The following is a 55,506-nucleotide window of genomic DNA, read 5'->3' on the forward strand; positions in this document are numbered from 1 at the left end:
GCATAAGCAAATAAAATAAAAATAATCTTTAGATATTTTATTTTATGTACTTTTTTTCTCTTAATGTATTTCCTGTACAATCGGAACACACAAAAAGTGATCATAGTCCAGTTTTCTTATTTTAGAAGGTCAAACAATACTATCACTTACAGTATTTCAGTGATCTCACTCATATCACTGAAATAAAATTACCAACATATTTACGTACATTTAAATAAAAAACTGAGATGAGAAAAAAATGTTAATTAATGATGCGCATGTCACTGAGCCAACACGGGTGTTCTGGTTCCCATTTGGCCATCAATCACTGTATCCAGCATAGTTACTTTAAAAAAAAAAAAATGTAATTAATAATATCAGGTCAGAAAAGTAGGCAGGTAGAGTGAATAATAGGAAATTACCTTCCAGTTGCTGTGAGTAAATACAGAACATCTAACATATCCCCCGCTGAGTAGTTGGACTGCAACAGAGCTCGGATGAGTTTGGTGCATGCAGACCATCAGTGCTGTGCATTCTTTAGCGGGGGACTAATTTCCAGACCTCCACTTGGGTCTGGGTAAACAGCACCGCCCCGATGGTTGTTTGTTTTAAGTGTGGAACGATCCGTCGCACAGCGCCGGGCTCGATTGACACTGTCTGCTGATCTGCTACTGCGGATTGCTCAGAATAACAAGGCTGCTCGCTAATTCCCGTCTATCGGGGCTTTCGCCGAAACACCGAGAGAGTAGGGTCCAAAAAAAAAAAAAATCCAACAGGGCAGGCAAGAACGCCGCGCCACCGTTGTCCGCACCCCAGAATGGCTTCAGGAGATCTTTACGAGGTAGGATAAAAGCACGTCCACGCAATATGCTCTGTAATATTGACGAATTATGGAATTAGGAAGTAAAGGGAAGGGCGTCACGTATGTAAAAAGCGGTGTCCTAAGCCCTTTAAGAGGCGAAACTAACCCTCTTCACGCTTTACCAACACGGGGTTGGCTTTATTAATGCTTCTACTTAAAGTCGCTCCTGATATACTTTAGCATGATTCCTATCGGCTGTGGTAAATAGGATGTAATAGAGGGGCTGAACTCCTCAGTGTGTCGCCGAGTTGAAAGTCGTGGTAAAGTGACAGCAGCAGCGCTCAGCGGACGGGCATGGTGAGCTGCCACAGACTGAGAGATGGGCTCTCAAGGTGCGCATTTGACATACCAAAATATATATTTTGCCATGGCAGTGTTTATTGGTCGGGCGAGTGTGTGGTGAGATCGAACAAAACACGGCGGCAGTTTATATTTAGCGAGCGCTGAAAAGTGGTTGGAGTGTGCTGGCTGATGTCTGCATTTGTGAAATAGTGACTCGCAAGCGTGGGGTGGAAAAGTTGCCCCCAAATTGGAAGGTCACGCTGACCCTTTGTGCGCAGCAGCATCACTCTGGAAACAGTGCCAGAAAATACCCAAAGTCCTGGCACTTTAGCCTCGTTATCTTGTTATGGTGTCAGATGTTGCAACTCATAGAGATGAAGGTTTGATTACAGATGACGTCGTTTTAAGACAAACAAGCATGCCTTTTCCATCGTTTATTAGCCTGCATGTGATGTGGAGCACATTGTTTAGAGTTGCCTCAAAAAGTCCAGCAGACAGCTGGGGTTCTCCCGATTTTCATGTAGATAATCTCTTAACTCCATAGAAAATACTGCAGGATGAGTTAAGGACAATAAATGAAATCAAAAACTCTAGGTTATAGTTTTCACCCTGCTATTTTTTAAAATGTGCATTTCAATGTGTGTTTCGTGTATGAAACCGTAGAAAAATACCACTTTGATTGTTCTCACTTCTGTACACTTTGTTATCCACTTTTAATGTAGAGAAGATCAATTCAATTGTAATTTATTTTGTGAATAAGTCTTTGCCTCAGTGATATGAGCAGTACTTTTAATAGAACTTTTATAGTTCTATTTACCAAAATTAGACAGCTTCCTGTGCAACAAACACTGGCTTTGATGGTTTTTGATAAGCAATGGGTACTATTTTCATTAGCTATGTGAAGTATGCTTTTTGTTTCTCTGTTTTTAAATGCATGATTTAATCAATGCACTCAAAACTAACCGAGGAAAGGTTGGTGTGAGTTGTTTCTGTTCCAATATGGTAACAAATCAGATGTTGTTAACAATGACAATATTCTGGAAGTGTACAGGTAGAAGACATATGCTTCGCACAATAAACTAAAAGTATCTGGGTCACCAATAACATGTAAATGTCTAAATTTTACTTTTAGAGCTTATTTAAAATGTATAATGTCTATTTACTATTACATCTAAAATAATTTGGAATATGATAAAAATCCATATTTTTCTCATTCATTTCAGAAAGCAAAATTGAATTTACATAAATTAAGGACACAGAGTGAAATACGGTATATCAAACCTTCATTTCTTGTAACATTTATAATTATGGCTTACAGTTGATGAAAACTCAAAATTCAGTGGCTTAGACAATTTAAATATAATTGAAATGAATGCAAATATTGAAATGAGTGACACATATAACTTTCTCACAGTATTACATTTTTTAAGTGTCCCTGTATATTTAACTATGTACAAGTAATCTATATAAGTTTATTCCCTACCTGTCTGTCTGTTTATTAGGACTGTGTAATTTTATTGATTCTACAATATTTATTGATATTGTTTCCCTCAGAAAGTATCAATTTTTCATCCTCAAGTATCGATACATTAAATCGTACTTTGAGTTTTATGTCAGATGCACATGATTTAAATGACAGCTATCACACATGACATTTTTTACCCAGTTGCACATGTACATTAACCTTTTGCAATTAATTAAATAATGAAATGAAATTGAAAAATGACACTATCTAGTATATGTGAATAAGGCAAAAAAGGTTATTTTTCTGTATAGCCAAATACACAAAGCCACACAATTAACATTTAAACAAAGCAAATGTATAACAAAAACAACATTTATTACACCAGTATTACACCATCAGTTCAATTAATTCAATCCAAGTCTGTGGAACAGTCACAAGATGTCACCAAAATTACTCTGTCTGTCTAAAATCTTTCAGAAAATCTTAAAAATATATTGTATCGTACCGCATCGAATCGTATCCTTTGTGGAATATCGTGATGTATATCATACAGTGTGCAGAATATCGCACATTGCATTGTATTGTGAAATTAGTGTATCGCTGCAGCCCTACTATCTATCTAGTTGTATTCTGTCTCAGTTTACTGCTGACAACATAGAGGTATTTGAGGCCAGGTTTAAATGCTGTGCTCACAAACATTAGTTGCTTACTTTTCCTTTAAGCACTTCTAGGAGAAGCAGTTTTGGAAATTCCTTCAGGGTAACTTCCACTTGTGTATTAGGCTAAAGATATTTTGTTGCTTTGCACACAAGAATGTGCCTAAAAGCCTGTGGTGCTTGATATCTGGTAAAAAAACATTTTAGTTTAAGTTTTTTATGGCTAGTAAAAGACAATGTCCATCCAAAATGTTGTGATTTATTTTTTTTATTTGTCTGGGAGTTTGTAATAATAATTATAATAATAATAATAAAATAAATCAAAAACAGCTGCTGATTATTCCAAAGTTGGACGAGTTCTTTGATTCGGGACCATACTTCTGCAAGTTTTACATCTTTCCTTCATTGAAGGCACCTTATTAAAATAAATGTGTCATTGTTAGGCTCGTGTAGATCTGAAGAGATCTACACGTTAAGAGGCTGAAGATATAATTCTTTCTCAGGTTCATTGGAGCACAGACATATAAAATGTGTACTTACATTAACCTTTTTGCAGTACTCACACACACTTTTTTTTAAATGCCAGTTTTAGTACTTAGCCAACTAATCCCACACTTATATCTGGGTCAACAGCTGCACACCACCTCACACTTACTTCCTTTAATGCTGAATGTGTAAACTACTAGATCAACTAGTTTCCCCTTGATGTTCTGAGATCAAATTAAAAAGTAGAGGTGACTGAGCATCCGGTGTGGATGCTCAGTCCACACCCGACTGTCAACTGCCCCAAGATTGTTGACATAGCTCAAACTGCTCAAACCGTAGAATTATTCAAACATTTTCTAGATTATTTGGAAGATTTTTTTTTTTAACCTTTTCTTGAAAGTTGCGTGAGATACTAAATAGTTTTTAGTAATCCTGTTTCTTTTACTGCATGTTGCATTCAGCATGTGTTTTATTGTTTGCTTGGGAACTAGTTTTGTGATATGTGATAATACATTTGACCTCAAACACCCACTTTTTTCAGACTGTAAACACAAAATGTATTATAATGTGTTCCTTTTCCCCAGTATAGTAAAATTGCCTGTTTTATTTATCTGAAAAGCATTGTAATAAAATTGGAATTAGCAGATGAGACTTGGGGGGGGGGGGGGGGGGGGGGGGGATCACAAATTTAGCATTAACCTATAAAAGCTTAATTATTGCATTTTTTCCATTTATATAAATAGAGGAGTAGGGCTGGGGGATATGGTCTAAAATCAATTTGATAAAATTAGCAGTTCATCTTGACAACAATAAATGGACTTTAACTCATTCTATCAACCTCCCCATCTCTTTCACTTCTTGCTACAAACTGGACAGATCACATGACTCCAACCTACAGACTGTACATGTAGTGCAGTGTCTTAAAAGGACATGAGCATAGCCTATGTTAGTTATGGTTCGCTTTGTACAACCCCTGAACCCCTCGCTATTGAGAAACGATTGCTTGCTGGAAGCATTGACGTGGTTGAAGTCCTATATTTTTAAAAATCGCCTACATTTGTCTGTGGCTTATGTCTATGAAGCGTAATGGAAATTGCCTGAGAGAAGTGATTAGCAGCCACAGGTGTCAAACTCCAGTCCTCAAGGGCCGGTGTCCTGCAGTATTTAGATGTGCCACAGGTACAAAACACTGGAATAAAATGGCTTAATTACCTCCTTCTTGTGTAGATCAGTTCTCCAGAGCCTTGCTAATGACCTAATTATTCTATTCAGGTGTGGGGCAGCAGAGGCACATCTAAAAGCTGCAGGACAGCGGCCCTTGAGGACTGGAGTTTGACACCCTTAGCTTAATCAAACGAATAGGCTGTTAATGTTAATTCAATATTGTAAGTGTTGCCAACACTTACAACTCTTTGAAAACTACAGGCAGACTATAATCCTACAACAGCACAGAAAATTAACACTATTCCTCACAACTTCTCTTTCTGTTTGCTGATTGGATACTGGAGGAATCAAATTCAATGGGAGGAAGCCCATATAGAGCACTGAAGAGAGATTAGAATTGAGCGGAGATTGACAATGACCAGGCTAAGCCTACCTAAGCACCTTTACATAGCCAAAATGACTAATAAGACTTTTCTTTTTGTTCGTTACACCAAAAATACCGACATGGGCAAAATGATGGGTCATTGTCAGAATTTTGAGTTTATCGCCAAGGCTTATAGCGGATAGTGTTCTTTGAACTAAGCCTTCTTTGTTGCACATTATGAAACACTTTTCGGTCTTTTTTAATTTGAAAGGTCCTCATGTAAAGCTATGACTCAGCAGCAGAAGCATGAATGACACTGCTGTCTTGTTGTATCTTTTTTCTGCTTTAAGAAACAACTAATGAAAGCGGCTTTAAAGTGTGAACATTAAAGCCGAACAACAGACTTTATAATTTCACTGTTGATACTTTATTATTCAGGTATAAATTTTGTAAATGGTTTTGGTGAATTTATACTGTGACTTCAACGCAATATTTTTCGTATTTTCGCTGTACATAATGAATTCTGTCTTGCTACCTTTAAAGTGAGATTTTATTTCTGGTTTCATTTTTACCATCACAAGGATTCATCACTTGTTTCATTAATATTAGAAAGGAGCTTATCTGGTAATGCTAAAAACAAATGTACATTATAATGCATAATAATAGATTAACATGCATTGATGCAAATACATTTCCAAAAGCACTAAGCCAGTGGTGTCCATTTCCAGTTCTCAAGGGCTAGTTTCTTCCTCCAACAGAGCTCATCAACTTGCCGTTAAGTTCTGCAGAGGCCTGGCAAGGAAACATCCTTTGATTCAGATGTGTTGAACCAGAGAAAATATCTAGATTATATTTGCCCCAAGGACTGAACACCACAGCTGTAAGTCATTCATTTGAGACAGATCAGTGGTTGTTCATTTTTTCCCATAGTTGTGCTTAGAACCTCTTTACTTTTGTACTTGGCTCTTCAATGGAGCCAATTAAAATCAACATTCTTTAGCTTTGTCAATGTGTCCTTTCATCTTGATAATGATAAATGGACTATAACACATTTTAATTTATATAACTTAAATTAAGTCATATAATTGAACATTTTAAAGAAAGCACAATAATTTTTCAAAGTTTTCCACTCTTGCGCACTGTAGAAGGAACTTGCCCCTTACCTGGTATGTCACATTTTCAGTTGTCGCCGTAATTTTCCACCAGAATACATTTTGCTATAAAGTATGCCTGAACAGCAACTTTGGGGGGGAAAGGTGAAACTTAACTTTCCAAAAGTACTCCTGTGTGTGTGTGTTTGTTTTATGTTTGTTCCACATGGTTTATCTGAATGGTTGATGTTTGCTATTTGACTTTAAAAATGCACATATACTCAGATGGCACTTATACATTTCATATTAATTTGACCTTTCAAGTCATCTGGCAGGCAAGGAATAAGGTGGAATATTTTGCACAAGGACATCTTGAATTAATTGAACTTCTCATAGCAGATTTAACTTTGGGTCATTAACTGTCTTTTTTGAGCTCTGTCATTAAAACTGCATCAGTAAGATGTAATCAAATGGATGCAACTTAAAGACTGAAGGAATTGAGATTGGCCAGGTCCTGAGAGAGACATTTTACAGACCCTGCATAAGAATTTGACTTCAACACTTTGTTGTCACTGTATGAAATTTGGAAAGAGTTCAATATTTGACTTGAGATGGTATATCCAAATTCCATACTGAGTCTCTCATGCTGAATTTTGTTTTCTATGTGGAGTACTCTACAAATGTCACTTGTGATTTTTTTAGCGCATTGTGAAGTGGCTAAAGAAAACAAAACTTCTTTCACAAAACATACGGAGAAAATATGAGATTTATTTTGCATTGTCCTTAAATAAAGCTATTGGAATACCAGTATGTCACGCCTTTTTGTAGATCAGAGTGCCATGGCGAGCATGCCGTTCTGCTTGCTGCAAACATGTTAAAATAATTTTTAGATCAGCACCATAAATCAAATTCCAGCAGTCATAGCAGTATTAAAGTATGCAGTACTTCAGCTGTAAATGACTGTTTGGGTGTATGGGTTCTCTGGTAGGATATTTCTATGACCACCACCATTATGCCTTGCATGCACATTTTTATATCCTCATGTCAATATTGACCAACAGATGTTATCCTAATATAAAGCCTTGTTAATTTTTTATCTAGCACTCTGTATGGATACTATATTACATGTGAGGAGTTGTGCACTGCAGTCCTAATAATCTTTCCAAGACCTGGTTGAGGTGGTGTACTTTATGGCTAGTTTCAGTGCAGTCTAAATCTGGCATGAAGGGGATTCTTCTAAATGAGATTTAACTTGAAAAGCTACAAAATTGACTTTTTGTTGCTTTATATCATGATGTAATGCCTCCACCAAAAACATAGAAGGAGTGTTGCTTTCACTCATTCATATATGTTTGAGAAATCCTTGAATCTCCTGTGGCAGCCATTCAGAGGTGCTTATAAACCCCTACTTATACAATGTACTGCCTATTTACCTGAGGCTCCACCTTGGAGCTCAGTCCTCAGATAGGTTTCCACCCCACAGAGCAGCCCTCCCCTGCAAGAACAGAAAAAAAATGTTCTCTCTCCCACAGTTGCATGAATAAATTGACAATCTTCATCGTTTTATGACCAACTCCATCAAGAACTCTTTAGAATGGCTACTTTTAGCATTTTTTTTTTTTTGCTGTTAAGGATTTCAAGTAGCTTTTCAGTCTGTTTGCTTATTGACCAAAATGAGTAACGCAACAGGTGACTCCCAAGATGTTTTCTGCTAATAGTTAGCACTATGTCTTTGCAGCAGGGGATACAGGTGTTTTTCTCAGTATGAAGAAGAAATGATCATTTGTAGATTCTGACCTTTTCTATCTCCAGTATGGCCAAATATTGCACTAATGAGTTACAAGGGACCATTTTTCTAAAGATGCAAAATATGCAGAAAACCTCATATGCAGGAAGCCTCATAGTATAAGTACTAGTATATTATGGAAACATTAGAATTGACTCAGAGTGTGTTTTCTTTCTCTCACTGTTTACACGTAAACAGTGACCAAGCTTAGTAACTGCAATTGCCTTTACGTTTGCTTTTGTTTGTTTTTGTTTTTGCAAAAGGGGTCCATAGATTAATTTTTTTTCTACAAATAAGCATTTCAAAGTGTGGTGTGCATTTGTGGTCAGCTCCGTGCTTAGTGGAAACAGATGCAGCTGCAGGATGTTCAGGTCTGTCTACCAGCTTTGCCAGCATTTGAAGAAATTTTACACACATTCTCAATCTTCCCTTCAGATCTGAGCACTTGCCACTTCCTTGTTGTAAAGAAGCATCCACACAGCATGATGCTGCCTCCATATTTTTCTCTGGTGATTATGTGTCTTGGGTGTTCTATTCCCACCACATAAAGTGTTTTATATATAGGCCTAAAAGATTAGTTTTTATTTCATCTGACCAATGTCCCCACTTCTACATATTTGCTGTGGCAAACCGCCAGCTTGAGTTTTTGTTTTATTGCAAGTTTTCTTGCTCTGTACATGCAAATAGGTTTCATGTCAGCTACTCTCACCTCTCCCACCTTTGCATGGGAAGTGAATCTCTTCACAAAACTAACATTATACTAAGATTAAATTACACACAGATTAAATTGTATTTGCTAGCTGGGTGACATCTGAAAGTAATTAGTAACTCTGGATTATATTTAGAAATATCAAAGTAAAAGAGACTAAGTTCAAATACATCTCACACTTTCCCATTAAAAAAAAATCTTTTCTACTAACCAACAGGTATCTGCTACTAACATGGTGGTAATCATGTATAATTTAAAAAATTAATTTAAAAAGCTTATTGAAACGTGTAAGTCAGGGGATGCATGCAAAAAAATCTCTAAGGCCCTGAACATCTCTCGAGTTCAGTTGAATCAATCATCAAGAAATGGAAGAAATATAGCCCATGTGTAAAATCTGCCTAGATTACACCATCTTCAGAGTTATACAAGAAGAAGAGTACTGAGAGAGGAAACCAGGTCACCTTCAGCTGAAGTAGTTACAGCTGAAGCTTATAGGAGAGTCTGCACACAAAACCGGTTGCCTGGGCTCTTCACCAGGCAAATCTTTATGGCAGAGTGGCAATCAGAAAGGCACTCAAGAAAACTCATATCAATGCTCCACTAGAGTTTGCCAAAAGGCACATGGGCAACTACATGGTCATGTGCAAGAAATATTATTGGTCTTATGGGACCAACATGGAGCTTTTTAACCATCAGATAAGACACTTAAGTTTGGTGGACACCAAACACATCACCACAAACACACCATTCCCACTGTGACGCATAGTTTTGGTACCTTCATGCTGTGAGGATGTTTCTCGACAGCAGGCCCTACAGGCTTATAAGGACTTTTAATTGAACATGTTTTCCAATATTTTTGTGAAAATATTCATACAGAAATATTAACAAACTTTTCCAAATTTTATTAGAAATCAGAACAAATTGGTTATAACTACCTACAGTAAAATAAAAGGCCAGTCGTACACCTAATATTTTTTCTTGGTTGTAAATTAAATAATATTTTGAGATCCGGCTTTGAGTCTTGAAATATTTCACTACTGAATGAAGTTCAAACAACTCACAGTTGGGTAATGGCAAGCATGAATCACCAGTCTCTGTAGTGCTTGGACACCTTGTCGCTGATGAAACATTAAAATGTGTTGGAGTTTGATTGAATTGTTTCTCATCTGTATTAAACAGATTACTGGCAAGTTCAAACTTAATTTTCTCAGATTCCTTGTCAGCAAATCAATTTGTGCATTCAGTACTAAGTAGGCTGAGGTTTTAAATAAACAAAAGCACATCTGCCTCTGTATTTTCAGATTCTCTTTGTTTCTAGCTTTTCACTAGGTAGTTTAAATGTTCATTCAGGTTTCAGCTTGAAACGCTTCAAAGGGCAAACACTGGGATTGCAAGGCTTGACATAATGCTGTCCAAATGGATTTTAGGATTTGTAGTTTAACTGAGAGGCCATTATGGAAAGTATGATACAATAAACTAGTCAAAACTGCAGTTACAAACTGTTACAAACTCTTAACTTGTCGTAAAATAATCATCAATATTTCTCTTTGACAATATACTCATCTGGCTGACTTATATTGCCTTTGGTTATTAGGCTAGGAAGGTTAACCTGTTGCTGGTCATGCTTAACTTTAATTAGCTGTGGTGAAGAAAAAATACATTGTTTGGCTTTCAATTTTGTTTTAGCACAACTCGTGTGTTTTCTTGTTTAATTGTTGATTAGATACACACTTATTCCTGTTTTCAACTTGCTTAGTACGCTTAATATTTTTTCACAGTAATTAATTTTAATTACTGTAGATATTAAAGTACGTCAAGTACTAGGTAATTGGATAGACAGAAAAGTAGAGCTGAATACGTTTTCCTCACGTAAGTCTAATGCAACACTGAAGTTGGCTATCATGGCATTTGCTTTTTGTTTATGTTGTTTACAACAGTTTTGCATGTAGGGAGAAGCTACTTCCTTTTCTCACAAGTTTTAGTGCTTGTTCAGTAGGATAAACTAATGCTTGTGGTCAGAAATGTGTTCAGCTGCACATGTAACCACACCTAAAAATTATGTCAGCTGTGTATGTTATGACTTTTTGTAACCTCTTGATTTGCGGTGAAATTTGTGCAGGTGAGATTTGATAACATCAATAATTCCAGCCATACTTTGCAAATATATTTTATTTGAACTCTTTCAAGACTGTGTAAACTATGGTTATTCCAAAGTGTGGCACATTTTGTTTATGAACATTAGGCCTCTGTGTGACATTGGAACTTTTTCTACTGACGTTTTTTAGTTCTTCCATATTTTGTTAATAAAACTTTTTACTGCTTTTACTGTGCACAAAGCATCTGAAAGCATAAAGTATTACTACATGCAAGTTACATTTGAATAAAAGAATAGACTGAAAACTGTCACCACAGGAATGGAAATTGTACTTTTGGGTTTTTTTCATGCAAGTTGGTGTAGGAAATAATGCAGAGATTTTAGAAAATCAATTCATCTAAACATTACAAATTTGTGGTGCAAATACGAAGCATTTATTCAAGAGAATGAGATCTGTAATCCAAGTGCTTCCCCAAGTGCTAAAGACTAAGCCTCACAAAAGAGAAGCATAAGAGAAGCCAGTGTTTGGCATATCAGTCAGGAATCAAAATGCAGAGTATGCTGAGATGATGTCCAGAGACAGTATGACACATTTTAACAGGTTTAACATGAAGACATGTACAGGGAATTCTATAATCTGGAACAGTGTTCAGGAAAAGATGTGCCCAACATTTATATATAGGCAAGGTTTGGGTACCAATCTCAAGGTATAATATGGTTTAAAAAAGTGTCCAGAGTGTCCACTGGACACTCTGGTACACCATGGCAGTTATTTTATCTCCGCTCCACTACATAAAGGACTCCACATTAAATACACACCAGTCAATGAGAACGTTACACATAACTTCCATGCACGACACCTCCACATCACCATATGTCTAAATTAGAAAAGATCTTATTTTTGCCAGACACCAGAATAGGTCCGGAGTCGATCTTCAAAAATCACACCACTCCGACAGGAGAATGCACAAGTACAGCATCTATATTTTCAAAATAATTCACCAAGACAGACTACATTTGCTCAAAATACTAGCCACATTAATGAAAATATGGGTACATTTATACTATTATTTATGCATGTATTATTATTAGCTATGCATACACACAAAAGTATATAATTTTAAAACCTATTAAGTCAAGTTCTCTTGCTCAATTCACTGTAGGAGTGTCAGAGTACATGAAGTTAGAGAGCAGTGAAGGGAAAATTGTCACTTTGAAAGTTGAGAACTCCAGTATTTTATGACAACACTCAGCCTTTTTATCACTGGCTTTATCGTACAATCTCTCATTTCCCACACATGCTTCTTGGAGCACTTCTGAGGTTCGCAGAAGGGCGGAGTCTCACATAGTGTAAATTACAGCAGATCCCTTCATGATCACCTTACCAGCTAAGTTTGCAGCAGAACAGAGACGCATGCAGTGTAAATCCAGGCTTAGAATATGTTTAAACCTTCAAACTTATACATTCATAGTAAAGGACCAGATTATGATTTTTCAATACCTAATCCTTTTGGTTTTGTTGGTACATTTGCCCAACCATACACTAATCTGCACACATGAACGTTAGCATCCCTTTCTGAATACAATGAAACCTCCAAATATAAATCACATTTGGTTGAACAAACAATTACTATCTTGAGAAATTGTATCTGGGAACAAGTTAACTCATTAAAAATATTAAGCCAAAGCATACCCAGCATCTAGTCCCTACATAATAAGCAATATATGGTGAAATATTAATGAAACACAAAGAATAAACACAATACCTGTGGGACATCCACCTGTTTGACATGAATACAGTTGAGGTGCTGTTTTCTTCTTTTTTTGAAAGGAAGAAGGCTATTTGAATAAAAAATCAGGGAATATATCAAGATTCCATCTTAAATTTTGCACTGGAACCATAAACAAGCATTTAAAAAAGAAACGGCTTTCTAGAAACGTCCAGCTGCCTGCATAGATGCTGGACAAAATGACTTGGCTCACCAGCGCTGTTTTAATTCATTTGAAAGATACTCAATCAAGTTTAAGTCAGGGTTCTGTGCAAGCCACTCAATTTCCCAAATCTGTTCATCCATATCTCTGTGGAACTTGATTTGTGCACTGGTGTACAGTTACGTAAGAGCTAAAATACAATAATATACACACACATGAACTTTAATGAAGATGTTGTACATATTTTGCTCTCTGTGATACTTTTTGTTTTAATCATAATACAGCTTGTATGACACACCACTTCATATATACTCTAAGGTGGCATGCTAATCGGTCAGCAGATGTGCACTTTTGCTGAACTTTACCAAACTAGAACCTTTTGTAGTCTGTTAACATGTTAGCTAACAGATGATAAGCAGTCCTCTATTTGTTAGATCAAAATAATAGTTCATTCATGAATCCATTATCTAAACCTGCTTATTCTGGGTTGTGAATTGAGTGGGGGTCCTTTTCATGAAGGTATCTGGGAGGTTGGAGGGCATGTCAGCTTCTTAGGGTTCAAAGAGTTTTATTCTCCAGATAAGTGACAAAACAAAGGCAGTGACAGATGAAACAAAGACCCATGCAAGCTCAATGGTACATTTAGAACCACTAACTATCCTAGAAAATGTTTTTAACTGTGGGATGAAGCTGGAGTACCTTAAAAAAGCCACACATGTACAAGATGAGCACACAGGAATTTAAATCTGTAATTTTCTTGCTTGTTGGGTGACAGTGCTAACCACAAGAGCTCTAGCCGTTCTTGGTGTGGTTTCTCGTGCTGTTATGATTTGCTTGTGCATCAGATCTAAGCTAAAGGATTTCTTAAAGCTTCGAAGAATATCTCAGAAATAACTCCAATTTACACAGTGAATTTGAAAGGATACCATATAAAGATGTGTGAAATCTCTAGTGATTCCTTGTTCAAAGCAGTATCTTAGAAAGAAAATAAATGGTTTAAAATATATAGCACCTCTTTAAGCAGTAATTGCTTATCACTCTAAATATCACATCTATTAGATTATGGGGATCTTGGCTGTAACTGCAGAGAAAGGATAGGCTTTGATCATGACAGAAATTAGCTCAGAATATTTCTCCCAAGAGAAGGATGAAAAGATTATTTGGCCTGAGAAAGAAAAATTAATTATTGGACAACCACACAGAATTTGTTGAATCAAATCTAAATTAAAGAATATAAAAATCTGATATGGTGACAAAAAAGTGATAATAACCAGCCTGGTAAACACTGAAAATTAATTAGATAATTGCTAAGAATATAGGCATTTTTTAACATCATTAAAAAATCTCTCATTCGCCGATGTTTTAAGGTGTACACGTTGAAGGTTAGCCTACTTCTAATTGCATACTAAAACTGACCTTTGGTAATAATTTTTTATTAAATATATAAGTAACCTTGTAGTTGTGAACTAAGTTTTCAGCATCATTTACCTTACGATTCTCAGAAAAAGCTACTTCTAGGCACTATCAGAGCAGCATGAACCCATTGGAGGGGTTAGAGAGAAAGTCAGTCAAGCTATGATGAGCTGTCACAGCAGCGTATCCATCTATCTCAGATGTCTGGTGAAACATCAAGTGAAAAAATAGGTGACTGTAGTGATTCTCCATTCGTTTTCTTCATGATTCTGCAAAAAAAAAAAAAAAAAATCTGTAAATACTGACCTAGTTACTGCTGTAACTACAGTTCCCTCAGGATCAGTGTGATGGGTTTGGACAGACATCACTTTTTTTTATTTTTTAACTATTACGCCCTCTTCAGATTACATGGGGCTATATGGTATTGATTTCCACCTGGAAAGTTTGGGGCATGAGATAAATTGCTTCAAACAAAGCATTTTAAATATTCCATGAATGTAGAATTAATCATAAAGTGATCATACTCTTACAGTAACACAGCGTAATTGACATGTCATCTCTGAATGTTGCGTCTTTTAGGATTTTGCTAAGCAGATGTTGGTCTTATCAGTTCTAAGCAGGGGAATCAGCAAGCTGCACACTTTACAGCAGAATAGCTGATCTAAATGTCTGCAAATCTAGTAGAAGAGATGGTGTTCAATATGTGTCACCTTCACTCATTCACATACTCTACAAAATCCAGTCAGCTCTGACTCTGTATATTTTCTTCTGCCTTTGTATTTGGTTTTTCTTAAACATTTTCCTGTTTGTTTTGTCAGAAGACTGCTGGTAGCTTTTTTTCTGAGTTGTCTTGCTGCAACATAGTGAAAGGCTGCAAAGATTTGATTAGCTAGGTCTCTTGAATAACGTTTTGCTCTGGTGGCACTAAAGTGCCCAGCACATTTTTAAGGTGCACCAGCACACAGGCTAGGTGCACCCAAATTTTCAACTGTTTTACATTTAACATTGAAGTTTTACAGGTTCCCTCTTCCTTTCCAATCAGGAAAGGGGGGACATATTTTTTTATTTAACAATGGGCATGGTCCTTACCATGCCCAATAGATATCCTTATACACGAGGTAAAAGTAATGCAACAAAAACAAGTGGAACACGTGGAGCCATTTAGGTAATTGTTTTTAGCGGGTCATACCCAGTTGTGGGAGAACCAATGGAAAACGTATAAAACACAAGCAGATGAGAAAATGGGTAAATAGAAATTCCAGCTGAAGAGGATGTAGCAGGAGAGCTTCTTTGGCTGCAACTTAGACTGTCATAAAGTGTACTGCTGCAGTGATCATTGCATCCAGGAGGCCCATAATGAGAGAAAATCAGGGGATCTTCGCTTATCCTTCTCTGGCCCGGTGGGCCGATGCACATTTATGAGTTGGCCCGAAGCTGTCATAATTTAACCAAAAAGTATGTTGAAAATAATTTTTTTTATTGATATTCTTGAAAAACATTCAATAAAATCTCTCGGCCCTCATTTGTATGCTTTTCTCACTCATGCCATGGTTCATTCTGGATTTTTTCTGCTACTTTTCATTTCAAAGTGCTGATGTTTGTGTTTCATAGTTCTATGAGGTCTTTTCTGGTGAAATTCTACTGTAAAACGCTCTTACTTGTGGTCTGACATTAGAGAAATGATAGCGCCTCACAGCTTTTCTGGGCTCCAGTGTGCTCACTTATCTTTCCTTTTCAGAGGGCTAGCTCTTATCTTGAACTTGGCAGATATCACAAAATGTACCTCAACATTTTGTCACTGCCCTGTGAGACTCACAATAGAGTACAACAGAAAGTTTGTCTGTGTCTGAAGGGTTTTAGTAGATTTGTAATTTTAAGATGGTATTACTGATATTTAAGCTGTTTGTAAGCAAATAAAAAGGAGCAAAGATCAGATCCTAGAACATACCTTGTGTAATGTAACGTGATTAAATGGGGGGCTACTTCCTCCCTTCCTGGTGGGTTTGGTGGGGATAAAATGTTAACAACATAGCAACTTTGATAAAAAAAAAATAGTTTTTAAGTCTACTTGTTTCAGATTGTATATATTTGTACCACCTTTTGCAGGGAATGATGTTATAATGGGTCAGTAAAATCAGAGGGTGACTTTACATTCTTACATTCAGAGTTTTTTCTTCTAAGGATGGAAAGGTGCAACAGATGATGCTCAGAGCTGTTTTTATTTTTCTTTGTATTGCTTTCCGCTTCAAAGCCGAGCTGCCAGCTTAGCATAGCTAAACAGATGTCATCACAATCTTCAGTGGTGGATTGGTAAAAGCTCAGCAGGTTTAACTGTTTCTTTGCTGCACCCTGATGTGCCACCTACAGTAAATCACTGCCATTGCTTTGGTTCCCCCAGATTGTCTCTGTGATGAATGTCCCCAGGAACCTGTAAGATGACGCTCTCTCCTCACAGTTTCTGTTCATATGGAGTCAGACAACATCCTGTCTTTGTCTCCTAAAGTCAACCAATATCTATTTGGCTTTGCTAGTGTTGAGCAGCAGGTATGGAGTGCTGCTGTGCCACTTCCTGAACCTCCTTCATGTGTGCTGAGTCATCCCCTCCAGTAATAAGTCGCACCACTCTAGTGAATTTAACTCTCTCGGATGTGTCAAGCATCAAGGTGAGGAAGCAAAGTGGGCTTGTTTTACCAGCTCGTGGGTAGCTGGTGAGGAAGTCTTTAATCCAAGCTTAGATGAGGATAAAGGGTTATTACATGTCAGAAATATGTGTTTAACAGTCAGTTCATAAAAAGTATCCTGATGTAGTTCTTTTTGTGTTTTTAATTAACCATTCAGTTCATCAGTGTGCCTGGTTTCCCTGCATACAGGATGGGGTAGACCAAATTTAGGGAGACCTTATGACAAAGTGAGTGTAGCAGAATCAGTGGTTCAGAATCAGATCTGACTCTCTACATTTATCAGCACCTGTCACCATACTCAATAACTCCTTTCATTAGACCATAAAATGTACATGTTTATACCAGGACATGCCTTATACAGAGGAACAGACTTGCTGTGATCAGCCGCTAGGGTTGTCGTGGTGCAGAATTTTCATGTTATTTATATGTGTTGTCTGTGTATTTATTGTCTATTTGGGTAATTGCTACACATTAGCTAGCATCAAGGATTACCACCACCATTTGGCCTTTCCCGTTTGTCAGCCTAATCAGCAAAGTTCCTCAGAATAACGCTTTTGCTTTTGCCTTTGCCTTTTCGACTAAAGAGGATTGACTAGCTATGCTACCAGAGTTTTTAAACTTCTAGAAGCAGCTCACCGTTGATTCTAATGATAGCTCTGTCCCCGTCTGCAAGGAACTGAAGGGGCAGATTGCTTGTCTCTGCAATGCTCCCCAAGCTATTTTCATCTTGGCGAGATTAAAACAGTTTAGTTTGAATATACTCATTTGTGTCATAATCCATACAAAGAATTCCTTTTTTGCATCAATCATATTGAAATATTAAATACTTTGATAACCCTTTGCTGTTCTCCAAAGAAGTTGCTAGCCTAATATTAGCACCATGTAGTGGGAAATTTAGTTGTTATGCATACACTAGCCATCTTGAATGGTTGATAAAATATTTTAGCCAACCTTTTCTTGCATCCAACCCTAATGTGCTTTATCTGTGTTCCCCTCAGGTGGAGCGGATTGTGGACAAGAGGCGAAACAAGAAGGGCAAGTGGGAGTACCTGATCAGATGGAAAGGTTATGGGCGTAAGGAGGACACCTGGGAACCGGAGCATCACCTGATGCACTGCGAGGAATTCATCGACCAGTTCAACAGCTCAAGATGGCATTCACACAAACGACCTAAGATCCCAAAAAACCACGGGGAGCCCCTCACAGCCAGCCAACATTCAGCTACAGAAAACTCCCGGGCGCGGTCTGAAGCCCGTAAGAAGAAAAGGACTAGTGGTCCAGCTGTGGGGATGAGAGTTGGACCCGTTTTAGGAATTGGAAGTGGAGGGTCGGGACTCGCTCATAAACAGAAGAAAGTAGGTGCTGGTGCTGGGAAACCTCCTTTAGGGGAGAGAATGAGCAAAGCCATGACATACAAGGCTCATCCATCAAGTGGGCCTCACTGTGTTGCCCTATTGAGGGTTCCTCATAATGGACTTCAGAACGGAGAGATGGAGCCTCTTGTGTATAGTACGGCACCAAGGTCACATAGACTGCCGTCAGATAGGGGGGAAACAGAACTAGGACAAAGAGATACCACTGGATCACAGTTCACTACTGAACTAGGTAAGATGTTAACTGAGCAAATCGTATGGTAAGCCCAGATAAGATTATAGTACATTAAAAAAAAAGTTGATTTGTGACAGGTTTCACAATAGAGTCCACAACACAAACACAACACTGCCCTGCTGGTGGTAAGTGCAAAAAAAATTTCTGTTTGCCTGTAAAGCAGAGACGTCATTGTCAGTGGCTAGTGTCCTGTTTGTTATAGATGTTTCTCTTGTTCAAGGCGCCTGGATGAAGTTAATGTTCATTTCCAGGTCTCTATGGAGCTTGACAACATGCTGAGTCATGTAAAATGGATGTGGTGGAGCAGGAAACATTTAAGATATGCAGAAAAGCCCGCTCTTGAAGAATGCAGTTGGAAAGCATTTATATAAAGTTATCGCTCAATTGTAGATCCTTAAATGTTCAAATTAGTTTCAATCGCTTATTGTTTTATATATGGGAATTAATGCTAAAAATGGGTTCAGTAAATGTTAGCTGAGTAAAAAACTGTCCTAAATCACTTTTAGTAAAATTGTATTTTTGAAATATGTAATTCTTTTTTCACACAGTTTTACATAGTCTAACATAAAAAAATCAATTAAAATGATTTGTTTTTTCCTGAACTTAACCTTTTCCAGGAAAATAAAATAGTTAAGCTCTGTACTTAAATATCTAATCCAAATCAGCTCTGTACAACCCCCACAATGACAAATTACACCTAGGAAAGATTGTGGTGAAAATATTGACCATCCATTATTGCTCTTGTTGGTTTTTCACTTTATGTCACAGTTCATCATGTATATATCCCCTTGTCATTAATGATGTACAAAACAGAGGTGGGTGTAATATTTTGACAGATAGCTCACTCCACCAATTACATTCAAAGATATTGCAATGGTTAGATACACTGACTTTTAAAATTGTCTGTGGTGCACAGAAACAGGATATATATTTACCAAGATACATTCAGAAAATTATGAGAAAGGAAATGTGGGCACTGATGCTTGTTGATTATATACTAAGGGTTAAAACCCCCATGGTAATCCTGGTGGAGCTGCAGAAATTTACAGCTTAGGTGGGAGAACCTGTCAACAGGACATCTATGCTGTTCACAAATCTGGCCTTTAAGGAACAGTGGCAAGAAGAAAGCCAGTATTAAAAGAAAACATACAATTTCCAACTTGGAGTTTGTCACAAACTATGTGGTGAACACAACTGGAAGAAGGTGCTCTTGTAAAAGGACACCAAAATTTGGACATTAGAAAAGTAACACTCCATATCAGCCTAAATACACCATCCCAACAGTAAAACAACAGCATCAAACATAAGTTTGATACTGGGGGGAGAGGGAAAGTTGGTAAGAGTTTAAGAATGTGGGCAGAGTTAAATACAAATAAGTCCAGAAAGAAACCCATTGCAGGCTCCAGGAGAGTTGAAACTGTATAACATACCTTTCTACTATAAACCTTGTGATTTGAATGAAGCTTTACTGCTGTTCCGGAGTTTTTTTTATCCCTTTAGCTGTATTGCTGAGTATTTTTTCACAAAAAGTATCAAGCACAGACTGCTTTTTCTGAACTGGTCCAGAAGTATGGTAAAAGATTGCCAACTAATTTAAATTGGGGATATGCAACATTATTTCTTGGGTTTCTTGAATTGATGTCATTTTTATTATTTTGTTTCTAACTGTCGGGTCACAAACAAATATTTTAACCCTTGGAAGAATTTTTCAGGGAAATTTTCATGCCTTCAAGTCTCAAGAAAAGGCTTTTCAGAACTGTTTTTAGTTCTGTTGTTTAAAAGTTGACCAAGTCAATACTTTTCACAAATCCAATATGAAGAAAACTTTTAACATTTATAAGTATCCAAGTTATTAATCTCATCCCATTTGTTTGAATCCAACTACATGGCATGACTGTCCAAATAGGCTCAAATGCTCTCAGAAGCCTGATCAATAAAGAAGCTGAAAATAAAACAAAATAAGAAGTAGGTTATCATTTAAAAATCCTTTAAGCGTCACATATTTTCCTCCAATTATTGCAATTTAAAATTGATATTTCTAAAATGCCTTTTCTTCTCTATGACAGAGTTTTCCTATTCCATGATAATCAATGTACTCTATGATAGAGCTTAGTGCTGAATACTTTAGCAGCCTCACATTTATAATGTAGAGAGCTGTGGTTTTACACACTGGGGCTTGTTAAAGCTCCCAATGAGAGGTGATAACACCTTTTGAATTTCACTCTTGGGTCACAGTCCAGGGTCTGATCCATGGTAGTTAATCATTACTGCTGTTCTGAACAAGTCTTTTTTGATTTAGCAAAAATCTGTATCAACAGGGATTCCTCTCTTTTTTATTATTTGTATTGATGTGTAAAGAAGAGAGGGGACAATTTGTTATCGTTCCATTTCTTGGTGCTGCGTTGGTTTGTAGCTGCTGTAACTTTGAAAACAAAGAAATAAAGTAAAAACCTAGATATTGGATTTTTGGGTAAAAATTACTAAAGTAGTTAATTTCCCAATTACTGAGATTTCCCCTCCAGGCCCATCACTAACCAAAATGTATATAGGAAAAGACAGCAGTTCAGGCATTTACCATCTTGCTTATTTTCCCATTTAATCATGGAATCATAGCATTAATATAACTGTCAGCTAAATAAACTTTCAATTCAAGGAGGACTCCTTTAAGATCAAATCGTTTCCATATGTTACCCACACTTAGCAGGTGCACCAGAATGTGAACTTAAACATGCTTTACAAGGATAAATATTTTATCTGTCAGGTGTTTATCCATGCAACATTCTCTATATGCTAACAATAGGGTCACATTATTGTGTTGTCTTATAGCAATCAGTCACTCTGACAGCCACTATACATCCTAATCTCCTAATCCTCAGAAGAATACTTCACTCATCTCATTCAACAACCTCAGCTCCACTCATTAATCCACTGCAGTATGTAAATATATATGTAAACAGTATATATTTGGTTGCCAGTACTTGACACAAATGTTCCAAATCTTTAAAATCACAACACATATATTATCAGAAATGAGAATAGACATTAACATATCTATTTCTCTATGGATATTTACATGGAAGATGGGCAAGTGAGATGTTAAAAAGAGCATGTTCATGGAGAATGTTCATTATTTTCCTTATTATTTTTATAGGGACTATTCTCACCCAGTCTTTGTCCACAATCTCATAAGTTCTCAGCACAAAACCTTGCAGATTCAAAGTAAATTCTTGTGGGCAATAAAATCTCATCTCTTTGGTTCAAAAATTAAATTCACAAAAGTATATTATTCACTTTTAAGAGACTCTTCTGGAGGCACGCTACTTTTGCCACAAACTATTGAGGGACCAGATCACCACCAACTGAACACAACCATTTCCTTAACAGTGCTGTCAATTTAAAAAATATTCTTTAAGCACTTCAGAGGTGAAATCAAATCATTGTTTCTTAAAAAAACGGTCTGTCAAAAAACATGCTTTTTAAAGTCATCCTTCTGAATATTGGATGAATTGGCAGTACAGTGAAAAGGCCTCACCGCATGGGTTGTTGTGAAGGAAGTGGTGTTTTTTTCTGAGTGACTTGTGCTCTTGTGTACTCCCACATCATGTCAAGATGTTCTTGGATAAGACATGAATTTCTTGCTAAACTTGTTGTTCTTTGTCTTGTTTTGTTTTTTTTCCACCTGACTGTCGTCATAAGCTGAGGTTGTGCTTTGACGGAAATCCTCTGCTCAGTGTGACTGTGCTACAAATCAAGGTTGCAGCTCTTAAATATTAATGAAATCAGGCTGGAATTCACTGAAGTCCACCGTGAAACTTCAGAGAATGAATTGAGAAAAAGCCTTCAGATGATGCAGATGTGCTATTAAGCTCATTCAGAAGTGACTCAGTTTCCTCCAGTTTCTTACATAATATTAGGCTGAAGCTGAGTCCCCCAGATGTTGTATATTTGAGACACAAACTGTTATGAAAAAAAAAAATTAAAGAGTATCATAATGGAGCTGAAGGGATAAGAAATAACATGTGAAATTGAATGATTCTGTTCAACATTTACATTAAAATATAGGACACCATGCAACACCTGTGTGTTTGTCTAACATATTTGGACTTATGAACATTTAATATCTATTTCAACAACAATAAAAAAAATCTAATTTAAATAAGCAAATAAAAATTGAAAATGTTAATGAAATATAAAAAGGAAATTCAATAAATTACAGCTGCTCCACATGTATTCCCACTTAGAGTAATTGAAATTACACACAATTTTATCACATCAGGTGCACACGATTAAATGGTCTGTATTAAATATTTTGTTGATGGTATGCTCCTGACTGTTTAAGTGAGAGTGAAAAGCATGGTGGGACACAATGAGATGTCTCAAAGAAAAGCACTTCTAGAATAATGTTCTTTGGATAGTTTAGTCTGAATTATTTGCACAACAGAACTGAGGGCTTTTTTTGTGTAAACAAAGTACAGCATAGTAGGAAAATAATCTCAAACCAGGTGAGAAGCATAGAGCTTCATATATCATGGTGTGAGCTGTTGGGCTGCTGCAGAACCTGGCCAGCACAATAAACATAGAATCCACCATGAAGTGTATCTGAGGGTGTTTGACGAAAATGTGAGACCATCTGTAAATATACAAATGCAATGAAGATGACCATCCATCCATCCATCCATCTTCTTCCGCTTATCCGAGGTCGGGTCGCGGGGGTAGCAGCTTCAGAAGGGAGGCCCAGACTTCCCTCTCCCCGGCCACTTCTTCCAGCTCTTCCGGGGGAATCCCGAGGCGTTCCCAGGCCAGCCGAGAGACATAGTCTCTCCAGCGTGTCCTGGGTCTTCCCCGGGGCCTCCTCCCGGTGGGACGTGCCCGGAACACCTCACCAGGGAGGCGTCCAGGAGCCATCCTGACCAGATGCCCAAGCCACCTCAACTGGCTCCTCTCGATGTGAAGGAGCAGCGGCTCTACTCTGAGTCCCTCCCGGATGACTGAGCTTCTCACCCTATCTCTAAGGGAGAGCCCAGCCACCCTACGGAGAAAACCCATTTCGGCCGCTTGTATCCGCGATCTCGTTCTTTCGGTCATGACCCAAAGCTCATGACCATAGATGAGGGTGGGAACGTAGATCGACCAGTAAATCGAGAGCTTCGCTTTTTGGCTCAGCTCTTTCTTCACCACAACGGACCGGTACAACGCCCGCTTAACGGCAGACGCTGCACCAATCCACCTGTCGACCTCCCGCTCCCTTCTTCCCCCATTCGTGAACAAGATCCCGAGATACTTAAACTCCTCTACTTGGGGCAGTGTGATGGGTGGCGGCCAAGGGAGGGGACCGTGGCGGTCCGATCCTCGGTTGCAGAAACTGGCTCTTGGGACGTGGAATGAAGATGACAATAGCCCAAAATGTACCAGTATTTTGGTAGCATACATGTATTTTTTTTTCAATTTAGCTAAACTAATTGTAAGCTTATACAGTTTAGAAAAATAAACACACTTTGTTCCAATGAGTTGCTTGTATATATTCCCAGCCACCAAGGGTTGGCTGGGAATATAGAAAGGGAAAGATGTGTGTGGAGTTGAACCCCAGATCTTGATCTAATGGAGATGCCATGGGGAGACTTGAACCAGGCTGTAAACTCAAAAGATCTTTTAAAAATCTCACAGCCTCTGTCAGGTGTGAGACAGAGGCTCACACCTCTCTTTTCTAAGACTGATGGTAGAGACTGGTAGATCCCTATAAGAAGCATCTCATTAAGGTAATTTCAACCAACTGTATTACACACTACGGAGTTTTTCCCGGTTAGAAAACACACTTTGTGGTTGATACTTCTCTTTGTAGCAATCCCTCTTCCTAAAGAAGCATGAAGCAACAGTGGACAGTTTATTGCATTGTGTCATTACTTTGGCGCAATACATCACTGTGAGTGTGCAGGTAGTGACAGTTTCTATGTTAAGACATAAGTTTAAAGCAGGAGTAGCTCCTTTTGTGGCTTCATCTACTGTAGGAGAGACACAGCTAAATATAAAGAGGCTGATCCAGAAGTAAAATACATGTCATGAAAAGACAGTTATTCACAGCAATGCTCCTTCAGTTTCTTTGTCTAAGAGACAAACACAACAAGTAAAGTTCAGTAGAAAAAAAATTGTCATAATTTTTGTCCTTAAGACTGCAGGTTCAGATAATAATCACTGACTTCCAGTTTAAGCGAAAATGAAAGTCAGTGATTCTTTTTTTTTTTCTGAACACAGAGCTAATTTCTGCTCCAGCTTAGACATGAAAGCGATTTTTTTCCTTCTGTTTCAACAAGAATTATTCTGTAAACTGCAGTTATTTTACCATTTTTTCCCCATCAATTTGAATGTGTTTGACAAAAATCACATGAAAAGAGCTGACATCACACAGAGCTGCAAAAAGAGCAAATGGAGTTTAATCATAAGTTGTCAAATACGAACTCCCTTAGAAAGAAATAAAATTTATCTTTTCTGTCATCCCTCATTCAGGCTCCTCTCTCACCAATGGGAAGATGCATTTGCACAGCTCAGTAAAGAGGAAGTTGGCGGAGGAGAAAGGCTACGTGTTTGACAAGCGGCTCAGGTATAACGTGCGACAGAACGAGAGCAACTGTCGATTCAGAGACATTGTGGTCAGGAAGGAGGAGGGCTTTACGCATGTCCTGCTCTCCAGCCAAACCACTGACAACAATGCTCTAACACCAGAGGTGAGAGGAAAACCTGCCAACAATTTCTTCCTTTTCATTTGTCTTGTCCCTCTTGGGGGTATTGTTGGTAAATAAAGTTCAAGGCAACTTTTAAATGCCTCACATTTAGTATTAGGTTGCATTTAGGAATACTCGCTGTTCTGTGATGTAAGCTTATTTCTACAGCACCATCCCTACATAAGGTCATTCAAGGATATTGAAACAGAGAATTGCAGTAAAAATAAGAAATGTGTAGAAAAGCTAATCAGTTCCATATATTACAAGACGGATTTCTACCTGTTGAATTTTTTTCCACATTTCGCCAGATTGCATCCATAAACATCAGTGTATTTCATTGAAAATGTACTGGGTAGGCCTACACAAAGTAGTGCATTTCTGTGAAACAGCAGAAGACTACTGCTTTTCCAGGTAAAAACCTAAAAAGTGTGGTGCAGTTGAATTCATCCGTTTTTGCTCCGATAGCCCTCCCTAAATAAAACCTAGTCCAATCAATCACATTCTTGAACAGACACCATCTGTGTGTAGTTAGTATGAATTCAGTTGTTCTCTCCAGACCTCAGATCTTTGCCAGAGAATATTCATGAACAAAAACATAGAGAATGCCAAAGAACACACCAGACAAGTCAGGAATAAAGTTGGAAAGACATTTAAACTGTGAAAATCCTTAAGACGTGACCACCTACATGAAATGAGGCGGGAGCAATAATCAAGATCACAGTGACTTTCAAGTAGATGCAGAAATCCACAGCTGAGGTGGGAGCATCTGTAAATCTAAAGGATTCAAGTTATTTTTGCAAGGCACCATAACCACTCCAACTGAGCTTTTTATGTGCCAGATCGAGGAACGGCAGTTCTGTTTGACATCTGCCCAGTGTGATGGTGTCAGCTGCATAAAGCTGCCATTAGCGTACTTCTGGAAAAAAAATGTCTTCTGCCTCCTGCCAAAGCCAGCTTTGAAAAGTTTACTATGAGGGCTACAGGCCATTTAATCCAGAGTTCAGCCATCTGTTTTCACAGAGGCAAGATGATACTTGAACAAGTGAAAAGATTATGCTGGTGATTCAAAGAGGAAAGAAGCTTGTAATAGCCTTTTGAGATAAGTGCAGACCCTAAAGAAGATTTCCAGTGTTTCAACTGATCTTCCTGTAGCACCATCAATGCTGCACAACATTCAAGCATTTCCAAGAGGACCACTCTGATTACAAAGATATATATTTTGCAGGAGCATCATTAAAAGCAACAAATATTTTTTGGCAAAGACTGAATGCATTGCACCCACTGGTAGCGGGGTCTCCCTATTTTTAGAAGCATTTCTGATTAGGTCTGGTGTACCAGCTGTGTTCTCTCTACAGGCATAAAAGATGCAAAATCTGCACCAAGCTGCGTTTGCCGGTATTTCCATAGTCTCCTCGGTCACCTGCTGACGCTATGTTAGCTAAACTCCCTTCACAAAATCAACCTGGAGCGACAATTTGAACAGTACAACCTGCCTCCAGAGGTTTCTCACTGACTTGATCTGGTGTCAAATAAAGAAATTACTCTCAGCGGAACTTCCGTGTTCAGAAGTTGTGCTGAGAATAAATTCTCTCGATGAAACGGCATTCATTTCTACAAACTGAATTGTCAGTGGCGGTGAAGGTAAAAAAAAAATGTGAGAGGCAATTCAGGATGTCAGGTAATGGCTTTCTTCTCAGCTGCTTCATGCGTTGTAAACTGGCTGCCTGCAGGATTCCACCAATATGAGCTTGGATGCTTATTTCCACAATCAGTCAGCAACAAACTGCTACATTTTCTGTGGATTGATTAAGTTACTTGTTTTCTAGTTACATGGCAGCAACTCTTAAGTTGTTGTGGGTTTTTGATTTTGGGAAATGTTTACGGCAAAAGTTTACACATACAGTACAGACCAAAAGTTTGGACACACCTTCTAATTGAATGGGTTTTCTTTATTTTCATGACTATTTATAAGGCAAGAAATCCCACTTATTAACCTGACAGGGCACACCTATGAAGTGAAAACCACTTCAGGTGACTACCTCTTGAAGCTCAGAGTGTGTGCAAAGCAGTAATCACAGCAAAAGGTTCCTACATTGAAGAAACTAGAATATAAGGGGTATTTTCAGTTGTTTTACACTTTTTTGTTTAGTGCCTATTTCCACATGTGTTATTCATAGTTTTGATGCCTTCAGTGTGAATCTACAATGTCAATAGTCATGAAAATAAAGGAAACTCATTGAATTAAAAGGTGTGTCCAAACCTTTGGTCTGTACTGTACAAGTTTGTCTATTTTGAGCCTTTATCTCTTTCTTTTCATTTTCAGCATTGCTTTAATATGTGTTTCTAGAGCTCAGGGTTGGGCAGAGATGATGAGCTGGATCGCAGTCATCCACCTCAGCCTGATAACTCCGAGCAAACAGGTTTTTTCTGCTGCTCACATGTTACTCTGAGCCTTCACACAGGACTGTTCTCGCTTTGATGCAGCGTTGTGGGCAAGGCAGCCTGTACCTCACAGGCACTCAAGTGGCCTAAGTGAGGCTGTGTTTATGTGTGTGTGTACTTTCATGTGTAACAGTAAGCCCATAAGATGTGGGCTTATCAAACAGCTCTGATACGTCCTTTTGTGCCTCTCGTTCTTTGAAGCTGCAGAGACAAGGCAATCCCTGGATGTGCTTGCTGAATGGGTTCACTTTAGAAAATCTGGAAATTTATCCCGGTACATTTTTCCAAGGAGGAAAATCTTTCTGAGGCCTTAAGTAGAGTACTTTTTCCTGTTACAGAAGCTAATACGTCATAGCATTCCTATTTTCTGTGCTGCTGTAGAAATCATTGGTTTTAAAATCATTTCCGGTGAGGTTTTAAGGTGGTTTGACTATTACTTGCAGGATAGATATGTTCCTGTGTTTGTTGGCAAGTCTGTCATCCTCAATCAAAATGATCTTTGGAGTACATCAGGGATCCACTCTTAAATTCCTCCTGTTTTCTTTGAACATGTTGTCATGGGGGATGTCATCTGTAAACATAGCATTAATTTTCCCTCTTATGCATCTGCACATCTATTTATTCCCTTCTAAACTCAATTTTACATACAAGCTACAAGATATCAAATGCTGGATGGGACTGAATTTACCAATCGCTCCTATTGACCTGACACATCTGACCTTCTTAGCTGTAAAGTTGGACCTATCCTTTAATTTTTTTTTCAATATTCACTTTATCTTAAGTAAGCATGTCAGTTTAGTTTTTTTTTATTATTATTTTAATGCAGCTTTTCAGTCTCAGGAAGGTCAGTTCAAGTTAATCAAAAATATACTGTATCTTGAGATAGTGATTCATTCAAAATTAGACTGTTGTGACTCATCATATCTTTATCTGAGCCAAGAAAGCTTACAATCACTACAGATAGTTCAAAAGGCAGCAGTCAGACTTCTTTCCAAAACCTAAAAAAGAGACCACATTACTAGAAGACCATCAGTAACTACTCTGGGCCTCCTTTGAAGTGTATCTAAAATCTTCAAACCTGTTTCTCACCTGGCTGAAAGGTCAGCTCCTCTGCCAAAACTCTCCAGGCCACACCACACATTCAGCTGGGATTGAGGTTTTTCGGTCAGGGAATTGATTTTCTTGAGTCTCCGACATGCAAACTCATGTTTATCTTCAAAATGTCTTTTAAAAACATAGTTTATATGCAGGTATCCCATGCCTCATACAAGCTATGTTTTACATGTGTTATAAGAATTTTTGTTTTTCTGAGATTTTATTTTGATTGCAAGTTTAATTTGAGTATTTAATCATGTTTTATTAGCTGGTGGTATTTTTTATCATATTGCTGCTTTTACTTGCTTGTCCTCTTAATTATTTTAAATCTTGTGTAGCACTTTGCGACTTCTGTTTGGAAAGGTGCAAAATGAGTACTTTATTAGTAGTAATTATAGTAGTAGTTAGTTTCAAGTAGTGTTTTTTTGTAAACTAATATTTTGAGACATCATTTTAAGATAATCTCAAAGCGATAGATCTGGTAGTCTTTTCTACACTGTATGCACCACTTTTACAATATATTTTGTAAGCCAGTTCACCTGTGTCTATTCAATAAAACATACCCTGTCCGTGGCCACACACACAGAGAAAAACTCTCTCTCTGCTGCAGCACCATTAGGGGTAAATGCTTGGTTAGAGTCTTTTATGAAAGTCCTTCAGGCAGTGGAAGTATTTTCAATCTTTGATATTTCATCTATTCACTTTGAAAAGCTCTTCAGTTGCTTTGGCAGTGGTTGCTGGCAATTTGGCTGTGGGCTGCATTCCCCATTGCCATCTTAAATGCTCACCAAGGAGGTGGGGGGAGATTCTGAAACCTAATAGATACTTCCTGGTTATTATTATCACTTGGTTTTGTAAGTGTAGTAATCTTTTCTGAGTTTTTTTTGTCGTTGTTGTTTTACCCTTCCTAATGTCAGGTCAGAGTCATAAGCATCCACTTATAGTCAGTTATTTCGAAAGTAAAAGAGAGAAAATAATAGACTTTCCCTTACTGACGGTGATGAAATGCAAAGTCTAAAGCAGCAGAGACTAGATGATTGTTTGGGATATACATGCTGTATCCCTGAGTTTTCACTTCCAGGAAGCTGTTGTTCATAGTTTCTGAATTGGTGCCATATTTGTTTGTTTCCAAACACCCTCAAGATGTCTCCTGGCTGCACTTGAATGTCACTTCGACAGCCCTCTTCCGTCTTTCACACAGAGCTGATCCAGCATCTGTTCGTCTTCGCTCCATGTTTGTGAGCTGGGTTTTAATTTGTCTCGCTAAAATGCCGTCATTTGTTATGGAACAGAGAAAAGCAGCTGTTTTTCTATCACTCCAGCAGGCATTACATCGATTCAGATTAATTTCCTGTAAACTTGTGTTGTTGCTGAACATAAAGCCTCTTCTGTGACCTGAGTTGTTTTACAAACCATCATTCTACATTTATCAGACTCTCGATGTGTCAATCAAGAGGGACAGGTCTTTACAATGTCTGTAAAAAGGCTTACATCCCTGCAACATAGGGAAAATATAAGCTCAGACTAAGGTCACGATCAATTGGACAGGACAGATTATACGCTTGATAAGACATGGAGTATTAAGTTCAATTTGAGGTTGGATATTTAATATAGGTCAAGGGTGATAATCTGATTAAAACGCATTATCAGAATGACGATTGACTGTAGATGGTAAAGTGGGTGGGGCGGCAGTTTCTAGGGAACCAGAAACTGCCGCCCCACCCAGAGCCCACTCTGGTCTTCATTGCATGAGACAAAGACCAAAACATGCAAGTTGATACAAATACCTCTATTCTCATTTTAAATCATTTCTGGTGCTTCATTTTAGCGTTTTTGAACTGCAAATTTGAGGTATAAAAATCAGTAGTTTTTTTTTTTTTTAAACAATGTGAATATGTGTTCATGTTAAGTAGGGAGGTAGTTTGCTTAAGCTACAGTACAAAACGAATGAGTTGTAATGTTGATATGGTAAAGTCGGCAGCTGTTAGCAGCGAGGCTGTCAAACAAATGAGATGCTGAACAACTTGGCATGTAAATATTTTACTCAGACTCCATCCTGGGAGAATATTCAGAGCGAAAAGTAAAGTATTTTTTAGTCTGAGATTTTTTTTTAAGAAAGAAATGCAAAAAAATCACTCAACTGTTGAGATGAAGTGAAATGTGGTTCAACTGTAAATGAAAGGTATACTTGAAGATCCCAGCAGAAACTGCATTCAGATTCTAATATGCTGGCCTGAACTCTTATCACATCCCAGATCACATAAACGTCTACACAGCGTCTTACAAAATTATTCATACCCCTTGAATTTTGTCAACTTACGACCACAAACAAATACCTGTTAACACAGCACCTTTTGAAGTTTTACATTTAAAAAAATAAAGAGTTGTGCTTAGTCTCCACCTTTCTTTCAGTTACAGTTTTCAGCATTTTGGTTTATATCTCTTAAGCTTTGCACATCCAGAGATATTATTTCCAGTTCCTCTTTGCAGAGTAGCTCAAACTTAGTCAGATTGGATGAAGATCATTGATACACATCAATTTTAAAGTCACTACAGATTTGCAATTGGATTTGACTAAGCCATTTACCTAATACATCAATGTTTTGTGGATTTTTATGTAAAGGCGTCAGAGTAACTGGGGCTGAAATCAAATGCACACTTTTCAGTACAAAAATTTAAACCATGTAAAATAATCATTTCACTTCCAAATGATGTACCACATCATTTTGGTTTATCAGATTAAATGCTTATGAATTGCACTCGAGTTTGTTGTTGGGTGACATAATGGAAAAAGTTCTGTTTGTGTCAATGCTTTTGAAAGGTACTTTCAAGTTGCCCACTGATTTAAGTCAAGCAATGCATTACTTTATCTTTATGTTGCTACAGAGAGCTGACTTGTCGTGAAGACTAAGATGAAGTAATGTAAACTGGTGAGAAATATTTTCCTACTTGCAGCAGAGCTGTGGAACATCAGCAGGTCGACTGTCGTGGCTTTTATTGGACCTGAGGCAAATCCTTAGCTTTGGTGTCTGCTCTCTGGCTGCATGTAGATGGACCATTTCCAGGACTAGACAACTTTGTCCTGACAGGCTTTTGGGAATCCTTTGTCAAATTGTCTGTGACACAGTTTTATGTTCCAATTTAAGATTTTCTTTTCTTTCTTTTTTTCCTTTTCTTATATTTTCTAAAAGGAGCAAATCTTGTAAGATCTTCTGGCTCACATCTGATTTGTAGTTATTATTTATGACTGAGGAATAATTAATTCACTTCATGTTCACACCAAACATTTCCTGCCCTTTAAATTGAATTCTAACACATTTGTTGTTCTCATTTAAATAAGCCAAAACACGATGGGATCAGCCTGCCATCAGCTTGTGAAGTCTATTGTCTGCCGATATTGTAAACATTTCTCACTTGAATGTTTGCTTACACCTCTACAAAAGTTGCTGCCGCTTCATGTTGCTCACTACTTGAACAAATCATACTCCTGCCTGACAAAATTTGACATCTTTCCATCTGTTTCTACAGATCATGAAGGAAGTCTGTCGAGCTTTGGGGAATGCTGCTGCTGACGACAGTAAGCTGTTACTCCTCAGCTCTGTGGGGACAGTTTTCTGCAGTGGCCTGGAGCCCTCCTACCTCATAGGGCGTTTGTCCACCGACCGCAGAAAAGAGAGCAGCCGAATCGCCGAAGCTGTACGGTAAGACAGAACCTCAATCTTTCATGATATGCACTAGTTGTGGGCAGAATCTATACTCATCTCTCTGATACCCCTTCAGGGACTTTGTGTTGGCGTTTATCCACTTCAAGAAGCCGATTGTTGTGGCAATAAACGGGCCCGCTTTGGGTTTGGGGGCATCCATCCTGCCTTTGTGTGACGTAGTGTGGGCTAGTGAGAGAGCGTGGTTCCAAACACCATGTGCAGCCCTCCACCTCACCCCCTCTGGATGCTCCTCTTACACCTTTCCTCAGATTCTAGGTGTAGCTTTGGTGGGTCTTTGCTTCTATTCGGTTTATTTTTATCTAAACAAACCACATGAATAGCTCATTTTGATAAATGTAAGGATTGCATGACGCACTGAAAAAAAACATCCTCTAACTGCAGGCCAATGAGATGCTTTTCTGTGGAAGGAAACTCACAGCACAAGAAGCATGTAGTCGAGGTCTGGTATCACAGGTTTTCTGGCCAACCACATTTAACCAAGAGGTGATGCTACGCGTTAAGGAAATGGCATCATGCAATGCTTTGGTAAGGCTATAACTAAAAAAACTTGTAAGACTAACCTATTTGTGATACATAACCCTAATTAACATTCTATTGCTTTTCTTTTTGTTCCCAAAGGTTTTAGAAGAGTCTAAATGCTTGGTGAGAAGCATCCTCATCTCAGTGCTAGAAGAAGTGAATGAGAAAGAGTGCCAGATGCTGAAGCAGCTGTGGTGTTCAACCAAAGGACTGGAGGCGCTCTTCAGCTACGTGCACAATAAGAACAGTGAAAAGTAACCATGCGGAGTCTGAAGGACGAATCCGGTTGACGTGGGTCTGAGGCTGCCTCAGCAGGGATGATCGAGAAGAGGATGCTGGGATTTTCCAACTCTACTGAGGGTCTTTGATTCACTCCGTCAGAGAAGAGTTTCTGGACTTTTGTCTACTTGTCTCTAAAAACAAAATAAATCCCATCATCATCATCATCATCTTTTGTACTAGGGCTTCTTTTTGGACCCTCTGTGTAATAACGTCCACGTTCTTTATGTAGCAGTCGGGGCCTGGTGTACATCACTTAGAAGCAGAGGGACTGTCGCAGAGTAATCTCACTGCAGATGATAAATAAATCATATATGTTATTAATATATTCATATATTTATTTCAGATGTATAACTTAGCTGCTTTCTGTATTTGAGCTGCATTTTTTGTTTTTTTTTTATTTTGCTCACTTATGTCTTGAGTTGAAGGGTAAACCAAAGTCTGGTTAAGCAGTCTGTTTGGTTTTTGACATGCACTTGCACATTCACTCTCATGTATGAAATCTAAAAAAAACCCTATCGCTGCTAGTAAATCAGTCCGAGGGATTGTTCAAGAGTAGAGGTCAAGAAGTACCACAATTTAATAAAAATCATTAAAAGAAGACTAGATGAACTAAATGTGGATGTGTATAAGTACCAGCAAATAGACCACAATGATTGATACCTCTCAGAAATGTCGAGTTAAAGTTATTTTCATTCAATCAGGCAAATGGAAGCATGCATTTATTTATTTTTCTAACAAAAAACGGCACAGTCCAGTTTTACTTAGACCATTTTCAAACAGCAAAATATTATTTGGTATAGCAGCAATTAAATTCTTTTTTTTTTTAACTGCTGACCAGCTTTTTTTTTATGTTTTCACTGGTATTTTAACAAATTTTTATTGCAATGAGCTGCAAGTCTGAAGTTGGAAAGCCTCCATCCCATCTGTGCCCTTCTCCTTAGTGCCCTCCACAGTCTTTCTCAAAGATTACTTCCAATCAGAAGAAACTTGGTAAAATTAAAACATTACTTGAAATTTAATTCTGCCTCAGGTATAAATGAGTTTAGTTGTGCAAAGTAATCTTTAGTCAACATGTCTTCTTTCTTCTTTTCGGATTGTATAATCAGATTGTTTGATTTGTATATAATCAAACAATTATATACAAATTATAGTTGTTTGAAACGATATCTACCAAATTTTACCAAATTTTTATGAATTTGAGAAAGTAACGATAAATAACACTAATTTGTCCAATTCCCTGATAGCTGCACTTACTGCATCACACTCCAATAAATTATTTGTGGTGTTGGAATTATCAGTTAATCTAAATAGTGTGGGTTATTGGGGAGATGTGAAAGGTTTTTAATTGCTTGACACTCAATAACTAAAGTATTTTTTTAGGATGGATAAAAATAATAATAAAATAATAATAATGATAATTTTTTTAAAAAAAAGCTTTGTCTTAGGATGTCAGTAAAAATGTCAAAATTCAACATTTGTCACTTGAGCCAGCCTGGTCCTGATCTGCATGTAACAATGGAGGATTTAATTGAATCTGATATTTTGCTAAATGTATTATATTAAGGGATCTATTTTGCTTCACCAAAGTGTATATGTATGTAGGTCTGTGTAAGTCGTTTAGTAAGAGATGTCAATAATTTTACAGTGAAGAGGTATTTGCATGTAATATATTGTATTGTACGTACTTCAGGGTATGTTTTTGTAGCATTGTAATTATTTTTGTATTTATTTTAGATAATAATTAAGGTGGTGAAGTGTCATGTGGCTTCCCTTTGCTTTCAGTAGCACTGCGGCACTTTTCATCCGTCTTAGCCTAACTTATATGCCCCAGAGGTTACCCTTGGATAAATTCAGAGTAAAAACTGATTTTAAAAAGTTTTTGTGTTGATTACTTTTATTGTAATTGATCAGATGAAAGTCAATTTCTCATCTTTTGTGTTTTGCTGAGACCTATGGATGAGAATGAGGTTTGCTGGATTTTAAACATAAAACTGTGTTATTTAATGGCATAAAACTGGTTTGGTTTTTTGGTCATTTATTGAAGGGAATTATGCAAGATTTCATAAAGATTTTTGTTTTTTTACCAAATGACAAAAGCTAAATTTAAATTTTTAATCAAAGCGAGGAACATCACAGAACAAGGAAATTTTCCCAGAATTTGTTTTAACAAGTAATTCCTGGGAGTTTGTAATCACTATGTATGCCTGTAAATATAAGATGACAGAATATGATAAGTTGATTGCTCTGAGATTAAGTAAGCAGGACCCTCATGCTGTGACTACTGTGTCAGTGAATGCAAATCACTACATTCTGGTGACTCTAAAATGAGGTTTTATATATTTATTTCTTTATTTATTTTGTTTTATAAATGTATCCAAACTTGTCCATTTAGACACATTTTTAACATGACTTCAGATCTAAATGTTCTTGTTTAAACTGCTTGATAATTGAAGACAATCGTTTGTTACTTTTGCCCCATTGCTGATCATAAATGACCATATTCCCATCAAGTGTCTGAGTTGTTTTTGTTTCCTTTTTTTAATTATGTGTGCTTGGGTGTGTTTCATTCATAGTTCATTTCTTTGTCTAAAAGCACACTTTGCAGGCTATTTCATAAATGTTGGTGCTAAAATGCAGAATCAGTATATTTACAGCTCCATGCAGCAGTTTTTGTTGCATGATGTTTTGCATTTTTATTGGTACATTACTGCCATCTTCTGCTGTGGATAGTGAGTTAAACAAAATTCAACCCATTCTTCTTTCTATTTTTTTTTTGTTCACAGGTTTCTTTTAGCTTTTCTACTATTTATAGTAGTTTGTTGGAATGCTTCACATGAACCTGTGTGTCATTTTGTGACAGCTTTTAGTATTTTAGTTCCACGGGTCAACCTGGAGGTACAATCTTTCCAGGAGAGCAGTGCCAGCCCTGAGGTCTTTTCTCCCTGAGGGACCAATCAGAAGCACCACTTTGGCTGATGTCGTGAAGGTTTCCAAACCAGATGCCTAAAATACCTACCCCGCCTTTTATGAAGTCTTGTCCTTGCAGTCAATCTCCATATTTCATGAGTAGATGAAATATGGAGATATGATTGTTTTTGGCCATATCTCTCTTGTACCTGTACAAGCCTGTACAGCACGGTGTCCAAAATGTGGTCTGTGGGTCATTTAGTGAAACAAATGCGTCCCTTGCAGCACAATTTGTTCATGTACGTTTAAAACAAAAATCTTTAATGCTTAGATTTTCACTAATAAAATCTCAAAATTGGAAGTTTTGGGTAATTTACAAAATGTTTCTCTCTTATTGACAGGGTCATTTTTAATCTTCTAACAAATATGACCACAAATGTATTTTTACTCAAAAAGCAGATTTGGATCAATAATGAAACTAGGCTAAGTACTTTAAGCATTATCAAATAAATGTTTAGTTGTTTCTTTTTTCAAATAAATCTGACACGTGCTTTAGATGGAAAAGTCAAGAGAAAAAAAAGAATGGACACAACATATCTATTGCACATGTTCCTCCAATGTATCATTCTCTCTATTTTACAATCATTTATTCACAAAACTGCAAAACATTTTAACTCCCCTCCGTAAGCCAACCTGCTCTTTACTCACTGCAGACCCGACTTGAATAATCCAGAGATCTGAAGCTATGAGCTCAAAGGCTTTTCCAAGAGGCTTTGTTCAAGGTAAGAGGACCGAACAAGGATAATTGGACTATACTTATGATGGATCCTATAAAGGGAGCCAGTTACTTAACCTTGCAGGTAGGTCTTGAGTAAAATTCTGTAGGTCCTTCCTAGGCATAGTCCAAGCAAGCCGTGTGGGAATCCCTTCCTTAGTGGGGAGTGGATGTTTTTAGCTTGATGTCATTTGGTCTTTTGACTCATTCCTAACTGCCAAATTGAAAGTGGTGTAACCTTTAATCTGTTTGGATTTAGAAAATTCTATTGTTCTCGTCTCAGTCACACATTTTTAACATAATATGGGGTTTGATTTTCTGTGAAATGACAAATAAATACACTACATAATATTATTCATACTTATTTTATCAAGTTTAGTCAATATCAGACCTGACATTTATCAGTGCTACCCTTAACACAAAGTGTTTTTAAAATCCCAGCCTGCCTTAACATGTGTCCTCTGATCTCTGTAAAATGAAACTTGATTTCCTTCAGGCCTCTTATTCCTTCGTTTTAGTGTTTTTGTCTTCATCACAGGATGTTTCCCAGTTGTGGGAGGAAAAGGTGAAAATGTTAAAACCATTACCTGTAAAAATGTTTTTTATTTCTTAAATCTTGCTGCCTCAAATGTAATCAGCTAAATATATTTCACAGACTCAACAAAATGTAAACAGTAGTGTAAAAAGATTGGGAATATATTTTATAAAAGGGTTTCCATGTGTTTTAAAATGCCTACAAAATGTTTGTTAATTACATGGATGCAAAAACCTAATGTGTCAATGATCTAAAGATCTGCAAGAATCAAGTAAGTTTTGCTAAAAGCATCTCAATTGAAATTTTAAGACATTTTTAAACCAGGCTGTAAAGGGTTAATCTTACTCATATGGGAGAACATAGCACAACACTGTTTCTCCACTAAAATATATTACACAGCTGGAACCATGTGATATAAATATATATATATATCAATGGCTGGGACAAATGTGGTATTTACTGAATTATTTAATGCAAATTTGAGTTTTGAGATGGAGAATTTGACTTTTTATTTAAAACCAAAAAATCTGGAAACAATATAAATTCCCATTCAACAAACTTTCACAACAATAAACATCTTTGTCAGCGGGTGCAGAGAGATTCCTGAGCAGTGTAGTCAACAAGTACAACGACTGAAACCATCACATTAAAATAAAGTAAAAAGAAAAAATAGAAATTCTAAGATCAATTAAACATTAAAGAAGAGAGAGAAAGACAGTGTTTATCTGAAATGCTAGACTTTTATTCTCCAACTGACCTGCATGTTTTAGCATCTGCTCTTAGAGCAGATTCCAATATTTACTCTGTAATTACGGAGGTAGAGGCTTTGCACCAACCAAACCAATGGCATAATGACATTGTTTTGCAGCAGATGATGATGCGATCAGCTGTAAATGATATTATAAATCACACTTCAAATTTAGAAAGAAACATAACCACCAGTGTTCTTCTGCGTTGACAGAAAACCAGTCATGGGAGCCTTGCATACTGTCTCCTGTTCACTTTTATGTCCCAATATTTGTGGATGTATTAAAACTGCTTGGGTCCTTCCTTTATCCTCTTCCTCATTTCTTCTGCGTGCTTCTTGCTGCGCTCTCGTTTTTCCAATCGCTATGAGATGAAAGGAAACATAGACACATGAGAAAATTATTAGCAAAATAAATTATATACTGATTCATAATTAACTAAAAACAAACTGACACACCTCTTTCTTCAGACAGTGACGCATAGCACGGTCCATGTCATTACATGTGCCAAAGAACTTCATGACATTGTGCTGACGGAGACATGAAGAGATTACATGGTTTAGTTCAGAAACGGGTGGTGAGAAAACAAGGCGGAGAGCAGCTTACCTCTTTGTGGCACTGTCTCAGGAGGTTTATGAGTTCATTGCACTCGTCTGTGTGCAGGTGAGGTGAAAGGTCAGGGTGCATTCTGAGTTAAGGAACCACTGCAGCAACGCTGAAAACAACAAACGAAGGTGGCGCTAAGAATAAGACCACACATCTGAAAAGCACCACAAAACCTTCCTAGTTAATACTCTGGAGAAGCATGGATGGTTCTCCTCACTGTTTCCAGAATTACATTAACCACAGTACTGCTAGACGTCCTCTAAAAGGATACTAATGCCTCCCCATCCCTCTCCTTCTTGATTTGTCATTGTGACGACCGACTTCCCTGTGGACACTTACCTGAAGAAACACAAGACATGAGCATACAACACTGCATACAGCAAGTCATCAAACAAAAGTGAAATGGGAGACATCACCTCATCCTAGTCAAAATAAACACACACATTAGGCGCGACTTTCCTCCGCTTCACATTTAGCATGCTCGGATGTGACCCTGCTGATAGCCAGACCTTCTAGTAACCCTTAACGTTATTTATTGCAACTCTCTTGTCAGTTCAGCTGCTATCCACATCATATTCCATCACCAACAAGTAACAGTGCCGTGATCAGGCAACTCGTACAAAGAAATCAGTATTTGCTGAGCTCCCAGTGGAATAAGGCTCAGCAGCGAAGTGCACCCACACCTCCAAATTGAGCATGGTTGCTGCAAAAATGAATAAAGTTGAAGAGAGGGCAGGGGGGGACTTTGTAATGAGTAATAAGAAGGCAGCAGCAAATTTCTTATCATCATATTAAAATTACTTTTTTTTCTAAAATTGCAATTAGCCAGACAGAATAAGATGATCATGGAAGTGCTGAGTGGGTTTATTTTGGTGTGAAAGAGGACTGAATATGAAGGTGAATGTCCATCACACATGCATGAGAAAAATGACAGTCACTATGAAGAGGCAGTTTAGGTGTGTTGATGGGTGTCAAGATTAATCAAAATAGAAATATCTGACAAACATATTTTACAATAAAGTGACATTAAATGGTGGATATCGTAGATCTAATTACAAATATTACTAAAAATGTTTGACTTTAATTGTTGCTTATACAAAATACATTAGTAGTATATTTATCCAGAGGAATAGATGGTTTTGATCTTTTAACTTCTATTCTAACTAGCAACGCAGTTATTAGGCCATTTGAGTTTATAATATATCCTAGAACATACCGATGAAACATTTTGTCCCTCTACATTCATCGTAGAGATTTATAGTATTAAGGAACCGGAAGAAAAGCCAAGGGTCTCTAGAATGCTGTAAATCTTCTAAGCTATTTGAAGACACTGAGCACTGTCGGCTGAATAAAACTTACCAGACGTAAAGCTGTATCATCTGAGAACTTTCCCAGCCCACCTCGATCTATTGTCAGGTTAACTAACAGGCCTTAGCTAAAGCAACACACATATTTACATTCACTAAACAACAGATTAACACTCCAAAAACAACAAATCTGTAACTAGATGCAATACCTGGTCACGTTTAAGTGTCTATTCTCAACGTTAGAGCAAAAACAAGTACAATCTCCTTGAAAAACGTGGAGCTGTAGGACATTGAAGATTCTCACAACGACTTCATAACTTATGGCACAAACACTGTGGGACAGAGCGAACAACGAATCATCGTCCGAGTTTATTTAATTTTGACCAATCGTGTGCGTTTAATCAAGAAAAGGCGGGACTTGTTGTTTCAAAGGTTTGGAGGAAATGCAAGAGAACTATCTACTACTTGTATCCGAGTTTGCATTTCTTACGTTACATGTTTAGATAAAAAGCAATATTTAATTTTGCTGTGGCATTTGAGATTGTTTATTTTTATTTTTCAAACTTTATTAGAAAGTCAAACATTACAAAATGAAGTAAACAAAGGAGAAATGAACGTAGTCAACAATGAACACTAGGCAAAGGCCAAGCCTTTTAATCATATCATATTAAACAAGAAGCGTAAATTTATTGTTTATAGAACTTTTTACATTATGGAAATGTTGCGTGGTCTCATTTCATTCATAAATCAACAAAAAATATTTGTATTGAATTACAAAATATTAATTTATCAATATGATTTTAGACAATTAAATATGTATATTAATCAAAATAGATCTGCCTATTTGCAATAAAAAAATATATTGTTTTTGGGTTTTTTTTTTCAAAAACAAACTTTTCATTCATACTGACTTTAGTATCATCGGAAACGGGTCTGTTAAAAGCAATACTCCTCCAACTCACCAGAGGGCGCTAAAGCACACATAGAACGCGTGTTGTTTGCTTTTGATTGGTTGATTCATCCTGTCTGTGGCAGAGGCGGTTTGTTCGGAATGTCTCAGTAGCTCACAGTTGCTAACACGTCTGTTAAACAGTACAAATACAGTTTTATAGTACGCAGATTGGGTTTTATTTGTTGCCTAAGGAAATATGGATAATTCGGCGAAACACTTACTGCAGCGACTGGTGCGACGGATCCCTGTTTCGATGCTAAAATCCACACTGGACAAGTGGGAGCGTCTGACCGCAGAAAAGCGAAAATCTTTAGATTTCACTCAGTCAAAATGGATCATAACCCAAGAACTAGTCGCCCTTTGTGAGGTATATTGAAGCTAATTTCTCTTGAGTAAGATGTATGTATATTCCTTTCTGTTTTAAACACACTGTGGTGCGATTAAGTAACAGCAATTATTGTATGTAAATGTGATATTGGTTCAAATGAACAATAGATGTTATTTGTTGTTAATTGTTTATTTTTCTTAACAGAAAAGTGAACTAACTGTAAAACACATCACAGAACTTGAGATGATATGTAAGTACAGTTCTTAAACTGTGGTTTTAACTTTGCGATACTTTTTCATGTATTATCTTGCAGAAACCTTTGTAAAAAAAAAAATGCATGCAGATTTTATCAATAAAAGAAAAATAAGACATATTTTTTTCTTTTCAGACACATCTGCTTCTTCTCCCTTTATGAAAATAATACTTAGATGATGCATTGTGTTCAAAGGGAATTATTATTTATTCTTAAAGCCATTCATACAAGCCTATAGTAAAATTGTACCGATGTTTGAAGGAAGATGGAGAGACTATGTGTCTTTTTAAAGGTGGTTTTCCTGGATACAAACTTACTTGGTTCACCTGAATGGGAAAAAAAAACTCACTTTAGTTATAATGGGAGACTTTTTGCCCATTAAAGCTAATTTTAGATTAGACAAATGATGAGGGAAGAGGTTTTTATTTGACAAAAGAAAGTGAAGCAAAACGAAGCCCAAAAATACTGTCATCATAGTCAGCACTTCAATACCGTTGTGTAGCAACATTATTTACATAAAGTCAAAGAAACATAACTTTTGGCAGTCTGAACACAATCTTATAACTGCAGCCATTGCTGTTAGTTATTTAATTAATGGATTACAGTAAAACCTGTTATTTAACTTTGGTTTCATTGTTTTAGATATCACTGAGAATCCAAACCAGGGAATGTGGCACACCTTCCAGCTTGTGGAACCTGAGGGTAGGTCAGAACAAGACTATCCACCTTATAACTTTAAAATATTAAAACCTGATAGTTTGTTTTAATTTATATAAAAAGTAGAACTGACATTTCAATTATTAATCTGCTAAAATCTAGGTCGTAATGTGCACCAGTATAAATATAATTTCAATTTCACATATTTCATATTTTTGCTTTTAAAAAAAGTTTTATGTTTATTCATATAGTAAAGAAATATCATTTTGGGTATATTTTGTAAAATATAGCTCATCTCTTTAATTTAATGATGAGTAGACATTATAGTGTGACCATAATCTCGGAATTTTACTGCTGAAATAATTGTTCATATTTTTACATCCTTTAAATGAGATTTAACCGCTTTCTGTTTGTTTTTTGTTCCCAGATGATGCTCACTCTGTGGAGCTAATGCAGTTTAAAGAACTATTCAAATCCCATCTCAGAGAGCTCCAAAGAAATGTGAGCCTATAAGTGCTTTTACAGTTGCATTTGTCTTTAACGTACTGTTTGAAATACCAATGATGTCTTTTGATTTTGATCAAAGGTGTCGGTCAAAATTAAGAAGCACACAGACCAAGCTGTTTGGATCCGAGTTGCCTGGGGAGACGGCTTATCTTCGCCCAACCACCTGAAAGCAACATATGTTGTTCTTTATCTCCAGACCCCTTATGTTTTTGTTAATGCTTTGTCTTCAAAGCATAAGCCTCTGCTCTTGCAGGTGAGGTGAAAAACTAAAATTTTTTTGTGTGTATTTTAAGTACTTTCCATCTTCTAAAAGTTATTTTTGCTGCAGGCTTTGACTTTGTCTACCAGACATCAACAAATTAAGGCTGCTAACCTGAGTGGACAGAAACTGACCGCTCTCAGGGACCTGCTGATGAGGCAGTACCAACAAGTAAGCCAGCCTCCTCTGATGAGGTAGCAAAACACTACAGTGGTTTAAGTTTAATATTATTTTGTGCCAGTTTCTTATTTTTAAGGGTTAAAAGAGTTGTTTTACCACAAATTTACCACAAATTGTTAGAGAATTATCTGATTTAACTTTTTCTCTTTCTTTAGGTGTTTCCACCAAAGTACCCCAGCCCTCTCGCAGAGAGTGATCAAAGCATTTCAAGTATGTTGAGTGGAATTATCTGATCTTCTCCAGGCAATTTATTTATGTTGGATATCTTGCTTTCTTTAACATTGCAATTTTGTTATTACGTGCTTGGTTGTGTACATTTAGAGCTGCGCGTTGAAAAGGTGCAAGCTGAGGCATCAGCAAACAGACATCGAATGGCGAGAGAAACCTTCGGCGATGGGATGTTACCTGCACTGCAGTCTGCAGTCTTTAAGGTAAAATGCACAATAATTGAATATAGGTCACGGTTCAACACAGAAATGTAACATTACTCATTCTTGTTTTTATTTGATTTTTTGTTTTTTTTTAGCTGGAAACAAAATTCAAAGGCCCCACTAATGAAGCCATGACACAACGGGATGAGCCATTCATATGTAGTGTTAAATTTTCAAGTTCCAACCTCCTTGAATCACTCAGACATTGTGCATCCTCAGGTATGAGAAGTGTATTAGTCACAATCATAAAAACAATTATACATTTAATATATTTTTTGAAAACGTTTCTCTTTTCTCAGCACATGCAGTTCTCTAAATGTCCACAAGAGGGCGCACACTTATTGTAGAAACCATCATGCGTGTTTGAGTCTAACTGAATGAGCCACATCTTGTATTGATGAACTTAACATATTTTTAGAAACAGGAAAACCTTATTTTTATTTTAAAAGAAAATAAGTTGAGTTTTGCAGTTTTCTAGTGTCAGCCTAACTCTCCCTCATGTTTTCTTCCACTTTGCAGGAATTGCCTCAACCCCTGTCACACCCATGCTGTCATCTATTCCTCTAAAAGGAAGGAATTATTTTGTCATTACGGACAATGTTCTGACTGCTTAATCATAACTGTGCCAGACACAGCCCTGATTTTCAATTGGCCCCTACTGGAATGAGTCAGAACCTTTCCCACACTTTCAGGTAAATTATTGTCCATAGACATTTTAGTTTAAACCAGACCATTTTAATAAGCCTCTCTTAAAAAAAAAAAAAAAAAAAAAAAATATATATATATATATATATATATATATATATATATATATATGTTTTTCTCTTTTTTATGCACCTTATGCCATGTAAATCTGGATTTTTAAAGCAAGTAGCTTTTTTTACTTTATGCTGTCATAGGTAAGGATTGTACAATTAGTAATTGTTGAGTTACTCTTAGTTAAGTTCTTGAAGATTGTCTTTTTAGTACCTCCTGCATAATACATACATGTTGTATAATAAAAGTTTTCCTTTTTTAATCAAAACATTAGTTGTGCAGTTTTGGAACAACATTAGTTGTGCAATTATGTATATATATATATATTAAAGTTGTCTATTAAAGTGTTTCTTTTTTGCATAATTTATTATGTCTGAAATGAAACAAGCTCTCTCTAACCTTAAAACCATAAAAATTGGAAAAACTCATATTTTTATTTATGCATATTCTAATATCCAGAAGAAATAACGTAACATTCCAGTTTTTTCTGTTATGTAATGAAATTTAGATGGGATTTTGGATTTGCGTTTTTTTAAAGTGTAATAAAAACATGGTTTTAAAACAAAACATTGTTTCCTATGTCCTATATTACTACAATATTAACATATAGAGCAGATTTGGTTCCAGTAATAAACTATGTATTGACGTTCCTTTGTAGTGTTACACCATGCATCAAAAATCAATAATTTTTTTGTGACTCCATCACCAATTGCTTCCTCAGACAAGATGAAACAGGCCAACAGTGACAGTTGTACATGAGAAAACTGGGTTGCTCATATAAACTTATGAAATAAATAAGCATCTGCTTTATTTAAAGCATTTTTCAAAAATTTTGATTATGCAAAAAAAAGGTACAAAGTATTAATGAAAAATTGAAGCATCTACATAGGAACTCATGTTTTTCAAAATAAATTATTAAAAGATCCGAAAATTTCTTAAGAATTGCCCACTCTTTTAACTCTTAAATATTTATTTAGGTAACATTTATGCTTTTAATTGGGGTCTAACTGAAAAAAGTCAGTCCTACTTTACAAAACGGAAGTTGTCTTGGACGTGACGAAGCTCCGCTTTGTTAACGTCACCGTAGTAAGTGGTGATTGGCTGAGACGCCTTTCAGTCAAAGCTGAGGGGACGTTTGCCCCACGCTAAAGTCCCTTTCAGTCAAAGCGGAGGGACGTCATGCCCCTGTTCATTCAATGCTCCTGCTGGGGGGGCTCAATGCGAAACGGAATGGACTGTCAACAGAGAAACATGGCCGTTTCTGCAACGGCCAAGGCAAATGGCAGGCATGACTCGACGGCAGGCGGTGTGAAATGCTGCGAGGAGCCTATGCCGCAGTGTCGGGAAATAATAAAACCTACCATCATCGAGCTGACCAAAGAAGTTAGGACGAACATCCTGTGCACCGTGGAAGGATGTGGCAAGATTCTCCCCAACACACCTGCATTGAACATGCATCTCGTAAAGTCGCACCGGATAAAGGTGAGTAAAGCAGTGCAGGTAAACCTCCCAATATAGCTTAAATGTGGAAATAACTGCAATGCTAATTTGGCTAACTCGTGATGGAGAACGCCCAAAAGCTGGAAAAACGCAAGTCATCCAACTTCGATTTAGCTAATTTACAGATCAGTAGTGACGAGATAACAAGAACTATTCGAGATTTTTCCAGTTTTATACGAGTACTGCTTATGTAGTGACAGTTTACCACTGGCTGGTTAGCTACATTTAAACTAGCTGTATGTGCCATCATGTGTTATGGTTTATGTAGTTTTTTTTTTCTTTCCTTATTGCAGCCACTTTATTTAAGAGAAAAATAAAAATCACACACAAAAACTACCTGCCATTTTTTGTTTAATATACCTTATCTTACCCTAGTAAAATGCACGTGTATGGTTTGCTGGTTGCACAAAGCAACAGAAACGCCAGCATTTTGTCATTATTATACTGTTATTTGTTTGCTTTATACGCTGGAATAGGTAACTTTTATAAAATATTTCACTATTTTATGACGGTATGGTACAAGACAAATAATTTGAGAAAACAATTGAGCTCCTCCACCTCCTTCCAGTGGTCCTACTGCCATCTGCAGGAATGCCTTCTTTGGGTCAGAAATTACCAATCACAGCCAGGAGGAAGGTCTTACCCTGTTAGTAGCCTTCAGCGCCTACACAAGTGTAATTGCATTAGCACAGTATAACAGTATACATATATAATAATATAAAACTTCCCTATTTCAGGTATGGTAACAGATTACAAAAATTCAAACAACTAGTTATTTACTTGATCATACTTGCTCAGCTAGTTCCTGTTTGCATAATCTATTTGTAGTTAGTAGTCTGTTGTACTTAGTGTTGATGCATTTCAATTTTAAGAGGGGAAAACTTTCTTTCAGAACTGACCATTTACAGATCATCCGTTGTCATGGGACAACTGGTTAATACCAGTCTATGGTTAATCATTCATTGCATCTCTAAATGTATTGAAATATGTATTGATTATGATAAAATAATATGTAGCGTAATCACTAGGATCAGTCACCAGACCAGCAAAGCGAAACGTCCCTTAAACAACTAGCAGTTAAGCATCATGGTCATCACAGATGAGTTTTAGATTTAAAATATTTTCTTTTAACCAGGAACTTTGTATCTAACTGGTATGAAAACCATTATAATAATAATATATATAAAAATCAATGTTCATAATCATTTTAACAACAATTAATTCCTTTCTCCATAATCAATCAATAAAACATTTATTGCCATTGTCAATGAAGAAATTCTGGTTAAGAAACTTTTTATGTTTCCATTGGTATTTTCAACCAATCTCAGATGTTATGAACTCCAAGGTTTTAGGTTGAAAGAGCTCTTTGCCTTCGCCCTAACATTTTGCTCGCTCTGCTGATTCTCTTCAGGACAAGGGTCACTTTAAAGTGTTAGTGTTACGTCCAGTCTGAACAAATGTTTAACAAGATGTAAATAATACTTTAAATCTCAAAATGTCTGCTGTATGAATACTTTGGAGCTCTATGTCACCAGAGAGCACAACGATCCTAGTTAAACAACAGAACAGGAATGTGCATGATCTGCCTTTTATATTAAAATCAGTGAGGACTAAGACGGCCTGTTTAATGTGAATATTTGGCACTCTGTAAGGTTTACGTTGGTTTGATACAGTGTATGTAGAGACAGTTTAAGCTCTTGGCTTAAAGTCAGACAAACGTCCGCACTGGATCGGACCTTTCTGTGGGTGGCTGTAATTCACTGTCTGCCCTCCATGAATGAAGTTCCTTTCTGGCAAAGGCTCCCCTTTGTCCAGCGACAGACTAAGCTCTTTGTTTAAAATAGGTGAATGTGAGAATTTGAATTAGCACTTAGTAGTGAATGTAGGCAGGCTGGAGAAGTTTTTAAAGAACCAGTAAACCCACTGGATTTACCATGAAAACGCTGTGTTAGCCATATAAATATGATGGATGGCAAACATTGTGGGTGTAGGCAAGTTTGGAAAAACATTAGATCAACTTTACTGACCTATTGTTTTGTTCCCGATAATCACAATCTACTGTATGTAGTTAGTTTTAATTTTGTTAGTGTATCTACATTGGATTTTCAGATGAAAGAAAGGAGTCAACTCTGACATTTAATTTGAGTGAAAACTTGGAGACAGATCAATACGCTCCTTTGTGAAGCTGCTATTAGTGGTGATAATGATAGTCTAGTGGTGATAAAGTTCTTGGATACTGCTGCTTCTCACTTTGCACTTCTTTTTCTGAATTATTCATGACTTGAGGCTGCCAAACTGAGGCCTGGTGTTGGTATTTTCATAGAGGTACTGTAGATGGAATGTTTTGCTTTGAACAGACTATTATTGCCACTCATAATCGTATTTTACAGTTTCTCAGAGGAGAGAAATGATCCCTGCAATCACTACATAACAGTTGTAGCTCAACTAGCTCTTTTAGCTGCATGCTCATAACAAATATTTTGACATTAAGTAGGCTTCATCACTTAACCATAAGATGACGATTCCAAGGCAACCAGCAGGAAGACCAACAGTTTTTCATGTGGGATTTTTGCCCTCTCACTTCCCGCTGATAAAGCAGAGGCCCTTTAATAACCACCCTCAGCTTGTCTTCTCCCTCTAGCGTTTCACCAGATGGAGACGACCTTGGCTGCTGAAAGATGACCGTATTTGTTGTGGCAGTGGTGCTGCCTGTTTATGGTGTGTCAAATTCATTTAGTGAAGCTCCCTGGGGATATTAATCTGTTTTACTCAATAACAACTGAAGTTCTTGAAATGCATTAAAAAGAAGTCACGATGGCAACAAATCTTGAAAAAATACTAAATGTTTTATGTGTGGCACTTCAAATATCTTTGCTTTCATATCTGTTACAGCTAATGATATAGTTTTTCAAGTCATATCATGAGTTGTCTACTAAAAAAATGTAAGTTCAAGCCAAAGTAAACATCAACTACACACAATTTTACCTACATTTTGAACTAAGTGTATTTAGTTTAATTTTAACTTCTTGTTAACTTTGCAGTTTTGAAGTGCCTTAAATCACTTCTGCATTTGTCGAATCAGAATCAAATGTCCCCGTTGAAGACATTGTACATCTTTAATGTGTAAAAAAAAATGCAACTTATTTAAATGTCTTTGCTTTTGTTGTCTTTTGGCTTTTTGCGGTGAATAACCTCTTCAGGATGGAATTGTCAACCCCACAATCAGAAAGGAGATGAAGGGCTCACAAAAACTTTACTGCTGTCCCATCGAGGGCTGTCCCAGGGGCCCCAACAGACCTTTCTCACAGTTCTCCCTGGTTAAGCAAGTAAGAACTCTCACCCTAAAAATCCAATGATTTAATAGTGTCTTTGTACCTTTCTAAAAGACTACATTAACGCATTGGTGGTGTGAGACTCACTATAAAAAGTTTCCTCCACTTTACACTAGACCCTAAGAAAACAAACAAAAATAGCATGGTGCTTTTGTTCTTTCAGATGGTCGGATTGTTTAGATCAGCTAAGTTTCAAACAATTAAATATTTGAGTTGTTTGATTTTTATCACAAACAATTTATTTAAGATGTCTTCTCAGGTTTGCTGAAAACTTGATGATACTTCTTCAAGTAATTTGAAGAGGTTTTGCAGTGACTATTTTAGTAACAAGACTTCCTTATATAAATTTAATGTTCTATATTTACTTAGGCCTCTAATAATCTATGTGGTTATCAATTGTAGTTTGCCACTATCATGTCATACCACAGTGCCATCAGACCATCTGTCTAATATTTAGTAGGTCTCCATTAATTTGCCAACACATTATTCTTGTTTGAGGCACATCTTGTGAGTTTCAGGGTGGGCTCTCTGTGGATCAGGCATGTGGAGTTGCACCCTGCAGGCGGTCGTTCGCTTTGGGATTTGGGGATTTAGGTAGTCAGGCCAATTGCTTGGACTCTTTGGCATTTGCACTGAGTCCATATTATACGGATAGTTATATTCTAAAAGGAAAAAAAAGACATGCCTGGTATAGCATGTTGCTTTGTTGTGGTTAGCTGTTGCCATGAGGGATTGTGCTTTTCAGCAGCATGTAGGTGGGTGGTATCCTCATGAATGACAGAAGCAACGATTCCCCCAACAGAGCATTGTTTAGTCATGTAATAATCATTGTTCTTCCTTTTTCCTGTTGGTTTTTGTCCTTCTGTTAATAAACCTGTTTTTTTTTTACTTTAATATGTGTCATTGTAGCATTACATGAAGATGCATGCTGAGAAAAAACACAAGTGCTCCAAATGCAACAACGGCTACAGCACAGAATGGGACCTGAAGAGGCACATCGAAGACTGTGGGAAGACCTATGAGTGTACATGCGGCTGCCCCTATGCTAGCAGAGCTGCTTTGTTGTCTCATATCTACCGTACTGGTCATGAAATTCCTACAGAACACAGGCATGTAAAAAAAGAGAGCAAATGGGATATTATTATACTTGTGGTTTATTGATTGATTGCTCTTTACCTAACTTGTTTTTCTTTGTTTACAGAGTTCCTCCTGTGAAAAAGCGGAAGATGGAGAAACTTCTGAGTGTTTCTGAAAAAGTGAAGGTTCATGATTCAACTGTTCAAATGATGCCCGCTGCTAAAGAAGCGATGGAGACGGCTCTCCCCTCTGATTCAGCTGTGTACATTCTAGAGCCAACGAACCAGAGCTCTAACCCCCACAAGGGTCTTCAGAAGTTGCTCCTCCCAAAACCCAAGATGGCTTTAGTCAGCGTTCCAGTTATGCAGCTGGCCCATCTACCTGTCCTTCTTCCGTCCACAGAAGGTGGCCCTCTGAGGTCTGTAGTGCTTGCAGTAGACAACCAAGGCTCTGTGAGCACTCTTCAGCTCCTGCCACAAACTCCAGGAGCGGTCCTGCCCCAACTCGACGTAAAAAGTTTAGCTTTCAAGGATTACATGCCCTCTTCACGTTCTAGCCAAGGTCCTATCAGCACAGGGGTTCAGGTCAATCTGGATCCTGCGAGTACAGACGATTCGGCCGGCTGTGTGGCAGGACAGCGCGGAAGAAGCACCTCTACCAACATACAGACAGACAGGTCCTACTTGTCAAAAATGCCTCCAGTGGCCGGAGAAGGAATTGGACTGTGTTCTGTGAGCGAGTCCTCAGTTTCATCCTGCTCCCAAACAGACATTAGTGTGAGTGCCCAAGTCCTCCTGCCAGTAAGTGTTGAAACTCAAACATTTGTTTCCAGAGCCAAATCCACATCATCTGTTGGAGCTCAGACTGACAGTCAGTGCCTGAGTCAAATTACTTCGGCCTGCTCATCTGTGCTGCCTTATAAAACTAAGCAGACACAGACATATTTTGCAATGCCACAACTGGAAGAGAAGGCTCAGGATCAGGCCGCAATGTGCTCCGATCTGTTTGAGAACGACTCTCTCAGCGTTTCTACCCAAACATGTGCAGACATAAATGAGGCCCTCAACGCTGCTGGAAGCAATCTATACGAGGACTCAAAGTCAGTGGGTGGTTTGTGTTTTGGAGTGCAGACACATGATCTTGGTGGAAGCAACATGGCGGATAATCAGACCCAAACAATAACCCTTTTAAATGACCTGGAGAACATTTTGTCTGATCACCAGGTCACCACAGAGGCCTCTGCTGGCTGTGGGTCTGGCCCAGGCTCTGTTCAGGAGCAGCACAATGGAATAGACTTTGACTTTGAGGAGTTTCTTAATGCTGTGCACATTCAGACCCAGACGGAGGAGAGCGAACTGGGTGTCCTGGGTGGCGACACACCTCTTTCATCTCTAGACATTCAGACTCAGACTGATTTCCTCCTCATGGATGAACTGGACCAAAGTGAAGGACAGAGCCGGTCTCAAGCCAGTGACCTGGAGCTATTTGACACTCAAACTCAGACTGACCTCAATTTCCTACTAAATACTGGAAGTGGCATGCCCCTGAGCAACATCCTGCGACATTCAAGCTTTTCTATAAGCACAGAGTCCTCAGATACTGAAACACAAACCGATCTCCCCTCATTTGCCGGAGGTCCTTCCTCACAGACCCACACAGGTCAGGGTGAGCATGGAAGGATGCTGAACAGCACAGAAACCCAGACCATGACCAGTCAGGCAGAGGGCCTGGGGCACCTTTTCCTGACCAGTAATGAAACACAGACTGTAATGGATGACTTCCTGTCAGCAGACCTGGCATGGAACATGGAGTCACATTTCAGCTCCGTGGAAACCCAAACATGCGAAGAGCTTTGTGCTCTCTTTCAGCACTCTGACAAACCAAACAGCTGAAAAGCCTCACAGGGAAGTTTTTCCCAAGCCGCTTGCAGAACAGGGTTATGATATACCGCTTTCTTCTAGGGGAATGAGTCTGTGTTGCTCTAGTAGCCGTTTGACCATTCCAGAGGGGGCGTCACTTCCGGAGCATTTCCAGGTCTACATCCTGACACGGGGCTCCTGCACAGTCTGGAAAAATTACAGGATTTTATTTGACCATTTTGCTGGTCTGGAGAAGTATGAAAAGAAGAATGCAGAGGTTGGGAAATGTTTGATTTTTTTTCATTTTTTCCCTGCCTTTATTTTCTCATTTTTAATTTTCAAAAGGACATAAATCCAATTATGTTTCATGAACGGTGTGGCTTTTGCATTTGTTTGTTTTTAAATGACTTTCTTTATCTCTGATTTACCACACCAGAGCTTTATGTACAATTCTAGCCATCCAGCATTCAGAAATCAAAAAAGGAGTCATTTTTCAGACATAAGAAAACTTCCAATTAATGTTTTAATACAACAAAAAGAAATGCCACACAGAATCCAGTTTCAACACTGTTTCAGGATGTGTGGAACCTATACATAAGGTTTCTCTTCAAGATCTTCCAGGTTGATGATTTTGTGTTCAAATGTCCAGAATGCTATAAAAAGTAGAATAAACTCTGGAAATTTGAGTCTGGAAAAGTATGAAATTTCAAAATGAAAAATATGTAGAAACCCTGCTGATAGCTTTGGTGCACTTTATTAGATCAGTGGGCATGATTTATTAGCTCCTGTGACAGTTTACATATTTATTTGCACACAGAGTAACATGTTGTATGTGTTTTGTCTGAAATGCCATTTAACCCGTATATTTTCACCGCAAGTGATTTGTGACGTCAAGTCTTTTACAGTTTCGTTTTTAAATTGCCAGGTGTTAAAGCTTCTTGAACTCCTTGCATCTCAGCAGTATAGGATGCAACAATATACATTGTTTACATTTAAAAAGCGTATGAAACCTTTACATGGTTGGCCGCACAACACGGCTGTCGTGTCTGCACTTGTGCATTTGACGGCTGCCCTCCTTGAAGTTACTGTCGGCCTAAGGAAGGCCGTACGCTCTGCTTTACATGCTCTTAACATTTGAAGTGTATGAACGACATGACCAATGTCTTAAGTTAATTTTCCTCTTAAACACTAAGCTCGCCTTGACATAACCGATCTTTGCTCCAAGCAGCTAAAATAAATTTCAAATATACAAGTATGCATTCATCTGTGGCACAAGTTTAAAAAAGTAATTGTTGAACAGTAGTGAGTTTTTGCACACTTTTTTTTTTATTTAAATGTGATTGTGATGTTTAATGTTGTGGGAAAACTAAAACTTTATTTTTTTGTTGCTTGTAGGTAATTGCTCCAAGTCATTTAATGGGCTTGGCTGTCATTGTCTTTGACTTATTCATTAGCTGGGTGTAAGTTTATACAGTAGCAGCACTGTGTGCTGAAGCTATCCTGTATTGTTACTGTGCAGTAAACGGTGAGTTAGACCTAGGATTAGCACTGTTACTGTATGTTTACCACCCGATAGACTGAAAGTAATATCCTTGAGATAACTTTTTAATTCTGTCTTGTTCAAAAGTGGCAAAATTGAATTTCATTTTCTTTTTAAATACTATTGAACTTTTTACCTCACAGCAGAATAGATTATGTTTTAAAAGAGAACATGCTTTTTGTTTTGTCTGTGCCTTAATTCAGGTATTAACTTTGGTTTTGTTTCATAATAATTTGCTGCTTTTAGAGAAAACACGGATTACAAGCATATTTACAGCATCCATTTGTCCCTACATTGCATGTGTAATCAATTCAGGAGGAATGCTATCAACATGGTTGCATGATGTACCAAAATATTTCTGGTTGGATTTGGTCATTTTGTTGTGTGAAATGATTGCTTTTCAGCACATTATTTCAATAATAAGATAAGTTTCCATCTTATTATTCAATAGGTAAGTAGTTTTGTTGTTACACTTTAAAAACAATTGGAAACAGAAGAATGTATAGAAAATAGCACAGTGTCTAAGTGTACCATACTCATTTACATTTTTTTGCACAACATCCTAAATGACGACGGATATTTCCCTGTCTCAAGTTGTTTTTTTTGTCACATTGTAAATTTGACTATTTATTGTTTTGAGATCTTGACTTCTAGTTTGTGGTTTTTGAATTCAGAAAAACACAGCATTGCTGTTTCAAGCTTTAGTGGAACAGACAAATGCCTTGCTTTAGAAAGAAAATGTTTAATCTTTGTTGGTCTTAATTGTCAGCAACAGTATTTTCTCCCTGTAAAAGGAGTGCATGCACAATTTATGTTTAGAGGAATTCAGCTTCAGTTGCCTCAATGCGTAGTTATTGGTTGCCTTGATTATTTGTTGAAGCTACTCTCCAGTTGTCAATAAATATTGGAAAAATATTGTGCTATCTTTTTTTTCCAAAAGTTTTTAAAAAAGCCATAAAAAGCTTTGCGAGAGCTGCATGTTAAAGTAGTTGACTGATGCACAATGGAAACCATACAAACAAATGATTTAACAGGGTTGTCAAGTGCAAAAATTTTAATTGCTGAAATTTCAATCTGGTTTAGAATTTAATATGCACTCAATATTGTGCATATTCAATTCTAGACTGTTGAGTATTGCAGCTCTAGGTGAAACTCAACCTTTAAAAATCTGATTTATTATGTCAGTAACTCAATTCAAAAAGTCAAACTTGAGTTGTATTTCACACACTGATATTTTTTTTCAGTGTTACTGGTCATTTTCATTATTTGGCTTGTATCTAACAAATCCCAGAAAATTTGAATATTACATGATTCATTAATCATATGTAGAAATGCTTTGCACACATTGATGGCTTGAAGACTGCTGACTTGACAGTTGACCAGTTGTTTATTTATTGCTCTGTATTAACTCCTCTTTTAAGATAAATGTTATTTATTTGCATTTTATTTGGAAATCAAACCCTGAGAGTCATGCTTTCCAATATGTGGGCACTTGTGCTTAAAACATCCTTCTTTATTCATTTTGTGTAATACTCAATTTCTTTCTAGAAAACTACGTTTTGGGTAGTGGATATGTTAGAATTTTACTATTTGAATTGAATTGTTGAAATAAAACTACAAATGGCAATAGCCTGAGTTATTGAAATA

At 37.3% G+C, this 55,506-nt stretch overlaps 4 protein-coding genes and 1 long non-coding RNA gene across 11 annotated transcripts; 4 read left to right on the forward strand and 1 right to left on the reverse strand.

Annotated features, from left to right (window-relative positions):
- Positions 1 to 523: 523 nt before the first annotated feature.
- LOC114143393 (chromodomain Y-like protein 2) lies at positions 524 to 35,858 on the forward strand. Of its 2 annotated transcripts, none has more exons than XM_028015364.1 (7): positions 524 to 820; positions 17,964 to 18,570; positions 25,075 to 25,292; positions 32,355 to 32,527; positions 32,607 to 32,817; positions 32,933 to 33,076; positions 33,170 to 35,858. In XM_028015364.1, exons 1-7 carry the CDS (start codon positions 797 to 799, stop codon positions 33,326 to 33,328), a joined length of 1,536 nt encoding a protein of 511 aa, XP_027871165.1. In that variant the 5' UTR covers positions 524 to 796; the 3' UTR covers positions 33,329 to 35,858. The 2 variants fall into 2 exon arrangements, with proteins under 2 accessions (XP_027871165.1, XP_027871166.1); XM_028015365.1 differs by lacking the exon at positions 524 to 820 and adding an exon at positions 934 to 1,173.
- Positions 35,859 to 38,019: 2,161 nt separating this feature from the next.
- cmc2 (C-x(9)-C motif containing 2) lies at positions 38,020 to 40,576 on the reverse strand. 6 transcript variants are annotated; one of them, XM_028013705.1, is made up of 6 exons: positions 40,438 to 40,576; positions 40,281 to 40,356; positions 39,193 to 39,260; positions 38,922 to 38,992; positions 38,774 to 38,845; positions 38,020 to 38,679 (listed from the first exon to the last, which is right to left on the reverse strand). In XM_028013705.1, the coding sequence occupies exons 3-6, from the start codon at positions 39,227 to 39,229 to the stop codon at positions 38,599 to 38,601; spliced, it is 261 nt and encodes an 86-aa protein (XP_027869506.1). In that variant the 5' UTR covers positions 39,230 to 39,260; positions 40,281 to 40,356; positions 40,438 to 40,576; the 3' UTR covers positions 38,020 to 38,598. The 6 variants fall into 6 exon arrangements, with proteins under 6 accessions (XP_027869506.1, XP_027869509.1, XP_027869507.1 ...); XM_028013708.1 differs by lacking the exon at positions 39,193 to 39,260 and having other exon boundaries at positions 38,922 to 39,030; XM_028013706.1 differs by lacking the exon at positions 40,281 to 40,356 and having other exon boundaries at positions 40,438 to 40,560.
- Positions 40,577 to 41,229: 653 nt separating this feature from the next.
- Positions 41,230 to 44,556, forward strand: cenpn (centromere protein N). The gene is made up of 10 exons (XM_028013883.1): positions 41,230 to 41,547; positions 41,713 to 41,758; positions 42,404 to 42,463; positions 42,846 to 42,919; positions 43,005 to 43,178; positions 43,254 to 43,355; positions 43,520 to 43,574; positions 43,686 to 43,795; positions 43,891 to 44,014; positions 44,315 to 44,556. Exons 1-10 carry the CDS (start codon positions 41,377 to 41,379, stop codon positions 44,407 to 44,409), a joined length of 1,011 nt encoding a protein of 336 aa, XP_027869684.1. The 5' UTR covers positions 41,230 to 41,376; the 3' UTR covers positions 44,410 to 44,556.
- A 39-nt stretch (positions 44,557 to 44,595) lies between these two features.
- LOC114143413 (uncharacterized) lies at positions 44,596 to 44,900 on the forward strand. The gene is made up of 2 exons (XR_003595241.1): positions 44,596 to 44,718; positions 44,749 to 44,900. It is a non-coding gene; the product is annotated as an uncharacterized LOC114143413 (long non-coding RNA).
- A 755-nt stretch (positions 44,901 to 45,655) lies between these two features.
- atmin (ATM interactor) lies at positions 45,656 to 54,774 on the forward strand. The gene is made up of 4 exons (XM_028014396.1): positions 45,656 to 46,033; positions 49,252 to 49,377; positions 50,293 to 50,492; positions 50,585 to 54,774. The coding sequence occupies exons 1-4, from the start codon at positions 45,731 to 45,733 to the stop codon at positions 52,350 to 52,352; spliced, it is 2,397 nt and encodes a 798-aa protein (XP_027870197.1). The 5' UTR covers positions 45,656 to 45,730; the 3' UTR covers positions 52,353 to 54,774.
- Positions 54,775 to 55,506: the final 732 nt, after the last annotated feature.

The sequence above is a fragment of the Xiphophorus couchianus genome, chromosome 4 (assembly GCF_001444195.1).
Source record: "Xiphophorus couchianus chromosome 4, X_couchianus-1.0, whole genome shotgun sequence".
Classification (NCBI taxonomy): Eukaryota; Metazoa; Chordata; class Actinopteri; order Cyprinodontiformes; family Poeciliidae; genus Xiphophorus; species Xiphophorus couchianus.

Coding starts and splice junctions, on each gene's coding strand:
- LOC114143393 (XM_028015364.1), top strand. CDS start 797: ATGGCTTCAGGAGATCTTTACGAG. Junction 25,293..32,354: donor ACAATGCTCTAACACCAGAG/GTGAGAGGAAAA, acceptor CTGTTTCTACAG/ATCATGAAGGAAGTCTGTCG. Junction 33,077..33,169: donor TGGCATCATGCAATGCTTTG/GTAAGGCTATAA, acceptor TTGTTCCCAAAG/GTTTTAGAAGAGTCTAAATG.
- cmc2 (XM_028013705.1), bottom strand. CDS start 39,229: ATGACAAATCAAGAAGGAGAGGGATGGGGAGGCATTA. Junction 38,993..39,192: donor AGAGGGATGGGGAGGCATTA/GTATCCTTTTAG, acceptor GAATGCACCCTG/ACCTTTCACCTCACCTGCAC. Junction 38,846..38,921: donor TGAGACAGTGCCACAAAGAG/GTAAGCTGCTCT, acceptor TGTCTCCGTCAG/CACAATGTCATGAAGTTCTT.
- atmin (XM_028014396.1), top strand. CDS start 45,731: ATGCCCCTGTTCATTCAATGCTCCTGCTGGGGGGGCTCAATGCGAAAC. Junction 46,034..49,251: donor TAAAGTCGCACCGGATAAAG/GTGAGTAAAGCA, acceptor TAACCTCTTCAG/GATGGAATTGTCAACCCCAC. Junction 49,378..50,292: donor AGTTCTCCCTGGTTAAGCAA/GTAAGAACTCTC, acceptor GTGTCATTGTAG/CATTACATGAAGATGCATGC.
- cenpn (XM_028013883.1), top strand. CDS start 41,377: ATGGATAATTCGGCGAAACACTTACTGCAGCGACTGGTGCGACGGATC. Junction 41,759..42,403: donor CACAGAACTTGAGATGATAT/GTAAGTACAGTT, acceptor TCATTGTTTTAG/ATATCACTGAGAATCCAAAC. Junction 43,179..43,253: donor ATAAGCCTCTGCTCTTGCAG/GTGAGGTGAAAA, acceptor TTTTTGCTGCAG/GCTTTGACTTTGTCTACCAG.